General features: G+C 43.6%; 1 protein-coding gene across 2 annotated transcripts; it reads right to left on the bottom strand.

Annotated features, from left to right (window-relative positions):
- On the bottom strand, nt 35,591-68,027 carry LOC109709993 (peptidyl-prolyl cis-trans isomerase CYP71). Of its 2 annotated transcripts, none has more exons than XM_020232401.1 (15): nt 67,857-68,027; nt 67,225-67,310; nt 53,539-53,627; nt 47,458-47,697; nt 47,239-47,360; nt 46,709-46,784; nt 40,080-40,211; nt 39,814-39,990; nt 39,464-39,571; nt 39,082-39,191; nt 38,599-38,731; nt 38,232-38,455; nt 36,751-36,904; nt 36,521-36,620; nt 35,591-36,182 (listed from the first exon to the last, which is right to left on the bottom strand). In XM_020232401.1, exons 1-14 carry the CDS (start codon nt 67,991-67,993, stop codon nt 36,537-36,539), a joined length of 1,872 nt encoding a protein of 623 aa, XP_020087990.1. In that variant the 5' UTR covers nt 67,994-68,027; the 3' UTR covers nt 35,591-36,182; nt 36,521-36,536. The 2 variants fall into 2 exon arrangements, with proteins under 2 accessions (XP_020087990.1, XP_020087991.1); XM_020232402.1 differs by having other exon boundaries at nt 40,080-40,187.

Genomic DNA, 70,697 nt, shown 5'->3' with positions numbered 1-70,697 from the left:
TCGACTTCGCGGTGATCTCGACCCGCGCGAGGTAAAATAAAATATAGATCCTATTTGATTAGATCAATTAGATCTATTATTAATGATCTAAAACGTAACACAAGGTGATCTTTGGTTTTCAAGAAAATTTTTAATTGTGTTATTTTCTTCCGCTGCGTACACATGATTTTCTTACAGTCGGCTGGACCACAAGCGCCATCAACATCGACGGAACCTCAGGAGCTACAACCTCAAGATTCATCCTCCCCATTTGCAACCGTAGGGGCGTCTGATCGATAACCCATAAAGCTAGGTTTTCAACAGACTTCCGGCTAAGCGCATCGGCGACTACATTCGCCTTCCCGGGGTGGTAGAGAATATCAACATCGTAATCCTTAAGCAACTCCAACCACCGCCGCTGTCGCAGATTCAGCTCCTTCTGGGTGAACAAGTNGTATTTTAAGCTTTTGTGGTCGGTGTAGATCTCGCAATGAGCACCATATAGATAATGCCTCCAAAGCTTCAAGGCAAAGATCACCGCCGCCAACTCTAAATCATGAATGGGGTAATTCTTTTCATAGCTCTTTAGCTGACGGGATGCATAGGCAATAACCTTCCCGCCCTGCATCAGCACACACCCAAAGCCCAGATAAGAAGCATCACTATAGACGACGTAATCCTGCCCCTGCACTGGCAAGGCAAGCATCGGAGTCGAAGTTAACCTTTGCTTCAGTTCTTTAAAACTCCGGTCGCACTCGTCGCTCCAAACGAACTTCGTGCCCTTCTGCGTCAGACGGGTAAGTGGAGTCACAATCTTCGAGAACCCCTCCACAAACCGTCGATAATAACCTGCTAGGCCCACAAAGCTACGGACCTCAGTAACATTCGTCGGGCGCGGCCAATTCTCAATAGCCTCAACTTTCCTCGGGTCAACAGAAACACCACCCTCGGAAATAACATGCCCGAGAAATGCAACCTCCCTGAGCCAGAAGTCGCACTTCTTCAGCTTTGCGTACAACTTCTTCTCCCAAAGAATCTGAAGTACCGTGCGCAAATGCTCCGCGTGCTCCTCATCGCTACGCGAATATACCAAAATGTCGTCTATGAAGACTACGACAAATCGGATCAAGCACTCCTGGAACACTCGGTTCATCAAGCTCATGAATGCTGCCGGGGCATTTGTGAGCCCAAACGGCATCACCGTGAACTCGTAGTGTCCATAACGCGTGCGAAACGCCGCCTTCTGAACATCTTCCAGCTTAATCTTTAACTGATGGTAGCCGGACTGAAGATCAATCTTAGAATACACTCGCGACCCCTGCAGCTGATCAAACAAGTCGTCGATACGGGGTAGCGGGTACCTGTTCTTCACCGTGACCTTATTCAACTCGCGGTAATCCACGCAGAGTCGAAAGGATCCATCCTTCTTTCGCACGAATAATACCGGGGCACCCCACGGCGAAACGCTCGGCCTAATGAATTCCTTGTCGAGAAGGTCCTGCAATTGATCTCTCAACTCCCTCGGCTCGGCCGGCGCCATGCGATACGGGGCTTTAGAAATTGGTGCTGTCCCGGGAACCAAGTGAATCATGAACTCGATTTCCCGGTCCGGCGGCATACCCGGTAGCTCCGCGGGAAACACGTCGGGGAACTCCCGCACAACCGCCAACTCTTCGAGGGTCGGAACCACTCGATCAATCTCCACAACGGTCGCCAAAAAGGCTGCGCAACCGCTGTTCACCAACTTCCTCGCTCTAGTCGCCGATACCGTCACGGCGAAGCACGAGCTCTTGCAAGCTCGGTAGGTGAACTCAACCTGACCCGGCTCTCGAAATGTGATAACACGAGTCGGGCAATCAATCGATACATAGTACTTCTAGAGCCAATCCATGCCCAAAATTACGTCGAACTCCTTCAACCTTTCGAGCACCAACAAGTCGATCGGCATAATCCAGTCATTCACTTGCACTGGACATGCCAAACATCGCTTCCTAACCAAAAAGGATCGCCCGGGGCCCTCAACATGCCAAACGTGCTCCCCAAGACGATACTCAATATCATGCGCTCGTGCAAATGATCGACTAATGAAGGAATGTGAAGCGCCTGTATCAAATAAAGCTCTAGCTCGAACATCTTTAACCAAAATTATACCTGCCACAACATTGCGCTCCTCGGCCGCTGAAGGCTCCTCCATATGAACGGGTGCAGCATACATCCTCCCGCTCGGCGCTGATCGTGCAGGCTCCTGTTGGCGTGGCGCCGCTGCCCGCCCGGTAGATGCTGCAGGAGGGGGCAAAGCATAACGAGCTGGAACTGCCGGGGCCGATGCAGTCGACATAGCGGGCGAAGCTCCTCCCTGAGGACAGTCGCGAATCTGATGTCCCGCTTGCCCGCACTTGAAGCACCTCCCTCGGCGCTGCTCACAAACACCCGGCCGGTGGTCTCCACCGCAGAAGATACATCGCTCAGCACCACGACCCTTGGCCTGAGAGCGCGGATACTTCGGGGGCCTCCTGGAGCTAGACTGACCACCCGATCCACCGCCCTGCCTTTTCTTGCCTTTGTCCTTGTCGTACAACTCACGGTCCTCACGCTCGCAAGCGTTCCCGTGCTCGACCCATAGGGCGCGATCTAGTGCTGCCGCCAGTGTAGGGAACTTGAAGGCATGCACCAACTTGAACACTCCGGGCCGAAGCCCTCGAACAAAACAATCCGCCCGGTCCTGCTCGGTCGTCGCCACGTCCGGGACGCAGCTCAGGAGATGGGTGAACTCCCGCTCGTACTCCCGAACCGTGCGATTGCCTTGCTTGAGCTTGCGAAAGTCTTCCCGCATCCTTCTCTTGTCGCTGTCGGGGAAGTACTCGGCGAACATCAGCTTGCGGAACTCCGCCCAATCAATCGGGGGAAGCTCCGGGGATCGGTCCTGCTTGACTCTCCTCCACCAAGTCCTGGCCCGCTTCTCGAAGCAATGCGCGGCCAAGTTCACCTTGTCCCTCTCCAAGGTGAAAATGTCCTCAAAAAGAGTCTCCATAGCAGTCAGCCAAGACTCTACCGTCGCTGGATCCACCACCTCTCCGTCGAAAGTAGGCGGACGAAACTTCGTAAATCTCGTGAGCGCCACATAGCCACGCTCACGCTCCGCCTCCTCAGCCGCTGCCGCGGGGGTAGGAGAACTCGAACTAGCCGGAGGAATATCCACCGGTGGGGGTTGCGCCGCCACCGGAACCGAAACGCCACCCACACCCTCGGCCGCATCAGGGGCGCGTGCCGAAGGCGCAGGCGGACCGCGGCCTGGATCCGCTGCCGCAGCCGCCGCTACAGCCTGCTGCTCCAGCAGCTCCTGAATCCTATCGAACCGTCCTGTGAGCGTCGCGACCTGCGCTCGCAACTCCTGCACCTCAGTAGGCCCAGCTGGCACTGGCGCCACTGGAGGCACGGCTGGCCCGGGCACCTCTCGAGGTGGTGCCGGAGCGGTCCTACGCACATAGCGTCTCTTTGGTGCCATAGCTCCTGAAACACAAACAGTTGATTAATTACTTAACTCAACAACATCGTCGTAAACGCGAAACATAACGATTAAACAACATCAATCAGGCGGTAACTTGCAAGTGTCTTAATTCTCGACCTTCGGCATCGTGTTGTCGGCCGCCAACACAATCACCTCAAGCCAAAAATTAATACCACTTGGATCATCTCTAGTCATAACTAGAGTAACAACACCAACTCCAAACCCAATCAATTAGCTTCCGCCGCGTCATAGGTTCACGTCGCACTCACGAACCTATAACCTTAGGGTTAACCAACCTAGGGTCTCCTAGGTCATCCTAGACTCTCTCTTTTGCTTGCTCTTAACTCGCTCTGATACCACAACTGTCACGACCCGACCGCACGACCCGAAAACGATACCTATTTAGTCCGGTTCGAGGGCGGCGGCGTGAAGCCGAACGGACAGAGTCTCCCCTATTCGCCCAAGGCTAACCAACGAGATTGTGTACAACAAGTCCCCAGGAAAAACAACTTGATTTCATACACAATCAAACAACGATAACACAAAAACTGTTAAAACTATCGAGAGCAAGCGATACTAGTAAAAGCATACAAGTATACAAAAGAGAGAAACTTAACTATTTGAACCATGAAATTTAAAGCATTAAATACAACTTGCATTAAACTTCATACATCGTTCTCCAAAATGTAAATACATCAAGTACTCTCCAAAACCTCACCCTATACAACATCTACTCTCAAAATATAAACACACGTTGAACTAATGCAAGTAGGAAAGTAAACTACCAACTGGTACCGCTAGGGCGCCAAGCCCTTGCCGCGATCCTCCCGCTCGGTCGGGACACTCGAACTGGCGCCTGCAACAACGGGTGTGAGAACTACGAATAGTTCCCAGTGGGTTCGGCCGCCGACTCCACTGATCTACCCACTAGGTCGAAGCAGGCATAGAGAGATATATGCAATATATATGTAAAGCTAAACTGGCAAAAAGCGGGTATGATAACTGTGCAAGTAAGGAAACGTAAGCAAGTAGGTAGAATCATGAATATCTAGCTATGCCTCAATCTGATATCATGCATGCATGAACGATAATAAAGCTATGTGGTAAGCTGCTATGAACAACAACAACAAGTAAGCTAATATGAACAACCATAGGGAAGCTACTATAAACAACAAGTAATGAGTGTGACTCAATAAGTTTCCCAATCTCATGGTGAACTCGAAGTTCACAAGCATAACTCACGTGTAAGTCTCATAGGGAAAGTCTCACTGAACTACTCCCGAGACCGCCTGCGGACAGCACACAGACCGTCCAGACAGCACACTGACTGTCCCTCTAGTGACCAACCTCCGGAGTGCACAGCTTGCGGGGAGCGACCCCTCCAAGCGCAGATAGGCTATGTGAGCATGAACCATCTCACGAACAACAGCAACTTACTCTCTAAGGGTAATCTCATCATGGAATCAAGGTGTTCTTGTACCCAATCTCATAGTGTCTCAACTACACTAAGGTTCTCATATCAAAATTATCAATAACCATGTGTCCTTCATCATAGTTTTCTATAACTAGATGCCACTTGTCATAGTTTTCTAACTAGATGCCACTCGTCATTTAGACTCATTTTCAACACTAGTTACATCATACTAGTTCTTTAATCTCATAAACATTAACCATCACATATAGGGTCTAGGTTTTCATCATGTAGTTTTCATGCATACTAGATCATGAATCAATCAACAAGATATAAAGCAACTAGTATGCAAATTTAAGCAACAACAATCATTTTCTAACCCTATATGCAACATGAATAAGATGCAATTTGATCAACATTAAACTTGGACATAGAACGTAGCCCCGCGACTTCGGGAAGGTCACCACCCACCTTGTGGTAGTGCCGAAAAGCTAAGAAACTCGGCGTCAAAATCCACGTGCGCCGCTTCAACACCTCGGATCAAAACGAATCCTAGAGCAACCAAAATGGCAATATCTCCGCGCTCACTCAACGGATCGACGAACCGTCTTCGCCTACGCGTTTGGGAGCATAACAATTAGGTTTCCGACCCATCAAAATAGATCAAAACCCAATATTTCCAAAAGCCGCCAAAACCAACCCTAGGTTTAGCACCCATGGGAAACCTTGGTTTCTAGCTTCATTGTGAGCAAGATCCATGTCCTCTAAACTCATTAGGTTCCATTTGAACCATTAAAAGCAACAAAAACCTCCCAAACCCTAGAAATCACAAGTTAGGGTTGAGGCTTACCTCTAGGGTTTGCTCCAAAGCAAGCCCTAGCTTGAGGAAGAGGAGGGAGAGAAGCCTCTTCTTCTTCTCCTTGATCTTCTCCTTCCTTTCCTTCTTTTCTTCTTCTTCTTTCTCTCCTTCTTTTCTTCTTCTTCTTCCCTTTTCGGTTTAGAGAGAGAGAGAGCAATGTGAGAGGGAGAGAGAGAAGCTAAGAGTGAGAGGGAAGCTGAGAGAGAGAGGTATTATAACCCTCTAATGTAACAAAATCCCAAAAGCCCCCTCAAAAATCTAATTTTCCAACTTGACCTGCAGTTTCGGGTCCCTTGTACCGGTACACGGGTTCTTGTACCGGTACAAGGCCTGGCAGACAGCCCAACCCAAGGCTCGGTTTCTCGGTTGCGCAGGGCTTGTACCGGTACAAGACCCCCTTGTACCGATACAAGGTCTGGCAGCCTCCAACCCGAGAGCTCGGTTTCTCGGTTGCGCAGGGCTTGTACCGGTACAAGGCCCCCTTGTACCGGCACAAGGCCTGGCAGCCCCCCAATCCGAGAGCTGCGATGGTTGTATCGGTACAGCCATCACTCTTGTGCCGGTACAACAGCTCTAGAATGCTGATTTCACTTCTCTTCGGCTCTACTTCGCGCCGATCGATGTCAAAATTATTCCAACTCCTTTGGAACTCATTTTTGCTCTTCCAAACTTGTTGGAATACCGAATGGGACTTGTCCAAACCGTTCAATTGCCCACTTTGGTCCATTTGGCCAAAGTTAGCCACAAACCATCAAGTTCAATATCTCACACCTAGAGCTTGGAGAAGGTGGAGAAGAGCTTGGAGAAGTGGATTTTGGTGGCTTTGGTGGTCCTAGAAGCTCTCGAACAAGAAGGAGCTTGCTAGAACTTGGGCCAAGGTAAGTTTTTAGCATGTAGAGTTCTAAGGTTTGGAGATTAACCTTAGATTTTGGAGTTTTGGTCTCTTTAGAGGCTTTAGAAGAGTAGTAGAGCTTTGAATACTATGAAAACCCTAGTTTTCTTCATGGTGATCTAATGGGAGATTTCTAGGGTTTGCATTTTAAGCCCTAGAGATGCTTGGGTTGGTTCTAAATGAGCTTCTAGAGATTAGACAAGCTCTCTTTTACTTGTTTTAGAGATCAAAACCTAGGGTTTAGCAATGGGTTTGGTTAGGGTACCAAATTTGGAGCTTTTGCCTCCGAGTGTTTCTAAGGCGAATTGACCTTGTAGAAACCTAATTGGGGGTGTCCTCGACGCGTTGGACAACTTCGTTCGACGTTACAAAAATGTTTAACTATGGTTCATGCACAAAAGGCCTAATATGGCACTAATTGGTTATAGGACGCGGAAGCGGCTTTTGTAAAGTTCGGGAGTCGTTGTATTCTTCACTTACACGACCACTTGAGGTGGGTGGTGTATTCCAAGGACCTCGGAAATCTCTTTATGTCTAAAGTGTCATGTTTGAACATATATGTATATATTTAGCATATTGCATAGTAGGGTTAATTGTGAGTCTTATTGCATGATTGTGAAATTAATTTCGTATGAAATACTTGTAAAAATATGAGAATGATAATCCTATTTATGCATGACAAGTGACAAGAACCTAGAAGGGTTAGTGAACAAAAATGACACATGGACATAGATCTAGTGAGTGACATTAATGAGCCTAAAACACTTAGAAAATAAGTGTGGCATTTGGCATGAGAACAAGAACATAGCACTTAGAAAACAAGTGTGGCATGAGTACAAAACTTGGTAGTGTATATGACACTAGTGATAGTAAAGAATGCAAAGAAAAGAATGATTGGGACATTATGACATTTCAACCTTAGAGTTCGAAGTCATTTGAGCATGGTCTTCCTTAAAGTTAAGCAATGGATTGAACTTGGAATCCTCAATGTAGGATTGATCGTACTCACCTTTAGTCCTTGCTCGAGGGTGGTAGCTCCCCCTCGGGCGATGTGCTCCGGAGTCGACATCACTGGGTCGTAGCGGGTATCTCCCCAGAGGACGGTCCTATCGGGTCGTAGCGGGTATCTCCTCGGTTAAATAGGATTTTAGGTTGGTGAGTTTGTTGAGGGCGAAACCTATGGGTTAGCCAAGAGATTGGGTAAAGTAATGGTGATCTTGCATTCATCATGAGCATTATATTGAGCATCGCATTTTATAATGTTCAGGCATATTAGTTGCATTTGTTAGTTGGTTACTTTCCTTCCTTTATTCTATTATGCCTGATTAGACCTAGTGGGATAGTCGGCGTGGTTGGTTGCCGAACCCACTGAGAACTTTGTTGTAGTTCTCACACCCCTATTTCCACAGAGCCGGGACCGAGCGAGCCGGCAGACGACCGTGGTAAGGGCATCGCGCCCTAGGTAGAGACCGCCCGAGATGCTTCATTTCATAGTTGCATACCCCTTTTTATATATCATCTTTTGTACTTTGATGATTATAGTTGTTAAACGAAAGGACATGAATGATGTAAAAGAATTCATTTAATATCAATGTTATATTTTGAAAAATTGGGATGTAAAAAGAAATGATGCAAATTGTAATTAATTTTCTATGTGTAGTTATTTACTTTCACTATTGGGTATTGCTTGCCCTCGTGCAAGCCATTGTGTATACTTCCGCTTATACAAATTTATACTCTATTGATACTTGTTGTTGAGTCTTGGGCAGATAGGGGAGGCTCTGTCCGTTCGGCGTCTGTTGACGCTCTCGAACCGGCCAAAAGGATCGGGCTCGGGGTGTGACAGATAAGATAGTATCAGAGCGTAAAAGAGCCAAAAGTGAAAGCATAGGATGAACCTAGAGACCCTTAGGAATGGAAAACCTTAAGGATCTAGGAAACGTGAGCGGCGTTGAACAAGTTATAGCGAAGGCATGGATTGGGTCGGTGTAATTATGTCTCTAATGTGGTTAGGGACTAAACTTAAGTTGTTATTTGTTTTCTTTTCCTTGTGTTGTGATCGGCGGCCGACAACATGACGCTTTGGAATGAAAATGAATACACTTATATGCTTTCGCCGGATTGGGTATAATCGAGTATGTTGTCTAAGTAACTAACGTGAGTTGCTTCATTTCAGGAAGCAATGCCGCCTCGTGGACGACCTAAGTTGCCTCGTGGTCGACCGCGGACGAGGTCTATGGCCGAGGAGTCAAGTACGGCTCCCGTGCAACCCGGAGCAGGTGGCGACGGGGAGCTTCGGGAGCAGATGGCCGCGCTTATTGGCGTAGTGCGGCAGCAGGCGAAATCCGTTTAGCGCCAGGCAGAATCCGTTCAGCGCCAAGGGGAGCAAATCCAAAGGCTCCAGGAGGCCTTGGAACGATAGCAGGCGGCGGCAGCGGCGCCCGTGGAGGCCGTGCACCCTATGCCTCCTGCAGTGGTGCCGAGTGCGGCCGAGGGTGTGGCCGCGGCGACCGTGCTAGTCACGATAGTGCCGGCTGGATCAGGGACCTCAAACCCCGATAGTGCGGCAGAGGAGGCGGAGCGGGAGCGCGCGTTGGCGGCTCTCATTCAGTTTCAGAAGTTCAACCCACCTACCTTTGAAGGGGGAGTGCTGGAACCGGCGGTGGTGGAGTCATGGATCGAGTCCATGGAAACACTTTTCGAGGATCTTAACACCTTGGAGAAGGACAAGGTGTACCTCGCCACACATTGTCTCGAGAAGGCGGCGAAGGTGTTGTGGAAGCGGGTTAGGCGAGACCTTTCGATCATCCGATCTTCCGCCCATGTTGTGGGAGGAGTTTCGGAGGGCGGTGTTCGCCAACTACTTCCCCGATACGGTGAAGCGGAAGCTGCAAGAGAAATTCCGCAAGTTGAGGCAAGGGGATCGCTCGGTGGCAGACTACGAGCAGGAGTTCTCCCACCTCATTGACTGCGTCCCGGAGGTTGTTAGGGATGACCGGGACTGAGCAGACTGGTTCCTGCGAGGATTGCGGCCGGGGATTCATAGGGCCGTGCAGATCCTCAAGCTCACGACCTTTGCGGAGGTCTTTGATCGGGCTTTGTGGGCGGAGCATGGTTATGCCCACGAGCGCGAGGAGCGCGAGTCCGCAGCCGAGACCTAGGAGAAGAGCAAGAAGCGGACGGCGGATGGCACTGAGGGCCGGCCAAACGCTAAGAAACCCCCTCGGTATTCCTGACAGCAGTCGAGGGGTTGGAGGCCATCTCGTTGTGTTATTTACGGCGGCAACCATCAACCGCCGTCATCAGTCGAGTTCTAAGCGACCCCCGCGACCTCAGCGACCGCAGTGGCGGGGAGGCAGGAGCCAGATGACTTCCTTCCTGTGTGTTATTTGCGGCGGGAACCATAGGCCCAGGGACTGTTCCCAGCGCGACGGGAGATGTTATCGGTGTGGCTCTGTGGGACACATGAGTTGGGAGTGCCCGGGCGGCGCATCCCCAGCCCCGTCGTCAGCCTCGGTCCAGTACACTCAGCGACAGCTGGCGGGACTGCCACCCGCGACATCTACTGGACGATCGTCGACGCCTCGTCAGCAGGAGGCCTCTCGAGCACCTAGTGGGCGGGTATTTGCCACTCAGGTGGAGGAGCCACCAATCATTGTTCCCGACGACGTCGTGGCAGGTATTATTCTGATCAGAGGCACTAGGGCTAGAGCCATATTTGATACAGGTGCATCTCATTCATTCATATTAGCATCATTTGCACAAGCTCATAATATAGAGATCACTCATAATGAGGAGTATTGGTCGGTGAACACTCCCGAGCACTCGATCGACGTCTATGATGAGTGCTTGGACTGCCCAGTGCAAATAGGTGATTGGATTATGCCGATCGACCTCCTAGTGTTGAAAGAAATGTGGGGATTCGAGGTAATCTTGGAGATCAATTGGCTCTCCAAGTACTACGCGGTTATAGATTTCGAAAGAAGGGTGATCACGTTCCGTGAACCCAACCAAGAGGAGTTTGTCTATCAGGCGTGCAAGGGCAAACGCTTCGCAGCAACTATATCGACGGTGAGGGCAAAAAGGATGATTAAAGGTGGTTGTAAGGCTTATTTGGCGACCATCGTAGACCCTCGAAAGGAATACCCGGAACTGAAGAGTATTCGAGTTGTGCGGGAGTATCCGGATGTATTCCCAGCGGAGTTACCGGGACTACCCCCGGATCGGGAAGTCGAGTTTGTTATCGACTTGAATCCCGGGCCGGCGCCAATTTTGAAGGCTCCGTACAGAATGGCACCGATGGAGCTAAAAGAGTTGAAAGCTCAGTTACAAGATTTGCTCGATAAGGGCTTCGTGCAGCCGAGCGTGTCCCCGTGGGGAGCTCCCGTGCTATTTGTAAAGAAGAAAGACGGAACACTCCGGCTCTGCGTTGATTACCGCGAGCTGAATAGAGTGACGATCAAGAACAAATACCCGTTGCCAAGAATTCATGACCTGTTCGACCAGTTGCAAGGGTCAAGGGTATACACTAAGATCGATCTGCAGTCGGGGTATCATCAACTGAAGATACGACCCAAAGATGTGCACAAAACGGCGTACCGTACGCGGTATGGCCATTATGAGTTTACGGTCATGCCATTCGGGCTCACTAATGCACCGGCGGCATTTATGGACCTGATGAATCGGATTTTTCGTCCGCTATTGGACCGGTGCGTCGTGATTTTCATTGACGACGTATTGGTATATTCTCGGACCGAAGAAGAACACGAGGAGCATCTAAGACTCGTGTTGGGGATACTCCGGAAGAAAAAGCATTACGCAAAACTAAAGAAATGCGAGTTTTGGCTTTCGGAGGTCACCTTCTTGGGCCACGTTGTATCCTGAGATGGCATCTCGGTGGACTCAAAGAAAGTTGAGGCGATTAAAGATTGGCCTCGCCCGACAAGTGTAGCAGAAATTCGTAGCTTCCTTGGACTTGCGGGCTATTACCGGCGGTTCATTGAAGGGATTGCTAAGATAACAACTCCTCTAACGCGTCTTACGCACAAAGGGGTGAAGTTTGTGTGGAGCCCCGAGTATGAGCGGAGTTTTGAGGAGCTAAAGACTAGACTGACGTCTACTCCAGTGCTTGCTTTGCCTACGCCGGGAGAAAACTATGTCGTATACAGTGATGCCTCATACATCGGTCTCGGGTGTGTCTTAATGCAAAACGGCCGAGTCATAGCTTATGCTTCGCGCCAGTTGAAGAGTTATGAAAAGAACTACCCGACTCACGATCTTGAGCTAGCGGCGGTTGTTTTCGCGCTAAAACTGTGGAGGCATTACTTGTATGGGGAACATTGTGAGATCTACACTGATCATAAGAGTCTCAAATATTTGTTCACCCAAAAGGAGCTGAACTTGCGACAGCGGCGGTGGTTAGAGTTGCTTAAAGATTATGACGTCACGATTCTCTACCACCCCGGAAAAGCGAACGTCGTGGCCGATGCTCTAAGTAGAAAGTCGGCGGAAAATTTGGCGGCGGAGATTACGCCTCAACCGACATTGTAGAAGGAGATGCAACGGTTGGGACTAGAAGTTGTGGTGCCGGGAGTGCCGGCAACCCTTGCCACCCTAGTTGTGCAACCAACTCTGTTGGAGAAAATTAAAGAATTACAAGCATTGGATGAGTTTCTCCAAAAGGTGCGGGGCAAGGTTGAAAGCGGTAGTGCCGATGATTATGGCATTGGAACCGACGGCGCACTACGATATCGGGGTCGTTGGTGCGTGCCCAAGGACGACGATCTTCGGAGGGCGATTATGCAAGAAGCGCATCAATCTCCCTATAGCATCCACCCGGGCGGCACCAAAATGTATCAAGATTTGAAATTGCATTATTGGTGGCCGGGCATGAAGAGAGATATAGGGGAGTTCGTGGCGCAATATCTCACGTGCCAACAAGTGAAGGCGGAGCGTCGATTCCCAGCGGGCAAGTTGCAGAGTCTACCAATACCCGTGTGGAAATGGGAAAATATTGCAATGGACTTCGTAACAAGTCTGCCTAGGTCGCAAGGTGGACACGACGCGATATGGGTAGTTGTGGACCAGTTGACAAAATCGGCACACTTTTTGCCGATCCACACTACTTGGTCGGGAGACAAGTTAGCTCAAGCCTATATTGATGAGGTTGTGAGACTTCACGGGGTTCCGGTATCTATTGTATCGGATCGGGACCCTAAGTTCACATCGCATTTTTGGAAGAGCTTACAGGATGCATTAGGCACGCGGCTCGATTTTAGTACAGCATTCCATCCTCAAAGTGACGGTCAATCGGAAATGACGATTCAAATACTTGAGGATATGCTTCGAGCGTGTGTACTTGATTATAAGGACGGATGGCACGATCACTTACCGATGGCGGAATTCGCATACAACAATAGCTATCAAGAAAGCATTGCGATGGCGCCATTCGAGGCCCTGTATGGAAGGAAATGTCGCTCGCCAATACACTGGAGCGAGGTGGGCGAAAAGATGGTTCTTGGCCCGGATGTAGTGCGAGAGGCGGAAGAGAAGGTCCGCCTTGCTCGACAAAGATTGGTGACGGCGCAATCAAGGCACAAGAGTTATGCCGACAAGCGGCGAAAGGATATTGAGTTCGCGGTAGGAGACCGCGTATTTCTAAAGGTATCGCCGATGCGAGGAGTTAAGTGGTTTGGTGTTCGCGGGAAGCTAAGTCCCTGCTATATCGGACCCTTCGAGATTTTGGAACGAGTTGGCGTGGTAGCCTACAAGTTGGCATTACCACTGAGGCTTGCGGGAGTGCATGACGTATTCCATGTATCCCAACTCCGCAAGTATGTCTACGACCCGGATCATATTATCTCGTATATACCTATAGAGCTCCAAGAGGATATGACTTATGAGGGAACTTATATACCTATAGAGCTCCAAGAGGATATGACTTATGAGGAGTTCCCGGCTTACATCGTGGATCGGGAAGTGAGAAAGTTAAGGAACCGGGAGATTCCCTATGTTAAAATTCATTGGAGTGAGCACGGTGATCGGGAGGAGACTTGGGAACTCGAGAGCGAGATGCGGGAGCGCCACCCTCAACTCTTCGACGAGTCGAATTGAGGTATGGATTCCGAATACGTAGTTTCGCGGACGAAACTAAATTTTAGGGGTGGAGAATGTAACATACCACGTCCCTTGTAAGACGTGCCGAGTTTCGTCAAAACGAGCGAAACCTGGAGTGGAACAAGTTAAAGTGGACCCTAAGTGTATTAGAGTCCATAAATGAAGCTAAAGGGACCCGAAAGAGCAGATCCGAAAATCTGGCTAAGTCCCAGATTTTGAGCTCTCGGGGACTGGTCCCTGAAGAAGAGACCGGTCCTGAGAGATCGGTCCCCGTACGCATAGCCTGCCAGAAAGTCCTGAGGCAACCGGTCCCTGGTGGTGAGACCGGTCCTCGGGAGACCGGTCCTTGACGGGCAGACCGGTCCCTCGCTGCGCAACAGCTGAAAAACTCGAAAATTTGAAACCAACCCTAGGGCTTCTATGGCAAACCCTACCCAACCACCATGAGAGCACTTGAGATCTCATGGGTTCCATGGAGTTCAAGGCTTATAGAAGGCTCCCATGGCCAAAAACAACCCAAAGCTCCAAAACATAGGGATTAAAATCAAGCCCTAGACTCATTTCTACCAAAAACTCACCTTAGCCCAAGCCCCTCCAAGTCCTTCTTGTAGGAGAGCTTGTAGAACCCACCAAAGCACCAAATCCACCTTCTCCTCCAAGTTCTTCTTCTTCTTCTTCAAGCCCTAGAGGAGTTCTAGAGAGAGAAAGAGAGGAAATGGGTGAGAAGGGTGAAAATGGCTGTGGGAGAGAGAGGGGTGACCATATAAAGTGTTGTAATAATTGCACTTAAGCCCCTCCACTTGTTTCCCATTGATCTGCCCGGACTGGGCATTTTTCGCCTTCGGGGACCGGTCTCCCCGACCAGGGACCGGTTCTCGAACGTGGGTGTTCCAGGACTAAGGGTCTAGAAACCTTACTAGGATGCTTCTTAGTTGATCCTAAGCTATTGTTGCTTAAGGTTGGGATCGATTCATGGGAAAACCCTAAATGACAATATTGGCGCTTGAATTTGGGGCTTTTGCCTAAATTGTCGGGGACAAATTGACCCCGTAGAACAGCCTAATTGGGGGTACCTAACACTGTTCGGGCAAACTCCAGTTTAACATTACGTAAATGTTGAGTTAGTCTATACATTGAGGCCTAATATAGCACGTTTTGATTATAGGCGGAGGCGGCTTTCGTAAAATCCAGGGAAGACCTCAATATAATAACCACACGTAGTTCTTCAGATGGTTGGGGCGGTGCACGCCGGAAATCGTTTGGCATTCCCTTCTATATCTGTTTCACTTTCGTTGAGCATGTTATTATATAGCCATTCATGCATAGTAGGGTAATCTTACATGTGGCTAGAGGTTAGAATTACAATATTATGCTTCTAACGTAGACGAACATAGTGATTGAACAAGAACCGAAATGGACATGTATGATTGAACCCGAGAAATGTGTGAATGTGGGACTCGGACTTGACTATAGTAAACAAAGGTGACATTGACTATAGAGACAAGATTGGCATTGATAGAAATGACTAGAAGGTGGCATGAATAAATAGGTAGAAAACCCACCATGAGAGTGGCATCATGACTAGTGACTATGTATCCTCAGTTTGAGGATTGGATCGAGGCTCACATGAACTTGGGCTTGAGGGAGGTCGCTCCCCCTCAAGTGGTGTACTTCGAAGTGTAGACACCAACGGGAAGAATCCCATCGACGATCCCTCGGGTGGTTGTGCTTAAAGCCTCCCCCGGTAGACGGGAGATGGTATGGTGAGCTATTGGGGTTAACAAAGTTAACCGGTAAGATTGGGTAAGAAAGATAAAGTAATACAAAGGAACACGCATACATGCATTCCATATGTTGATGATTATCTGTATCCACTGACATTCCTTTGCAGGCATAGTATTAGATGCATTAGTATCGGTTACTTTTCTTTCCTTGAAATACTTAGACCTAGATAGATCTAGTAGGTAAGTCGGCGAGGTCGGATGCCGAGCCCACTGGGAACTTCGTTGTAGTTCTCACACCACTAACCCTACAGGACCTAGCACGAGCGGGGTGGCGGAGGACCGAGGCAAGGGTTTAGCGCCGTAGGTAGCGGCCACCGGAGTTGCATTACATTTTGTAGTCATTTCCCTTTTGGTGTACATGTATCAGCTTTATTTTGTTGAATTAAAGATGTAAAGTTGTAAACAATAATGTATTTGGTGGATGACTAAATGTAAAGAGATATGATGGTTGAATGGAATGTAATAGCTTTGTTTACTTAAATTTGGTTTAAATGAAATCAAATATCCTGTATGCTGTATATTTAGCTTAGAGCTTTCGCTTCCGTTGTGCTTGCCCTCGTGCAAGCCTTGTATTAAATATGCAAACCACTTGTTGATTGCCTATTTATACTTGTGGTTGGAGCCTTGGGTAGACAGGGGAGGCTCTGTCCGTTCGGCGTCTGTTGACGTGACCCGAACCCGACTAAATTGGCGGGGATTGGGGCGTGACAGTAGTATTCATTGACGACGTATTGGTATATTCTCGGACCGAAGAAGAACACGAAGAGCATTTATGTCACGCCCCGGGACCGCTACCAATTTGGTTCGGCCCGGGCGCGTCGAACAGACGCCGAACGGACAGGACCGCCCCTGTCCGTCCAAGGCTAACTAACGGACCATGTATAAGAATTTACCCAGGAATCAATTCATGAATACATGATCAAAAGCACCACCAGTGCAACAAGACGAGAGCAAGATACAAGTATAAAACATATACAAGTACATAAAGAGAGAAGAGATATCTATTACATTCATTCGACATAATATATACATGTAATTACATCTTTTACATTCTTCCAAAACATAAATACAAGCACTCGAACCTCACCCTATACAACATCTACTCTCAGATACAAAAAAAAGGTGACGGCTAATGCAAGAAAAGGAGGTAGCTAATGCGACTAGAGCGCCGGGCCCTTACCGCGATCCTCACGCTCACCGGGGACACCCGAACTGGAACCTGTGGTAAAATGGGGGTGAGAACTAACTTCCTTAGTTCCCAGTGGGTTCGGCCGCCGACTCCACCGATCTCCCCACTAGGTCCAAGCGGGCATGAGCAGATATACCAATAGATAGATAATAAGAAAAGCTGTAAATGGCGGAAATGAAGCTACGCTACTATGCCCAATCATAAATATATGAATGCATGTCCAATGAAATAGGTAAGCAACTAACCTGTTATCATGTCCAAGGGTGAAGTTATTCACTCGTTCATTAACCTCATATACTTGTTCATTAATCTCATGGCTTACCCGAAGGCTCGCCTACAGCTCACTAGCCATCTCGACACATAGGGAGAATTAACTCACACTACGGACCTGAGACCGTCTGGCGGGGCCAAATAGGCAATCCCTGGCGTGACCAACATCCAGAGCGCACTACTTGTGTGGGGCTTCCAACACAAGATTTAAACAGACCGTGAGCATGATCCAATCCTCTAAGCTCGAGGATACCCTGTCCTCTAGGGTCACAATCATCACATAGTCCATAGGTTTCATATACATTACGACTCACATATGTCACTCGTTCTTTTGTTTACTACCAACTAGATGCCACTCGTTCATAGTTTACTATTGACTAGATGTCACTCGTTCATAGTTCATCATTTTCTCTACATTATAGGATTCACAATCTCGACCCAATCCTTATCAATCCAATATATCAAATATCCAATGTACGCTACGATATCATCAAGGAAAAACATAAGGAAAGGCAATGCATACTTATCCTATAATGCAATAATACAAGATGCAAGAATCGACGTGTACTAAGACATAGAAGGGAGCCCGATTGCTTCGGGATGGACACCACCCACCTCTTGGCGATGCCGTGATGGTAGAAAACTTGACACTGCGGTCGTCGCACGCCGCTTCAACTCCTCGGGGCGAAGCGAGCCCTCAAGTACCCGATTCGGCGATATCTCCGCACCCGCTCGTCGGATCGAGAAACCGACTTCGCCGACGCGTTCCGGGACCTAGCAATTGGGTTTACGACCTATTAAAATAGATCAAAACCAAAGATTTCAAAAATCCCCATTTCTAAGCCCTAGGTCTCAACAACGGAGAAATCCGTGGTGCGAGCTTCGATTTCGAGCTCGGACCTTCTATTTATCCCTAATAGGTTCCATTTGAACCAATTCTAAGCAACAAAACCCAACCCTAAGAAATCTACCATGAGTGGGTTTGGAGCTTACCTCTAAGCCAAGCTCCAAGCTTGCCCTAGGTGGAAGGAGAGAGGGAAGAAGACCTTCTTCTTCTTCTTCTCTGACTTCTCCTTCTACTTCTTCTTCTTCTTCTTCTCTTTCTTTTCTTTTCCTTCTTCTTCTTCTTCTTCTTTCCTAGAGAGAGAGAGGGAAAGAGTGTGAAAGAGAGAGAGAGAGAGCAGCTGAGAGGGAGGGAGAGAGGTCCCCCACCTCTAATAAAGGCCATTTTGCAAATAGCCCCCTCAACTTTTCACCCTCTGAACTAGCCCTCTCTGGGCATTTTCGCAGTGAGGGACCGGTCCCAACTCGGGAAGACCGGTCCCCGAAGGCTGCCATATCGAGCAGAGGGATTTTCGCGTTCGGGAACCGGTTCTTGCTTGAGAGACCGGTCCCCGGGAGACCGGTCCTTGTCCGAGAGACCGGTTCCCGATAGCTGAGTTTTCGGGACTTAGCCAAATTTCAGCTATTTTCGCTGGGCCAACGTTCGTGAACCGGTCCCTGCCCATCAGGGACCGGTCTCATCAGAGACCTCCGCATCCCAGCCTGATGGAACCGGTCCCTCCCTGCCAGGGACCGGTCCCCGAGAGCATTTCTGCTCCAGTGCAGGTTTTGCACTGGTGCTCCCGCGGACCCTTCTTTAATGCACTTTATGCATTATAAACACCTTCGGACTTTCCGAAGCCTACGCACTCGACAACTAGTCGATTCTGGTCGAAGTCTAATCCTCGAGTTTCGAGAATTCACTTCCTTACATCCTTCCCACCTTAAAAGATTTTTGTCCTCGAAACGAATTCAATACTCCAAAACTTGATTAGAATTTCAAATTCTAAATTTATACCTCAATTTACCCTTCGAACAGGCGAGGATGATTCGCCTTCATCTCCTGCTCAAGCTCCCAGGTGGCTTCACGATCATCATGATTGCTCCACCGGACTCGGACATAAGGAATTTCCCGATTCCTTAACTGGCGCACTTCACGAGCGGTAATTGCCACCGGGAATTCCTCGTAGCTCAGGTCCTTCTGAAGTTCCGGCGGTTCATATAACATCGCATGCTCGGGATCAGGGATGTATTTGCGAAGATTGGAGACGTGGAATACGTTGTGCACGTCCGCAAGCTTCGGCGGCAACGCGAGCCGATATGCCACCGTCCCAATCCGCTCCAGGATTTCATAGGGGCCAATATATCGGGGACTCAACTTTCCCCGAACTCCAAACCGCCTTACACCCCTCATAGGCGAGACCTTCAAGAAGACACGGTCGCCCACCGTAAACTCTAGATCTCGTCGGCGCCTATCCGCATAGCTCTGTTGTCGAGACTGCGCCGTGAGTAATTGTTTGCGAGCAAAGCGGACCTTTTCTTCCGCCTCTCGCAGCACATCAGGGCCAAATTCAGTGCGCTCGCCCACGTCACTCCAATAAATGGGAGAGCGGCACTTCCGCCCATAAAGAGCTTCGAACGGTGCCATCTCCACACTAGCGTGATAACTATTGTTGTAGGCGAACTCGGCCATTGGCAAATACTTACACCAACCTCCTTTGTAGTCGATGGCACACGCTCGCAACATATCCTCCAGAGTCTGAATGGTTCTTTCAGTCTGTCCATCTGTCTGGGGATGAAATGCAGTGCTGAAATCGAGCCGCGTGCCAAGGGCCTCCTGCAGGCTTTTCCAAAAATGCGAAGTAAACTTGGGGTCTCTATCCGACACAATCGACTTCGGCACCCCATGCAACCTCACTACCTCGTCTAGATACACCTGCGCCAATTTATCTCCCGCCCAGGTGGTGTGGATCGGTAGAAAGTGTGCTGACTTGGTCAAGCGATCCACGATCACCCAGATTGCGTCGTGGCCCCCTGTCGAGCAAGGTAAGCCAACGAGGAAATCCATAGATATGTCCTCCCATTTCCAGACGGGAATAGGTAAACTTTGAAGCTTTCCCGCTGGAAACCGGCGCTCCGCCTTTACTTGCTGACAAGTCAAGCACTTTGCCACGAAGCGCCCAATATCAGCCTTCATCCCCGGCCACCAATAGAGTGCCCTCAACTCATGATACATTTTGGTGCCGCCCGGGTGATCCGCGTATGGAGATCGGTGTGCTTCTTGCAAAATCAACTCGCGAAGCCCTTCATCCTCGGGCACACACCACCGGTTTCGAAACCAAAGCGCGCCACCGGCGTCCACACTAAAATCGCCATCTCGTCCCTCCTCGATATTACGCCGCACCTTCTGGAGACTCGGATCTGCAGGTTGCAATTTCTTGATCCTCTCCAATAAGGTCGGTTGAATGACGAGTGCCATCAGCTGAGCCGGAACCTCGGGAGCGACCACTTCAAGGTCCAGCCGCTCCATTTCTAGCCCTAGGGGTGTTTGCCGGGTAACATCGAAAGCGAGGTTCTTCGCCGACTTCCTACTAAGTGCGTCCACGACCACATTTGCTTTGCCGGGGTGGTAGAGAATATCGACATCATAGTCCTTTAATAGTTCTAGCCACCGCCGCTGCCGCATGTTTAGCTCCTTCTGGGTAAACAGGTACTTAAGACTTTTGTGGTCGGTGTAGATCTCGCAATGTGCACCGTATAAGTAGTGCCTCCACAACTTCAGCGCGAAGATCACCGCGGCCAACTCCAAGTCATGAATGGGGTAATTCTTCTCGTGATCTTTCAGCTGACGGGATGCATAAGCTATCACCCTCCCGCCTTGCATCAGAACACACCCCAAGCCCAGATAGGATGCGTCGCTATAAACCACAAAGTCCTCGCCCTGCACCGGTAAGGCGAGTATTGGAGCCGACGTCAATCTTTTCTTCAACTCGTTGAAGCTTCGATCACACTCGTCGCTCCAAATGAACTTGACGCCCTTCTGTGTCAGACCGGTAAGTGGAGTTACAATCTTCGAAAAGCCCTCCACAAACCGTCGATAATAGCCCGCTAAGCCCACAAAGCTTCGGACCTCCGTGACGTTCGTCGGGCGTGGCCAATTCTCGACCGCTTCGACTTTCCTCGGGTCAACCGAAACACCGCCCTCGGAAATTACATGCCCCAAGAAGGCAACCTCTCGAAGCCAGAAATCACACTTCTTCAGCTTTGCGAATAGCTTCTCCTCCCGAAGGATTTGAAGCACCGTCCGCAAATGCTCCGCGTGCTCTTCGTCGTTCCGCGAATAGACCAGGATGTCGTCTATGAAAACCACGACGAATCGGTCCAAGCACGCCTTGAATACACGGTTCATCAGGTCCATGAATGCAGCCGGGGCATTAGTGAGCCCGAAAGGCATAACCGTGTACTCGTAGTGTCCATAACGCGTACGAAACGCGGTCTTCTGGATATCCTCCGGCTTGATCTTTAACTGATGGTAGCCGGATTGTAGGTCTATCTTCGAGTACACTCGTGACCCTTGTAATTGGTCGAACAAGTCATCAATTCGGGGTAACGGGTACCTATTCTTAATTGTGACCTTATTCAACTCTCGATAATCCACGCAGAGTCGAAACGAGCCATCCTTCTTGCGCACGAACAACACCGGCGCTCCCCACGGCGATACACTCGGCCGGATAAACCCTTTGTCGAGAAGATCTTGTAACTGATCCCTCAATTCCCTTAACTCTGCCGGTGCCATGCGGTATGGGGCCTTTGAGATTGGCGCTGTCCCGGGAATCAAGTCTATAACGAACTCGATCTCCCGATCCGGTGGCATCCCCGGTAACTCCGTGGGAAATACATCCGAAAATTCCCGCACCACCGACAAATCCTCTAACTTCGGCACCACTCGGTCCACCTCCACGACGGTCGCCAAAAATGCCGCGCAACCGCCGCTGACCAACTTCCTAGCTCTCGTCGCCGATACTGTCGCGACGAAGCAAGAACTCCGACAAGCTCGATAAACGAACTCCTTCTGTCCGGGCTCCCGAAAGGTGATCAATTTATTCTTACAATCGATCGTGGCATAATACTTCGAGAGCCAGTCCATGCCCAAAATAACGTCGTACGCCTCCAGTTTAGTGAGTTCCAACATCCGAATAGGCATTATCTAATCACCCACTTGCACCGGACCGATGAGCACTCCGTATAGGTGTTAAATGCTAACTCGGGACCCTCGACTCGCCACTTGCCACTTGCTTCTATGGGTATGTCATGCATGCGTGCAAATGCTCTACTAATAAATGAATGCGTGGCACCCGTATCGAACATAGCTCTGGAGCGAACTCCATTGATTAGAACCATACCTGCCACAACATCAGGCTCCTCGGCTTGGGCAGGCTCCTCGGCTTGGGCCTGAGCGGCGAATACCCGTCCGCTCGGCGCTGATCGGGTCACCTCCGGCTGGCGCGGCGCCAATGCGCGTCCTGCTGACACGGGGACATAGGGGGCCCCTCCCTAATAAGGCGAGGACGCTAGAGCCGATGCGACCGACGGGGTAGACGAGGCCCTTGCCGGACAATAGCGGCTGATATGTCCCTCTTGTCCACAATTAAAGCACCGTCCTTGTCGTTGTCTACACTGCGGTGCCCGATGGCCTCGATCTCCACAGATAGGGCAACGCTGCGGCCCACGGCCCCACGACTGCGACCGCGAATGCTTCGGGGGCCTCCTCGAACTAGATTGTCCCCCCGAACCGCCGCCCGATCGCTTCTTCCCCTTGTCTTGGGATCCGGCCAACAACTCACGCTCCTCCCACACATGGGCATCTCCATGCTCCGCCCACAGCGCCTTGTTGAAAACTTCGACGAAAGTTGTGAGCTGAAATAGTTGCACCACCCTATAAATCCACGGCCGAAGTCCTCGCAAGAACCACTCGGCTCGATCCGCGTCGTCCTTGACCACGTCCGAGACGCAGTCTATGATGTGGGAGAACTCCTGCTCGTAGTCAGCCACAGAACGGTCTCCCTGTCTCAGTTTGCGAAACCTCTCCTTCAATTTTCGCTTCTCGGTGTCGGGGAAGTAGTTTCCGAATATCTCTTTCTTGAACTCCTCCCAAAGCATTGGTGGAAGATCAGAGGGTCGATCTCGCTTCAACCGCTTCCACCACACCTTCGCCGCCTTGTCGAGGCAATGGGTGGCGANCGAGTGTGAGCGGAGCTTTGAAGAGCTAAAGACTAGATTAACATCTACTCCCGTGCTTGCCTTGCCGACACCGGGAGAGAGCTATGTCGTGTACAATGATGCCTTGTACATGGGACTCGGGTGTGTCTTAATGCAAAACGGCCCAGTCATAGCTTATGCTTCGCGCCAACTGAAGAATTATGAAAAGAACTACCCGACTCACGACCTTGAGCTAGCGGCGGTTATATTCACGCTAAAATTGTGGAGGCATTACTTATATGGGGAACATTGTGAGATTTACACTGATCATAAGAGTCTCAAATACTTGTTCACCCAAAAGGAGTTAAACTTGCGACAGCGGCGGTGGTTAGAGTTGCTCAAGGATTATGATGTCACGATCCTCTACCACCCCGTGAAAGCAAACGTCGTGGCCGATGCTCTAAGTAGAAAGTCGGCGGAAAATTTGGCGACGCAAGTTACGCCCCAACCGGCGTTGCAAAGGGAGATGCAACGGTTTGGTCTGGAGGTTGTGGCGCCGGGGGTGCCGGCAACACTTGCCACCCTGGTTGTGCAGCCAACCTTGTTGGAGAAGATTAAAGGACTACAAGCGTCGGATGAATTTCTCCAAAAGGTGCGGAGTAAAGTTGAGAGCGGTAATGCCGATGATTTCGTCATTGGAACCGACAGCACACTACGATATCGAGATCGTTGGTGCGTATCCAAGGACGACGACCTTCGGAAGGCGATTATGCAAGAAGCGCATCAATCTCCCTACAGTATACACCCGGGCGGCACCAAAATATATCGAGACTTGAAGTTACATTATTGGTGGCCGGGCATGAAGAAAGACATAGGGAAGTTCGTGGCGCAGTGCCTCACGTGCCAACAAGTTAAGGCGGAACGTCGATTTCCAGTGGGAAAGTTACAAAATCTACCAATACCCGTGTGGAAATGAAAAAATATCGCAATGGATTTTGTGACAGGCTTGCCTAGATCACAAGGTGGACACGACGCGATTTGGGTAGTTGTGGACCGGTTGACCAAATCGGCACACTTTTTGCCGATCCACACTACTTGGTCGGGAGACAAGTTGGCTCAAGTCTATGTTGACGAGGTGGTGAGGCTTCACAGGGTTCCGGTATCTATTGTATCGGATCGAGACCCTAGGTTCACATCTCATTTTTGGAAGAGCTTGCAAGATGCATTGGGCACACGGCTCGATTTTAGCACGACATTCCATCCTCAAAGTGACGGTCAATCGGAGAGGACTATTCAAATACTTGAGGAGATGCTTCGAGCGTGTGTACTTGACTATAAGGGCGGATGGCACGATCATTTACCGATGGCGGAATTCGCATATAACAATAGCTATCAAGAAAGTATTGCGATGGCGCCATTCGAGGCCCTTTACGGAAGGAAGTGTCGCTCGCCAATACATTGGAGCGACGTGGGCGAGAAAATGGTTCTTGGCCCCGACGTGGTGCCAGAGGCGGAGGAGAAAGTCCGCCTTGCCGGACAAAGGTTGGTGACGGCGCAGTCCCGGCACAAGAGTTATGCCGACAAGCGGCGAAAGGACATTGAGTTCGCGGTAGGAGACCGCGTATTTCTAAAGGTATCGCCGATGCGAGGAGTTAAGCGGTTCGGTGTTCGCGGAAAATTAAGTCCCCACTATATCTGTCACGCCCCGAGCCCCGCCTATTTCGTCAGATTCGGCACACCGACAGACCGCCGAACGGACAGAGTTTCCCCTGTACGTCCAAGGCGTCGCAATCAATACAATTACAACAGGTTCCAACCAGGAACAGTATTCAGACAACGATTGCATAAGGAAGGTATCAAACAACATAAATCCTATGCTATTATAAGCATTCACATTTATATTACATTATTTGCAATACATCCTCAACTTCCAAATACAATCCTAATTATTACAAGTTTATTTCTTACATCTCTAACCCCTAAGCTAGGCCACTTTGGGGTACCGCTATCTCTGGTCTCGGTGGCAAGGCGCTATCTACGGAGCTACGCCCTCTCCTTGCGCCGCCGCACCGCTCACGTGCGAACCTGTAACACCCCAAAACAACGTGGGGTGAGAACCAACTCCATGGTTCCCAGTGGGTACGGCCACCCAAGGGAAGAGCTCGACCGATAGGTCCAAGGGAGGCAACAACACGTTAGTTCAATAGATAGATATGAAATCATAATTTAAATGCAACTAACATATATCATGCTTTGCCTCACAATATGCAACAGGAATATTATGCAACTATGCAACTGTATAAACAACTAGTAGATATGTTAATTCTACATTTACTTTGCTAACTTTAGCTCTTACCTTTATCACTAGCTTATAAGGTTTCCATTAACCTAATCAAGCTAACCACCCGACTCGGCCTTGAGTCAATCATCCGCGGATAGTCCGCGCACTGGCTGCACATCAGCCTGGCTGCCGTCACAGCCTACCGCAAATCTGACTTAACCATCTGGTGGCGAACTCATCGCATCGAACCCAACAACAACTCAAGTCATGATTTAGCCATCTGGCGGCGAACTAATCGCACCTCACCCAACAATGGCTCAAGACGTGACTTAGTCATCTGGCATCGACCACATCGCTCTTACCCAGCAAGGTTCAAGTCAATCTAGGCGGCATCATCTGATAAGCTAATGGGCGAGGAGAGCCACACATACCCAATTCCAGCTTATTCTCAAGGCATCCCGGGCGAGGAGAGCCATACATACCCATTGAATTACTGCCAGGTGAGGAGAACCACACATACCTGCAGTTAGGATCCGCTTGCCATCTCTTTTACCACAATTTCCACCGCTCCATGTGCGGCCACATCACTAAGGATTCCGGAATCCACTTCATATAGCTTAAGGGTTGGTTTCAAACCCTATAGTATTGACCTATCTAGGTCCAATGTCCTTTTCACCCTAGGTCGAATTGACTCTAGGTTCATCGTCTTTATCACATAACCTAGGTTTACTTAACTCTAGGTTCAATCCATAACCTATGTCCTTTAACACTAGGTTAGATGCCACTCATGATTCATCCTAGGTTCAACAACACTAGGTTCATTGTCATTCATGTCCAACCTATGTTTTATACACTAGGTTAGATGCCACTCGATCTAGTTCGACATCCTAGTTGTCTAATCGAGCATTCTCTAGTTCACATGCATAGATAATCTCACGATGCTAATCATGTATTCTACGATCTCTATATCATTTTACATGCACCTACTTAGCATTTTACATTATATTATCCACATGCATTATTTACATTTACATGCATCACCTACATGTCTCGTTTAGCCTTTATATGCATCAATATGGATTCTTAATTTTCTTAGACATAAGGGCGACCTAGTCGCTTCGGTAAGCACAACCCACCTTAACTTACTCTCCAATTGCTTGTAGTCACTTGCAATCGGCCGCCCGCGACACCCGCGACCCGGTTTGGCTCGAACTCTCGCGCGACCACCCAAACGATCTCCGATTTGCGATCCGGAAATTAAAGGTCTTCGGTTATGTGCCACGGTGCTTCAAATCCGTTTTTATGATTTTACGACGTCGCCTCGGCTCTCCAGGCGGAAACGAGCCTAAACATCCGTTTCTTTAATAATTTCGCGTAGGCTCGACGAATCGCCGAACCGACTTCTCCAACGCGTTCGTTTACCTAGCAATTAGGTTTACGGAGGGTCAAATTAGATCAAACCCTTATATTTTACAAAACCCCATTCGGAGCCCTAACGTACAATTAACCTCCAAATAATCCAAATTAAATGGATCAACATGCCAACAAAGCTCATTAGAGGCTAATAGAACACTTAAAACTAAGGATTAAGCCAAATTTCAAAAGCTTACCCCAATGTGAACGCCGCAACGAAAACACGCCGCTCCAACGGGCGTACGAAAGCTCAATTCGTCGCCTCCAACGCGTTCGCAAGCTCGATCTCCACCAACCCTCCAATTTTTAAAGAGAGATATAGAGAGATGAGAGAGATATTTAGAGAGAGAAAGGAGGGTTTCTCTCCCCCTTTCATGCGTGCGTGTGTGTGGCCATGGAGGCGGTGGTCGGTTGAAGGAGAAGAAGCTGATGCTTCTAATTAAAGTCAACACCAACACTATTCACTCCAGGCAACTTAAAATCTGATATCTTTCGCCGGAGCTCCCAGAGTATCCGTTTGAGTTCAAATTTGACAGTCATGTTCGGTTTAACGTACTGAACAAGAATATATCTTAAGTTTTCAGTTTCGACCCCATTTGGTCACCGAAAACTGTACCGAATTGTAATCTTTATCAGATAGCTGTCGGATTTTATTTCTCAATCTACGGGTGTCAGAAAAATACGAAACTTTATATCTAGCCTCATTAAAATATTTCTGACATCCCCGCCAATTCTCATAATTTTCTGAGACTGTGCATTTTCTGCTAATTTATCTGCCTCGTCTCTCACAGAAAATTCTAAATCTTCTATTTTCGCTCCGATTTCAGTACAGGTCATTCCCAACCTATATTTCACCTCTCTAAATTTCATAAAATAGTATCTCATACTATTTTATTTATTTTCACTTTTATATTTAAAATCCGGTATGTTACATTCCACCGTAACCTCACCAGAACCATTTAAATATACACCGTAACTTCATAGTTTTAGAAGTCTGGTACCTTACAATATCGGACCCTTTGAGATTTTGAAACGAGTTGGTACGGTGGCCTACAAGTTGGCATTACCACCGAGACTCGCGGGAGTACATGATGTATTCCATGTATCCCAACTCCTCAAGTATGTGTACGATCCAGATCATATTCTCTCGTATATACCGATGGAGCTTCAAGAGGATATGACATATCAAGAATTCCCGGCGCATGTTACCGATCGGGAGGTGCGAAAGCTTCGGAACCGCGAAATCCCGTATGTTAAAGTTCATTGGTGCGAACACGATGACCGGGAAGAAACGTGGGAGCTCGAAAGCGAAATGAGGGAGCGTTATCCTCACCTCTTCGAGGATCCGAAGTGAGGTAAGAAATTTAAATTCCAATCTTAGTAGTTTCGCGGACGAAACTAAATTTTAGGGGTGGATAATGTAACATACCACATCCCTCGTAAATCGTACCGAGTTCCGTCAAAACGAGCGGAACGCGGAATTGAACGAGTTAGAATGGACCCTAAGTGCATTAGAGTTCATAAACAGAGCAAAAAGGGACCCGGAGAGCAAATCTGAAAATCTGGCTAAGTCCCAGATTTTGATCTCTCGGGGACTGGTCCCTGAAGGAGAGACCGGTCCCCGTGCGCGTAGCCTGCCAAGAAATCCTGAGGCATCCGGTCCCTGGTGGTGAGACCGGTCCTCGGGAGACCGGTCCCTCGCTGCGCAACAGCTGAAAAACTCAAAAATTTGGTTAAGTCCTGGAAAACCCCCGTTCGGGAACCGGTCCCTGGTCGGGGAGACCGATCCCCGAAGGCGAAAAATGCCCAGTCTAGGCAGATCAGGGGAAACAAATGGAGGGGCTTAAGTGCAATTATTACAACACCTTATATGGTCACCCCTCTCTCTCCCACAGCCATTTTCACCCTCCCCTCTCATTTCCACTCTTTCTCTCTCTAGAATCCTAGCTCTAAAGCTTGGAGAAGAAGAAGAAAAAGTGAAGGGAAGGAGGATTTGGAGGCTTTGGTAGGTTCTACAAGCTCTCCTACAAGAAGGACTTGGAGGAGCTAGGGCTAAGGTGAGTTTTTGGTAGAAATGAGTCTAGGGCTTGGTTTTGATCCCTAAGTTTTGGAGCTTTGAGTTGTTCTTGGCCTTGGGTGCCTTCTATAGGCCTTAAACTCCATGGAATCAATGAGAGCTCAAGTGCTCTCATGGTGGATGGTTAGGGTTCACCATAGAAGCTCTAGGGTTGGTTCCAAAGGTCTAGAAACCTTACTAGAGTGCTTCTTAGATGATCATAAGCTATTGTTTACTTAGGGTTGGGATCGATTCATGGGAAAACCCTAAATGACAATATTAAGGCTTGAAAATTAGGGCTTTTGCCCTAGGATTTTTCGGGGACAAATTGACCTCATAGAAACCTAATTGGGGGTGCCCTAAACACGTTGGACAACTCCGTTTAATGTTGCGAAAATGTTAGAGTATAGTTCGTGTACAAAGGGGCCTAATATGGCACTATTTTGATTATAGGGCGCGGAATCGGCTTTCGTAAAGTGCGGGAGCCTTCATATTCTACACCCACACGACCAATAGAGGTGGAGGGTGCACGCCGGAATCGTTGGATTCCCTTCTATGTCTATTTTCTCTATTCTTGAGCATATACATATATACCTATTCATGCATAGTAGGGTAGATACATATGGAACTTGGTTTGACTTCATTTATATGTTTCTAACGTAGTTGAACATAGAGGATGATAGAACCAAAATGGACATGTGTGATTGGACCCTCAAGTTGTGTGAATGTGAGATTGGACTTGGACAATAGAAAACAAGGGTGACATTGACATAGAAACAAGATTGGCATTGAGTGATGAACCGTTAAACATAGTTTAACCAATTATGGCATCATTATAGGTATAGCCTTGAAAGTGGCAAGAATGAATAGGTAGAGAGACCTATCATGACATTGGCATTGTTACTAGTGGCTATGAATCCTCAAGTTGAGGATTGGATCGATACTCACATTTCGTCTTGGCTTGAGGGAGGTCGCTCCCCCCCTTGAGCGGTGCGCTCCGGAGTTGGTCACCACTGGGCGTGGTAAAGTCCCCCCAGATGACGGTCCCTAGGGAGGTTCGAGTCCCCCGCTATTAAGGGATTTTGGGTGGTGAGTTATTGGGGTTAACAAGGTTAACCGGTAAAATTGGGTAAGAGCCAAAGCTTCTTTGTGATTTGAGCATGCATGCATTTCTATTATTGCATCGAGTATATGTATCCACTGACATTCTTCTGCAGGCAGGGTATTAGATGCATTAGTATTGGTTACTTCTCTTTCCTTTGTAATACTTATGCCTGGATAGACCTAGTGGGTAAGTAGCGAGGTCGGATGCCGAGCCCATTGGGAACTTTGTTTAGTTATCACACCACTAACCCTACAGGTCCTAGCACGAGCGGGGCGACGGAAGACCAAGGCAAGGGTTTGACGCCGTAGGTAGCGGCCACCGGGACTTTACATTTTGTAGTCATTCCTTTTTGATATACATGTATCAACTTTATTTTGTTGATTTAGAGATGCAAAGTGTAAACAATCATGTATTTGGTGGATGACTAAATGTAAAAAGATATGATGGAAAAATGTAATAGCTTTACTTGAATTTGGTTTAAATGTAATCAAATATCATGTATGTTGCTTAATTAGTTTAGAGCTTTCGCTTTCGTTGTTGCTTGCCCTCGTGCAAGCCTTGTATTATATATGCAAATCTCTTGTTGATTGCCTATTTATACATGTCGTTAGAGCCTTGGGCGGGCAGGGGAGGCTCTGTCCGTTCGGCATCTGTTGACGTGACCCGAACCAGACCAAATTGGCGGGGATTGGGGTGTGACGGCGAGAGAATTCCCTTTCATATTCCCTTACCGGACAATTACCTTATCTCAATTTTCGAAACCTCTCTTAGAGCTTTCTCTTCTCATTGTCGAGGAAATAGGCTGAAAACACTAATCCCCGAAACTCTTCCCAAGTCACAGGAGGGAGACTGGGTGATCGATTTCATTTGACACCTTTCCACCATACCTTTGTTGACTTTTCCAAACAATGTGCAGCTAGGTGTACTTTGTCTCGGTCCAAGGTGTACAAGTCCTCAAACAGGGTTTCCATGGAGTCGATCCACATCTCCACAACCCACAGATCCATGGTCTCTCCGTCGAAGGTAGGCGGATTGAAACTCTTGAAGGTCATGAGGGCTATCAAAGCTCGCTCGCTCTCCGCTTGCATTTTCGCATAGCCACGGGCCGGATTGCTCGACCCAGACAGAATGGTCTCCGCCGCAACTCCCAGTTGCACATGATGGGCCGCAACTGGTGCAGTTACCAATTGCTTCACAGTCTCTTGGAGTCTCTTAATCTACTCCCGGCGTAGCGCAGCCTCCTGCTGTCGCTACACCACATCAGCTTGTTGCCTCATCACCCCAACAAGTGAGGCCAACTGTTCATGGAGCTTCGAGTCTCCACTCGCTCCAGATTACTCAAGGACTCCACTTGGCCCATCTCGCACCGATCTTAATAAAGATCGCCTACGCGGTGCCATTATTCCCTGAAACATGACAACTCGGTCAATCCTCAACCTTCTAGGTCCAGTACAAGACTAATTCAGACACAGACTCAAATCAGGCGAAAGTCACGCAAGGGAGCCTATTCTCATAACTAGGTTTCATGTTGTGCGCGCCCAATATGAACACACTCGGTTGAGAATAAACTATACCTTGAATCTATCTCTAACATCCTTTTTAGAGGCATGTACACACGACCCAATCAATTCACCTTTCGCCGCAAGTCACAAGTTCTCGTCTCTCACAAGCCTAAGTCCTTATGGTAAACTATTTTAGGGTCTCCTAGGTCCATCTAAACTATTTCTATGCTCTGATATCACCCTATCTGTCATGCCCCAAGAACCGCCACTTTGGTCGGATTTGGCGCGCTGACAGACCGCCGAACGGACAGAGTTTTTCCTGTCCGCCCTAGGCATCACAATCGGTACAATTCAAGTAGTTTCAAACAGGAACAGAATTCATACACATATTGCATAAGAAAGGCATCATAAATATAAATACTAAGCTATTACAAGCATTCATCACATTACATTGGCATTCTTTTCTTCCAAATACAATCAACTTTATTATACTTTGTTTCTTTCTTTCTTTCTTTCTATACCCTAAGCTATCTTGACTCAGGGTAAATCTATCTCTGGTCTCAAGTGATAGGGCGTCATCTATTGAGCTATGCCCTTTCCACGCGCCGCCGCGCCGCTCACGTGTGGACCTGAAAAATATGGGGGTGAGAACTATAAACATAGTTCCCAGTAGATACGACCACCCAGGGAAAGAGCTCGACCCATCAAGTCCAAAGGAGGCAACATAAGCAAGTTAGTCCAATATATACAACATATAACTGTAAACAACTAACAAACATCATGCTTATGCCTCAACTAAATGCAATATGAAATCCATACAAGTAGATCTATCATTTCTACTTTCTATTTCACTATCATTGCATAATCCAATCCACTCCTAAGGTTTTTTTACCTTAGCCAAGCTATGCCATTCGACTCGGTCTTGAGTCAATCATCAGCGGACTACCGCTCACATCCAAGCCTCCTGAGGAGAGGGACATGCCATGAACCTCAGCCTTCAATCAACACACCAAGGCGCCCGACGGGCGGCAAAAAAGCTGCGTATACCCGCGGTCAGGGATCCCCTAGTGGAAGAGGAACATGCCACATACACCCCAGCGCACGAAGATTCTTCCGGTGGGAAAGGAATATGCCACATGCACCCGTGGCCAAGAATCTTCCACAGTCACAACCCTCGAGGTTCTTGCGGTGGGAGAGAGGAACATGCCGCCGCATGCACCCACGACCAAGAACTTCGACGGTCACAAGTCCTGGGATTTCTGGAATCCACTTTCCAAGTCTCAAGGGTTCAACATTTACCCTAAATTGTCAACCTCTCTAGGTTTATGTTCATATGTCTAACCTACGTTCAATGACACTAGGTTCATTGACATTCCAATCCAAGTAGTCTTCCTACCACTATATTTTTCCAACCTAAGTTCAATGAAACTGGATTCAATACCCAATCATGTTCTTTCTTTATCCTAGTTGTCCACACCTAGGATTCATAATTCCATGACATTTAAGTCCTTGATTTCACACTTGTCGAGTTCTCTAATCTCTCCTAGAGTTAATCGACCTATATTATTATCCACACTAGGCATATATATATATATATAATATATATAGAGAGAGAGAGAGAGAGAGAAGAGAGAGAGAGAGAGAGAGAGAGAGTCGCGACTGCTATACTATCGATAGCACGCAAGCACTTGGTGCTATCAAGTTTTCTGCCGTTAGATTAACCCTTTTGATTATTTTTACCTCGTTAGATTATACTATTCAACCAACACCCCACTCAGCCTAGGGCGGCCACATCATCCTAACCGAACATCTTTTAATCCAAGGGCGGAAGACTTAATAGCACAAGTCATTGTGCTATTAATAGTATTCCCAGCCTATTCTATATATATATATATATATATATATATATGAACCTCATATGCCTATATCATCATCCAATGGTAGGTAACATCATCTAACAACATATGATTTAAGCATTCATATTTACAGCATATAACCTACCATTATGTACATGCATCAACAATAATACCATATTTTACTCTTTTGATATGGAAGCTATCTAGTCACTTCGGTGAAGCACAAGCCATCTCACAAAGCTTCCTAATTGCTTGTAGACACTTAGGCCAACCTCTTGAATCTCCAAGCTTGCTCCCAAGCTTTCCTTGCCCTATACAGGAGACCCATTCGTTACCATTTTCGACCTGCTAAATGATTTTTTCTTTTGAAATCAAGTTGCCCCACATGATTTTCTAACCCTCAATTAGGGTTTTAAAGGGTTAAAACATTTTTAGAACCCTCCACAAGCAAATCCCTCTTTCAACCTAGGGTTTACCAAACTTCATGGTAAAACCCAATTTCATTTGCTAATCTCTACAATTTGTAGCCTAAATTAGCATAGGGTTTGATAGAAATTTATTTAGAAGGTTTAAACCCAAAACCCTAGCTTAAAACCCCAAAACTCACCTCGAGTCGAAAGCACTCCGAGCCACCAAGCGCCCGAGAGCTCGATTCACCGCTTCTCCGAGCTTCCCGAGTTCGATCTCCACCAAGATCTCTAAATTGGAGAAGGAGAAGAAGAGAGTGAGAGAGATGAGCTCCTCTCTCCCTCTCACTGTGCGTGTGTATGTGTTTTGCAAAGAAAAGGGGAAGGGCACCCTTTTATATAAGCCCCCACATGAAATTACGAAAACACTCCTCAAAATCAGCATTCTGCAGAGCTGAGGACCGGTACTCGGGTTCGCATACCGGTGCTCGGGCATCCAGTTCCGGTACCCAATTTCCAGTACCTCAAAACCCAAACGTTGGATTCTCAATTTTCTACTGCGTACCGGTACTCAGTTTTCAGTACCAGTACCCAATAAAAACTCAGTACCGATACTCAGATTTGATTCCTCAAAACCCAAGAGCTCATTTTTCTCATTTTGTATTGCGTACCGGTACACAGATTCAAGTACCGGTACTGAATAGAAAATTTGCCACTTTGACAGATTTCAGCCTTTGGAGCCCATTTTCACACCCGATTTGCGCCGAAAACACTCGAATACTCTCCAAACTTCGCCGGAACTATTTTACTAGCTTTTTAAGCTAATTCCCACCAAAACTTCATGATTGTAGAAGTTTGGAATATTACAATGTGTTTCATGTTTCAATGCTCCCGAAGTATGTTTTTGACTCAACTCAAGTAGTGGACTTCATACCATTGGAGCTACAAAAAGATCTGAGTTTTGAGGAGCACCCCGATCTTAGCTAGCGAGGTGAATAAACTTCAGAATTGTGATATCCCTTACATGAAAGTGCTTTCCAATAACCACAAGGAGCGCGAAGCCACTTGGAAGCTGGAAAGTACGTCGTGGGAACATTATACCCATCTTTTTCAAATCGATGTTTGAGGTGCTTGACTTCTAATTTTTTGACTAAACAACTCCTTTTAGGAGGGGAGGATGTAGCACACTGAACTTCAGTAAATTGCGAAATTCTAGTGAAAGGAATAGCATTCTATACTATTCTGAGAGTTTGGTCTGAGTTTAGCAAGATTGAGAGCATTTTCAAAGCTTAAGTAGTGTGAAAACAGACTCCGGAAGTCAAAATCTACAAAAGTTGCAATTTTGACAATTACGTACCAATACCGAGCTTGGGTACTGAAACTCTGTTGCGTATTTGTTTGGACAACTTTTGGATTTTGCGAAACTCGACCGGTACCGATACTAATACGACTTGTACCGATACAGATACACGTGGTATCGGAACTCAATAGAAGTCTGAACAATCCAGCGTTCGGATTTTGTGGGACTGAATTTGGGTACCGGAACACTTGAGTTGTGTACACTCTAGTTCGCGTCCTGTACTCAATGACACAGAACTATTTCGCACGAATTATAATTTCTAAGGTTTCGGAACCTTTGGGGATATTGTTACCATAAGTAAAATACCACTTCACCTCTCTTTTGGCCCATTATGGCTGTAGTAAGAGAGAGAGAGGTGAGCTCCCTCCTCTTTCGTTGGGTTTTCTCCTCCAACTTCATCTAATCCTTGAATTTTCTTACTCTTCATCCGGTCAATTTTCTGCAGCCTGTAGCAAGAGAATTCCGAGAGCAGAAAGATCTAGAACTACCGCAACCCCACCGCAGTCCAGAGCGAAAACTGATCAACATCACCAAAACCAAATAACAAAGTAATATAAATCAACTGTAATTGCTAATTCTAATTAGTGTACAATCATATAACAGTTATTATTAATTGTTAGCAGATTACAACGGCAAAACAAAGAGAAGAAAACAATCCGCCTTTTGAAAAAAAAAAAAAAAACACTGATGACGGTCCAACGTGTAGTGGTACTACGAAGGAAATAAAGCTGCAATGATCCAGCATCTTCATTGCAATATTGATGCAGATCATATTAGCTTAAGCATTTTGCTCTATTATAAGCACAATAACCTTTCTCGTCCATCAACAAAGTGCCCAGATTTTCCATGCACAAGTTAACATCAGCGATCCCCATCTCCATTCCATCAATCGAGTTGTTACAGATGCAGTGAACTGCAACTTTACCCCTACAACAGAAGTTGTCATTTGGCCCACTGCATGCTACAGAAAGTGTCCATGCTAAAGAAATGCCCTAAATTGCCAAAAGACTACTCAGCCATTGATACAGGGAATAGAGTTCCATAATCATACGTGTATGCATTTACAAGACAAAGCGCTACAGAGAAACTATATAGAGGGTCAACTGATAAAACGTCAGCCTAGTATTAACACCTCGGAGACATGGTAAAGCAAAGTACTGGAATAAGTAGCCCCTGCACCCAAAAACACAAAAAATAAGAAATAAGAAAATAGCACCTCGGCATGCCTAAACAGCTCAGCAAGTCAAATTTGCTCCTGAGAGAATAAAATTAAGAGATCCAAAAAATGAGGCAGCTTTGATGTTTAATTCTCATTTTCGTAGCTTGCATAATGCCATTCTGAGTTCCAGGTCATCATTATAACACAACTAACTAAAATATCAAACACTTGTAATAGCTCATCATATAACATAGGTAAAATTTAAGCTAAACAATTTACATTCTGACATTTAAATGTACCTGAGTATTCTTAGAAAGAAAAAAAGAAAAAAGAAATGCAAGTGAAGCAGCACCTTCCGTGAAAAGGCTTCAGGACTTGGGAACTGTAACATTCAGGATCTTTACATCCTGATAGGGTTTATCATTCCTGTCCGTCTTTACCTTCTCTATTGCCTATAGTGCACAAATAATGTCAGAATTAAAAATTCAGAAAATTCCATCAAACAGAAAGAGAAATAAGAAAATAAAATGTTCATTTTAGTGAAAAAAAATCAGAAAATAAAACAAAAGTTCTCAAAATCACCTGAACAACATCCATTCCTTTCACAACTCTACCAAAAACAGTGTGTTTATTATCCAGCCAAGGAGTCGCCACAGTGGTGATAAAGAATTGAGAACCATTTGTATTAGGTCCAGCATTTGCCATTGACAATGTAAATGGTCTGTCATGCCTTAAGCTGCAGGTTTTAGTAAGTTTTCTGTGAGCAGAGTTGCACAATACTAGTCGAGCATAGCTACAGGTCATCACTCTCAACAAAATGCTATTGCTATGAACACATAAAGGTAGTATAGAAACCACATGCAGCCAAAAACCATATAAAGCACATGGACAAATGTGATTCCATGTGAATCCTAACTTTGTTTATGCATCTTCTTTTTAATTCTTTGACAAAGAAACCTTTCACAGAAAGGTCATTTAATGTCAGATAAAACACATTATCCAAAGCAATTTGAACAAGAGAACTTATCAAAAGCTAGTATAAACATTGCACATTAATAAGATAGTGCTTTTTTTTGTGGATAGTTTTATAGTTATTAAAAACTGAAAAATTATGGAGCCAACTCAGTTAATAACATTAGTGAGAAGACAAATTAATTGGATTACTGATTAATTATTTGCAAATACACCTTCAATGACTGGAGAAAACTACCTGGAAGAGCATCTACCAGAGTCAAGAATTACCAAGCCATTAGAAAATATGCAACCATTCTAGATTCTCCCATTCAACACAGTGATTCATTTGTAGAAAAGATAAAGGTACTGATTTCTCTAAAATATGTAATGATTTCTTTTCTATAAGTTTGCTCTTCTGCCTGCAGTTTTGTTTATAGAGAAATCCCTAATCTCCTTATTAAGAATAACCATCTATTTGCCTTTTAAACACTAAACATGGCATATCCTATTTGTCGAAATATGATTAAAAAAAGAAAATCTAGTCATAAACTGATTTGGCATTGGGCATCTAATGATTGTTTGTTATGATAAAATATATGTTATTATATTGACCGAGATTCTACCTGTGGTACATATAAACTAAATTAATTACTATAGTTTAATTTACATACAATTTTACTTTGCATAAAAATAAATGCATGTCCGTACACAACGCATTCATGTGGTGCTAGGGATGTAAACAGTACGGATCCGGAGGCAGGAGGGACCCCCCACCTCCCGTCCCGTTTTCTTGGTGGGTTGGAAGAGATCCGGGATGGGTTGGGTCTGATCCTATTTTTTGCCCCTACTTGCCGTTCCATTTGAAGCGGGGAGGGGCGGGGCGGGGCGGAAGAGAATTTTTGGCAGATCGGGGAGGGTCGAAGGAAAGAAGGGATCTCCTGTCTTCCGCTCCATTTCTTAGCAGATCAGGGCATGTATTTTTTTTTTCCCTTTTTTCTTGTTTTTGGCTCCCTCTTACTGCCCCATTCGGAGATTGAGGTGGGATCTCCAGCAACCCGGATCCATTTGCATCCCTATGTGGTGCATACAAACAAGATCTAGGATTTTACCTTTTATGGAACTCATCTTCAAATTCCCTTCCCCATATAGACTGTCCACCAGTACCATCTCCCAAAGGATCCCCTGTCTGAATCATGAACCCTTTGATGACTCGGTGAAAGATTAGATTATCATAATAACCATTCCTACAATGAGTTGTGAAGTTCTCCACAGTTTTTGGGCACTCTTCTGGGTATAGTCTCAGGTGAATATCACCCAGAGATGTGTGCAGCACCTGATAAATTCAAAATAATAAGTTATCAAAGACATCGAAAATGACAAGCTGTTTCCATATTTCAAATGTTTCATGTCCCCAAAACTAGGTGTAAGCACAGATGACAGATTGGCACAAATGTTACCAAAAGGCATTTAAGTTACCACACTATCAGGAAGTGATGTCGTGATTGCTTTCCCTAATTCAGATACTGCCAAAAGCTCCTCAGGAGGTGGCTTTTCATTGAAGACATCTCTACCCTTGGTTGCATCTTCAGGCTCCTCGGGCTCTCTCCGGCTGTTTTGCAAAAAGCCAGAATAGTAAGAACTAATACCATAATTATAAAAGTGTGTCACAATAATCTTCACATATATCCCGGACAATTGAGTGCAGTGTCACCTTTCTTGAAATTAATAAACACTTCATGCATTGAAGGACCACACTCATTTCTTATTCAGCAAAAACTTCCAAATACCAGTGTACTGAATTTGATATATCAAGGAACTGAAAGTAGATACTACTCATGATGAATTGTTATGTGGTAGCATCAGATAAACAATTAAACATATCATTAGAGATGTTGAAGTTATAACAATGGAAGCATCAATAGACTTATTACATATCATTACAGATGTTTAAGTTCATACCTGAATAAATAGATCCGATGTTTCTTAAAAGCACAACATAGAAGCGTAGGATCCGTTAAAGGCTCTTTGCTCTCATTGACATTGGCAGCTGCTGTGGGGATCTTTCTGACCTTCTTATTACTTTTATCACCTTGGGACAAGGCAATTCTTAAAAACCTATCATTGTTTTCCACTTTCCCTAGAATTCGAGCAACCTTATTTGTATGCAAATTCACAATCTGCAGAAATAAAACAGAGAGTTAACAAAAAAAATATTATGAATTAATAGATAATGCAACCTACACAGGTAAAATAAAAAAATAAAATAAATAAAAAAATAGAAAATAAACAAAAAAAGGGGAAAAAAAGAGTGGAAAGTTATCATTAGGAAACTGTNTCTGACCTTCTTATTACTTTTATCACCTTGGGACAAGGCAATTCTTAAAAACCTATCATTGTTTTCCACTTTCCCTAGAATTCGAGCAACCTTATTTGTATGCAAATTCACAATCTGCAGAAATAAAACAGAGAGTTAACAAAAAAATTATTATGAATTAATAGATAATGCAACCTACACGGGTAAAATAAAAAAATAGAAAATAAACAAAAAAAGGGGAAAAAAAGAGTGGAAAGTTATCATTAGGAAACTGTCCATCGCATAGATATCTACTCTTGTACCAAGAAAGCAGCACCAAGTTTGCAGGAAGTATGGTAATACAATATAGCTGTTGATTAATAGCAGATTCTGCTTACTTTAATGCCCAAAAGGGTAGCATAAATAAGAAAGTTGCAACTCTCATCGAAAACAGCATTTGGTTGTGGAGCATGTTCTGTTTTTTCTATTTCCTTCTCAACAGCCATCCTTCGTCCAAAATCAATTGCTTCAAGACGGTATAAAGGAACATCACTTCTTTGTAGATCTTGGGCCACCTATCGGCAATAAAGTCAAGTTACAAATATCTGAATTTCAATTATTATAGAAAAGAGAGCTTTCTCTCAGATTTTCTTTTCTAATTTACCTCAAGAGACTCGTCGTATACACGCCTTAGTTTACCAGTTTTAAACCAAAATACGCGAATCCGGCGATCGGGAGAAGTTACAGCAAATTGACGGCCGTCGTTACTCACCTGAACAACAAAGAGTCCATCACACTCCATCACACCATGTATGTATACAATGGAAAAATACGCACAAGATGTTAGGTAATGTGGGTAAACAAAACGAAAGATAAAATTAAAGGCCATAGGTAGATAGATATATAGTATATAGGTAGAGCGCACACGTGCACGAGAGAGAGAGAGAGAGAGAGAGAGAGAGAGGAGGGCAAATAATAAAGGGGAAGGTAGCAAGACAACTAAATTTATTATTCCAACAGTCATATAATCTTACAAAATCTACTTACTAACAAAATGCACCAAATTTGAGGGGGGGGGGGTGGAACTTTCATGAGTGGCCAAGAAAATGATAACAAAATAACTTGCACGATAGTGCGCATATCAAGTATTTGTTGGTACCAAGAACTGCGTGCCAGTGGCACAAGAAATGCCATTGGCACGACAAGGCACAACAGCACTATTTGTGCCAATGTTGGCACAGAGCTATGTGCCAGAGGCAAGCAACTTACACAATTGCACAGGCTTTTTTTATCAGTATTACATGGAAAAAATAGTATCTTAGAGTGCTATAATGCCTCTGATACCTTTAGGATTAGTTCAAGTATTAATATTTTACAAAGTTTAGTACACCGAGAATCAAGGATTTAAGTGCCGTGGCACGTGGTCGTGCTGGAAACTTGCCGGCACGGTACGGCACGGTGCGTGCCGAGCCGTGCCATGCCGATGCGTGCCGGTCAAAAAAATTCTTATATGCCGACACATAATAGCATGAAATATTTATTTTCTTTAGCAACAAAATATTCTAACTATTTATTATATCTTTTTCTCACATCTTTTGAACTTTATTGAGGAAATTACTTACTAATTTAAAGAATAGAGGGTTTTGAGTTGTGCCATCGGTACGGAGTCTGTATCGTGCCGGTATCTTGTTGGCACGGTACGGCACGACACGGGCACTTAAAACCTTGCCGAGAATAGTCCAAGTGTTAATATTTTATAAAGTTCAGTATACTAAGAATAGAATCATAGATATCTTAATAACTCGAGAATGTCAATTTACCGTCTTAAAGTACATTCATGACAATGAAATTAAAGTCGCACTTGGATAAAAATTTACAGGAAGCTAAGTGTCACGGATGCGGGGGACACCCCCCGTGTCCGCATCGGGCACAACACATGTCTATGGCGTGTTCCTTTAAAAACAAATGAAAGGATCCATTAAAGAAAAAGAGTAAAAACAAATAACGGAAAAAATTTAAAAATAATCACCTACCCAACTACCCTCCTCTCATCTATCTCTGATTCTCCATTCTCCATGCTCCAAGAGATCNTGTCTATGGCGTGTTCCTTTAAAAACAAATGAAAGGATCCATTAAAGAAAAAGAGTAAAAACAAATAACGGAAAAAATTTAAAAATAATCACCTACCCAACTACCCTCCTCTCATCTATCTCTGATTCTCCATTCTCCATGCTCCAAGAGATCCTCTCTCTATCTCTCTCTCTCTCTTGCTCGTTAGCTCACTGTCTGAGTCTGTAGATACTTCGCGATTTATCTTCTAAATGGACCCCTCGCCGCACTCTCTATTCGTCTTTAGAAAGTTTGGTTTTCACCTTAACAATAGGATTTTGAAATTTATAAATTTTTTTTACTCTCTCTCTCTTGCACACACCCGCTAGCTCACTGAGTCTTTAGATAGTTTAGGGTTTATATCTTCTAAAGGTCCTCCCCCCTCCCTCTCTCTTCTCACAATTTCAAATAGAATTTTGAAATTTTTAATTTTTCATTTAGGATATTTACTTTCCAAGAGGTACTAACCCCCTCTCTCTTAGACCGTCTTTAGATAGCTTGGAGTTTATCTTCTAAAGGTAAACCCCACTCCTCTCACAATTTAGATAGGATTTTGAAATTTTTTATTTTTTATTTAGAATTTTTACAGTCCAACTAATTATTTTTTTTACTTGCTTTCTTAAAAATAATTTTATCTAATATCTTACAATTTGTCATTAACTATTGTTTTAAATTAGATTTGCATTCTTTTAGTCTCATAAAAGCACAATTAGTTTAAATTAGGGTTATATTATTTGTGGGTCGATAGATATTTTGTCATTGATTGTTATTGTTATTGTATGGTGGAGAGCTTTCCTTAATTACATGAACTATCAACAAGAATCGTATTAACTTTCATTCGTATGAGAAATTGTTACGACATATTTAGTATCTTATGCTATATTAGGATACTGTATATATAGTAGGATTATATGGTATAGTATATAGAATAGGTTTATATGGTATGTAATCCTAGTTATATCATTATTATAGTAGACATTGTAACTATAGTAGACTTATCTCGTGTACTATATATTTTCCTCAATAGAACCCATGAGGATGTGCTCTTTTGCCCTTCTATCAGAAATATAGCCATATTTTCACAAAATATATATTTCAACATGAACTCAGCTAGAGTACTATCAACAGTATGTGAATAGTGCATACCATAGACTTTTTAGCCCTTGGATGCCTCGAAATTACCCCTGGTACTATTACAAGAATGGATCCAAGGTTAAAAGTCTATTTATATAATAGGCACTATTCACCTACTATTAATTATATATCCCAACTAGATTCTTTTATACATAATAACTATATATTGTTATACTAAAAATATAATATTCACTGCTAGTACGTCCGCGCGCACTGTAGGCCTTATAAGTGCGCCCCACTCTCCTAGGGCCGTGCTCTCTGCCCAGCGGCGGTGCTCTCCTTGCCTAAGTCCCAAACTTCCCTTCTAACGTTTCGTGCTCTGCCAGACCTCCATAATCACCGTCCCACATCGACCCTCCGAAAGCCTCGTCGTGTCTCGGCCTCCCAATCTAGCATGGCACAGGTGGACGTGTCGACGGCGACACGGACAAGACCATGTCCACACATGAGCAATCACGGATTGGTGTGTCCCGCGGGCTCCTTGCCTCTCGCAATCAACCACTAAAGAGGCCATCCTTCTTAGTCCTGTGCTCATTCGTATCTTTAGGCCATCCTTTTTAGTCCAGTGCGTTGCGTGTGCCATCTACCCGGCTCTGCAGGAAGTCAACGTACCCTATGTGCTAGTTCACCTCCCCACCTCGAGCGGGAGGCACAACCACAATGTGGTCGTTGCGCACACCTTAACGACACAACCCTTGGGCCCCGTGCTAGCTGAGCTCCTAAAGTATCGCAAGCTCTCGCAAATGCGACAGGCTTCGGGGACTTCGGCCCTCGGCCCGAACCTTGGTCGGTCATTAAGCCACCCTCGTCGAGACAACGATCGATCCACCGATGGGCCCCCTTCGCTCCCTGCAGGCGGTCGGGCGCCTTGACAGCACCCGCATCGCAAAGGACGTGCTACCCGGTTAATCCTCACAGCAGTCATATGCTTGTCTCAAAGTTTATGCCATAATGTGTAATATGAATTAATTTAGACTATGAAACTGCAAATGGCTCATTAAATTAGTTATAGTTTGTTTAATAGTACCTGCTACTCGGATAAGCGTAGTAATTCTAGAGTTAATACATGCAACAAACCACGACTTCCAGTAGGGATGCATTTATTAGATAAAGGGTGGGCTTTGCCCACGAACCGATGATTCATGATAACTTGATAAATCGCATGGCGTTCGTGCTGATGACGCATTAAAATTTATGCCCTATCATCTTTTAATGGTAGGATAGGGGCCGACCATGGTGGTGACGGGTGATGAAGAATAAAGATTCAATTCTAGAGGGGGAGCCTAAGAACGGTTACCATATTCAAGGAAAGCAGAAAGTGTGCAAATTACCCAATCTAGACACGGGGAGGTAGCGACAATAAATACCAATACTTGGCCCTTCGGGTTAAGTAATTGGAATGAATACAATATAGGATCCATTATAGGTCAAGTCTAGTGCCAACAACCACGATTATTCCAACTCCAGTAGCATTTATTTTAGTTTCTGCAGTTAAAAGTTTGTAGTTAAACCTCGGGATGAGTCCGCCGGTCTACCCTCAAGTGTGCACCAACAGCCTTGCCCCTTCTGCCGGCAATGCGCTCCCGACTTAACTGATCGGATCGTGCATCCAGCACTATTACTTGAAGAAATTAGAGTACTCAAAGCCAAGGATTTAAGTGCCACGGCACGGGGTCGTGCCGGAAACTTGCCGGCACGGTACGGCACGGTGCGTGCCGAGCCGTACCGATGCGTGCCAGTCAAAAAAATTCTTGTGTGCCGACACAAAATAGCATGAAATATTTATTTTCTTTAGCAACAAAATATTCTAACTATTTATTATGTCTTTTTATCACATCTTTTGAACTTTATTGAGAAAATTACTTACTAATTTAAAGAATAGAGGGTTTTGAGCTGTGCCATCAGTACGGGGTCTATATTATGCCGGTATCTTGTTGGCACGGTACGGCACGGTGGATACGAGTACGACCCTAATTCTTTTGCTTTATTATTGCTTCGAAGATGATGTATTCGATCTAAATCTGGCTAGAACATATCACAAGCGAATCAATAATAGCTAGTAGTACATAGACGTCTAAACCACCCACGCAATCAATTACATAGAACTTGTTTTCAAATTAAACAAAAAAGAAAAAAATTTATGGTTCCCAACAAGATCTTAATAAATGCAATTAGTTGCCTAATTAAGTGAGATATCAACACATATGGTTATATATTATCTTGAGACAGTCAATATTGGGGGGGAGAGAGAGAGAGAGATTTATATGATAAGTATAACTCATCTTATGCAAATCTACATGGGAGTTGTTTTCAATAATGCATAAAAAAGAAAATGATAGAAATTTCATGCCATTTTTTATGGTTCCCAACAAGATCTTAATAAATGCAATTAGTTGCCTAATTAAGTGAGAAATCAACACATATGGTTATAAGATTATCTTAAGACAGTCAATATTAGGGGGCGAGAAAGAGAGAGAGAGCGCTTTATATGAAAAGTTAAATTACAACAAAAGCGGTGTATAGCGACACCTTTAAATTTCGGTACAGGTAAAAAAAGTGCTGCTAGTTAAATTACCGACACTTTTAAAAAGTATTGCTATATGTCAAGTCGCTAGGTATATAGTGACATTTAAAGAGTGTCGGTATAAGCTAAAAGAGTGTTGCTAATTTACCAACACTTATTTAAGTATTTAGCAACCGCCGGAACTCTACCTCGTTGACTGCAGTAACGGAGGAGGAGGAAAGGGAAGGGCTTTTCGTCTAGGATTTAAGTGGATTGAGTGAGAAAAGAATGGGAGATGGTAATCGATTTTTTTTTTTTCTTTTCTGTTTGTAATTGGGCCGAATGGGCTGGGTGGGATGGGTTGAGTAGTACTACCTTTTATTTTTGTTGGATTGGGCTTTATATTTAGGCATTAGAAGGTTTTTTTTTAAGTTTTGGTATAAATGGGACATTTACATAAAAATGTCCCAAACATGTGTCCCTATAACCTAATTTTGTTGTAGTGGCCTCACCTTATGCAATTCTAAATGTGAGTTGCTTTCAATAATGCATAAAAAAATGATAGAAATTTCATGCCATTTTTTAGGTGTTCTTTTTTATTCCTGAGTTTTTGCTCAAAGCAAGCCCACACTCTATATACATTAGCATAGAATAACATCATAAGATTCTAGTCCTATTGTGTTGGCCTTCGGGATGGGAATAATGATTTACAGGGAGAATCGGGGGCATTTGTATTTTATAGTCATAGGTGAAGTATTTGGATTTATGAAAGACGAACCGATGCGAAAAGCATCTGCCAAGAATATTTTTCTTTAATCGAGAATGAAAGTTGAGGGCTCGAAGACAAGCAAATACCGTCCAGTCTCAACCAAAAACGATGCCCAATAGGGATCGACAGATGCTGCTTTTAGGACTCTGCCTCTTTATGAAAAATTAAATTCTTTGGATTCCCAAGGGAGTATGGTCGCAAGGTTGAACTTAAAAAAACTAACGAAAGGGCACTAAGCGTGGAGCCTACATCTTACTTTGACTCAACACGACAAACTAACCTGGTCCGAGCATAAAAAGGGTTGACAGATTTACCAGGTCCAAACATAATAAGGATTGACAGACTGAGAACTCTTTCTTAATTCTATAGGTGTTGGTGCATTGTCATTCTAATTATGCAATGGAAACCACTAATTGCTCCAGAAGTCAATAAAGCTACAAGATCTACATGTTTTAAGTTAAAAAAAAAAAAATCCATTTTAAAACCTTTTCACGCAAAAAAAAAACTCAAAAATAGCCCAAAAAGTTACTAAAAAGGACATGTTTTGGATACCGTTCGGCATAACCCTATGCCGCGTGCCAACATGGCCTCAACATAATGCAACACAGGCGGCACAAGCAATCCTTGGTTGGCACAAATAAGGAAATGACAATGCATCACGGCAATAAACTAACAACAAAACTAGACATCGATAGAGGAACTTCTTTGTGTGCAGCAGATAAAAAAAACCAGGAAGATGTTGACAAAGGCAAGAAACAAGAGAAGTCAAGCATATTACCTCAATTGAAGAGACAGTGGTCTTGCACTTCACAAGTTCAAAGAGATTTGTATCTGTTTTAAACTTGAAATTCACACTGCATGAAGTTCACAATGACAAATATCAGACAGCAGTAAAGAACCCAATATCTACTCAAAAAGAAGAAGATTATTACCCTATACTGAAAAGGAACTGCATCATTTCGACTACATGCAGATAAAATAACCATTAAAACTTTATATTCTAACAACAAGATATTCCAACAAAATGTAATCCATCCATCTTTGCCGGCTAATAAGCATAAAAAAAAAAAGTTTTAAAACAGAAATATTTAATCTGAAGTTCTGAACAATTTTTGTAGTTAATTTTCAAATGTCATATATAATTTGTTTGTTGATGCGGATCTTTATAAATTAGTCCCTCCTTGCATATCTAACCTCCTCATATAGAAACATGAAAACATCTAAGAACACCACTTCGATACAAGAATATATGTATAACTCGAATTAGGCAAGGAAAAACAATGCATAATGATGGTAAGAGATCAGTACCTATTTTCTGGAAAATTCAGTGTCAAGGGAGACCAGTATTCTAGGATCCCCTTCGCATCAGCTGATATTACAACATCATACACTGGATTGTACTTCATAACTTTTACTGGACCCATGTGAATCTGCAGGCATAAAAGAAAACACGAAGCATAAGATCATAAGCTTGGGAGAACACCATGTTTTCTCAAGAATACAGAAACGAAGATAAGGACAAGAAACCTCTCTTGAAGTAATTGGCTCGTTTGAACCAGAATGTGCATCATATATGTGAACAAAACAGGAATTGCGGTCACTAATCGCAAGCTTGGCTTTGACATCCCCTTGTCTATAAACCCATTCAACCGCCCCAGCAACAAACGGAAGGCGCATCATGACCATCATGTCATAGTTGACAACATCATATATCTTCACAGCTCGATCATTAGAGACTGTACAACAAAGTAAGCCATCTGCACTGACCTGCATAGCAAAACTACACGATAATTTGGAACTGCTTATGCCATCCCCATATAGAGCGTTTTACATCAAAGAAAATCAACCAAAAAAATGGCACATAGATGAGACGAGACTCATAATATTTTACAATGTGCTAAAATCCTTTTCCTCACATTGTACAGCCCCTTAAAGCATAGCAATTCTACGTTCCATTACATTTGAAAATGAAGTGATACTTACAGTGAGCAGCCTAACGTAAATGTTCACAAACAAAGTTGTGAGAGTACAAAGTGCAGCTTTAAGGAAGACAACAGCCATTTTGTAGTCAAGGAACCAATACTTCGCCTTAACAATGATCAGGTTACAATTGTTTCATAGAAAGGTCAAAAGCACCATGTTGCTTAAAGACTATATATACTCTTCAAATGTAAGAATATTTTGAAAAACAAATGCTTAATCTTACACACCATGTTGCTTATGAAATAGTTGATGTCAATTTAAAATATAATAAATAAAACACATATTCCTTCTCAACATCACTTCGAAAGCACAAAACCAAATTGATAGGCAAATGCTCTTATAGACAATTCCCATATTCAGTTTCTGATTCTCACATGTAATATAATGTTAATGTCCATATCGAAGTTAGAAATACAAAAATTTTAGGGTCAATGAGTTAGTTGAATCTTCAAGGCTCTGTTTGGGCCGAAGTGTGATAGGAAAATATTTCATCTGCTTATTTATATGAAAAAAAGTCGCCCAAATGGCACTAGCTTGTTTAATATATATGATTTTCGCAGTCCCACTGGAAAATGGAGAAGCATATAGAGATATGCTTTTTCCCTAACTCCTTTTGGCCCAATAGCATTAGGCGGCCCTCAGTACCAAGTGGGGCCTAAATCTGTTTAAGAAATGTGAAAGCCGAAACCTATACAAGTTTAACAGTTTTAGACATCAATAGATCTAATATTTTTAAGAGGCCAATTTGTTGTTCATGGTACCTAACGAGCAACCATGGATATGGGTGTTGGTTTTATTGCACTAAGTTTTTGGCCAATTATAGTTAACAAAAATGCATTTTCTTATTAAGATTTAATATTTAATGTTGATTATTTTCCAAAATACAGGTTTGGTTTTCAATAGAAATAGATGAATATACATAGCTTCCAAACTCAAGCAGTTTCATAAGCCATAAAGACGTTGAAAAACGGTTGAGCTTCTTAGTACTAGCAAATAAATCTAGCTATAACTTCAGTTACTTAAGATGAATAGATGATATTATGATTATAATGTGTTGCCAACTCATAGTCCTAAAAAACCAGAGAAGCTCTTCGAAAGTAAGATAGAATATTTACAATATGACATAGGTTCGTAAGAGTCTGTGATCCTTAGGGCCTGTTTGTTACACCAAAAGTGAAGTTTGGGTTGAAATAAAGTTCAGATAAAAATTACTTCTCCCCCGCCATTTGTTTCCATAGCTATGAAAGTGAAGTTTCTTCAGTTCTGTTATTTGTTTAACAAGAATCAATGCAATGGCGTAAAACTTTAATTTTACTCATAATAATAAATAACTATGATATATAATTTATGCAGGATAAAATTAGGTATTCATAAAATAATAAATAACTTGATATATAATTATGCAGGATTTCTAATCAAACACTTTCTAAAATGTCTCTAACCATATACTAATTTTTAGGGATTATTTACATATAATTCCTAAAATCTATTTAAAATAAAACTAAACAATTAATCAAAAATTATGAAAATTAGAAAAAAAAATAATATTTAAATTCTAATAGATTTTGTTACTGCATATTTTGTTCCGCTGTGTGTATCTGTCGTTCCCTAAGATATGGCTTGCAGCTCGTATGATTAGCGTAGTTATGGAACTCCACCACTGGTAAAAGCAGCACGTTGAGATAGTAGGCCTGGCACATTTTCTTTAGTTTTACTGTATTAGTAGATTTGGGTCGCAAGTATGTCATCTTAAATACCTTTATCTATATGTTATTTATAAACCATCTAGCTTGCCACTTCTACGAAAAATAGAGCCGGGACATTCCCAACAAATACGAGCTTTTCATGAAAGAACATTCCAATTGACCTCTCGTGTTAAACCTCCATTGAATGTAACCAAAATACCTTTCTCCGTTCAAAGTGGTTTTGACCCATGCAAGCTTATATGGCTCCGAATGCAGATAAGTCTCCAATTTTAGCTTTTGACCGGCTTTGTTGACTGCCACATTTGTACAGTTTTCGGGATCAATAATCATGGAACCTACTTGGTTGTTGCATCTGACCCGTGTAAGGAAAATTGTATTGCACCTCCAATCTTTATCTTCTTTTTGAGTTGGATCGTAAGCATAGGTCAAATAAGGCAGCATGTTCAACTTCCTCATCGTACTCATCATTTGTTGTTTCTTTTTCATCTTCACCTGATATCAGTTCGGCGCGTAGTCCTTTTTCTGGAGCGTAGGTCACGGACAAATTACATCGCAGGCAATATGAATAATGGCTTGGTTTGTTACATCGAAAGCATTGGCCTTCTGAGCTTTCCTTTGTTGGCTTACTAAATAGATGGTTTAAAAGAGGTCAATATGTTCGATACTGTAGGCTTCAGGTTTTCAGGAGCTACTTCGGGTTTTCAGGAGCTACGAAACGATGCTCTGTTCAGAAGTCGAAGCAGCGTGACAATGTTAATAGTGGTGGTTGGCGACACTGTTGCTACTCTTCAATTTGATAGGCCACTTGAATCACATCAGCCTAGGAAAACAATCAACTAGTAGCCAAAGTACCCCATAGTTTGGAACCTTGGGTGGGTAAGCTGTTACTGAACTCATTGTTGGTAGTCCGAGGGAATGAAGCGTCGAGCATTGTTCACTTCATATCTTCCCATGTTCGGATCGTCATGTAATGATGTTGCTGCTCTCTGGTCCAACTTATTGTAGTCCCTCTTAATTTAGATTCTATGATAAAGTTCTTCGAAAGGCTAGTGCCACCGAAAATATGCTTTGATACTATAAACCCAGTCTAGGAAAAGTTCCGAATTCATATCTCCATGAAACTCTAGGATTTCATATTTGATTTCACGAGGGGCATTTGAAGGTTTGACAGTAAATAAAACCCAGTCTAGGGAAAGTTTCGAATTCATATCTCCATGAAATTCTAGGATTTCATATTTGATTTCCACAAGGGGCATTTGAAGGTTTGATGGTAACTATGGTGGATTGGACATGTTGAGGGACGCTTTGAATTAGCGGTGGTACGGCTGGAGGTAAAGGTGGAATAGGAATTGAAGATTCTTCAAAAAATTGGGCAAAAATTGATGGTTTATTGGTGGTAAGATTTTAAAGAAGGGTTCTAAGTTCATCTATTTGTCTAACAAGATTGGTATTAGAAGTTTGCATGTTGTTTATGGCGGACTCTAGATTGTCTAGATAAGTATTAGTAGAGATTTGATAGACTCTAAATTCAGCTTGAAGTTCATTGTTAGAAACCATGATATAAGCTAACAAAAAACTAATGACCGGATTCCTAGTATCTGATACCAAAACCGATGCAAGACGAAATTAATGTTTGCCCAATCTCGTCGAGCACAAGTAAATTTAGGTGGTCTTAGGATGTTATAATTGGAAAACAAGAAATTAAGATTGGAGATGATAAATTACCTTAGGATGTGTAGTAAAGCAGGAGAGAAAAAGAGGATGAGATAGATCAGAGGGATAGAGAGATCAAAAACATAGGAACTTCTCTTAAACCAAATTTCTTATTTCCATCAAATTCTCCTATGATTACAAAAGTAGGCTATATTTATAGCCATAAAAATATAACCTAGTCAAAACAAATCCCAAGATTTTAGGGATTTTCTAACAAACATATCCAAAAAAGCCCTAGACCTAGACCATATTCCCAATTTCTAGGGATTTATTCGACATGGTAAAATTCTAAAAAATCTACAAATTAACCAAAAAATAATTTCAAAAATTAGAAAAAAAAAATTTAAATTCTAAACGATTTTCTCGCTGCATTATATACTAAATTATAATGGAAAAATAAAAAACAAATTATATAATTGTATTATTCTATAATTAAAAATTTTAATATAAAACAACTAAATTAATTTTTTATACATAAACTATATAATACAATAATAAAAATTTTATATAGTAAAAAAAAATTAATAATTAACTAATCAATTTTCATTATTTTAAATGTACAAAAATGAAAGAGATACTAAAACTTAACTAATCAATTTCCATCACATTTTAAACATGTAAACTAAATAACAGAGAAATTAGTGCCAAAATCAAATATATTTAAACATAGCTAGCATTATCCATTGTATCATTTTATTATTTTTTTTTTTCTTCACCTCTCTTAACCGTAATTGACTTTGGCCTAGCATGGGCCAAAGTCAATTATGATGTTTTGGGTAACTCGAGTTTCGACTATATCTTTATTCTGACACCAAAAAAAAAGTGGCCATTTACGGCCGAAAATAACTTCACCCTCTCCATTCCATCTAAAGAAACAGCCATAGCCTACCATGCTCCATTAAAGCCAGATGTTTATGCTAGCAAAACTTATATTTCTTCATAAATTTCCCCCCAGATTGGCAAGTGCAAGCATATAGTAATATATCAACAGAAACCAAAACTACAAAAGTTATACTTATGGAATAGATATTCACGACAAAAAAGCCAACAATATGAAAAAGTGTAGTAGATTTGTTAAAAACTTCAATTGTACGAAACATCCAATAACAAAAAGAATTAGGACTAAACAGAACTCAAATGACAAAAAATATCTGATAAATTCAACTAAGGGCCTGTTTGGCCTAGCTTTTGAAAACATAATTTCTGAAAAAGTGATTTTGGTTTGGAGAAGTGATTTTGCTTAAAAGCTATAGAGCATTTTGGCGGAGTTTAGATAAAAGTGATTTTTCTAAAGTGATTTTAAAAAGTTGTTTGGCAAATTAAAATTTGAAAAGCTGTTTGAAAAGCTATTTAATTTTAAAAATATATTAAATTTTAACTTTAAAATTAAATTAAAATTTAAAATTTAAAATAATTATGAAATTTAAATTTAAATTAAAATTTGAATATTTAAAATATAAAATTTAAAATTGAATATTTAAAATATAAAATTAAAATTTGAATATTAAAATTTAAAATTAAATTTGAATATTTAAAATTAAAATTAAAATTTAAATTTAAATTTATAATTGAAGATTAAAATTTATAAATTTTTAATTTTAAAAATTTGAAATTTATAATTGAAATTGAAATTTATAATTTAAAATTTTAAAATTTTAATTTTACCCTAAACCTAAAATTTGAAATTTGAAATTTAAAATTTGAAATTTAAAATTTGAAATTTGAAATTTGAAATTTTAAAATCTGAAATTTGAAATTTGAAATTTGAAATTTGAAATAAAATTGAAATTTTAAAATCTAAAATTTGAGATTTGAAATTTAAAATTAAAATTTAAAATTTAAAATCTATATTTCAAATTTTAAAATTTAAAAGTTAAAATTTAAAAATTTTAAAATGAATCTGAAAATTAAAATTTAAAATTTAAAATTAAAATTAAATTTAAATATTAAAACTAAAATAAAAATAAAATTTTGAAGTTTAAATCCAAAATCAGAATCAGTTTTCAAGAAGCAGCTTTTTTCTGCTTCTGATTCTGAGGCCTTCAAAATCAGTTTTCTGATTCTAAAAAGCAGAATCAGATTTTAAAAGTGCGTTGCCAAACGCTCTATTGAGCCGAAAATTACTTTTCAGCCCAAAAGCGCTTTTTAAAAGCTAGGCCAAACACCCCCTAAATCATGTGAGAATAAATGACATGATAGTACTCACAGCTAGTCCTTCAATAGGACCAAGATGAGATTTGAAATGCTTCGCAAATTCAATTCCAACAGCTTTCTTCTTCCAAAACTTTATGTGTCCTATAAAAGAAATATATTGCAAAAGATCAACATATTGATGAATTAGACTACAGCAGTACAACTTGGGAGTAACAACAAATCCAGTTCACGATGTCAATTCTTATTCTGAAAACTTTCATAGCTGGAAAGGAACAAAATAAAGTAGTTGCCCATCAGAAATGGCATAAAAACCTATTCAGCAAGATGCTAAAATACAAACCAAAAAAAAAAACCAGAAAGAAACAGCCGAAATAACTCAATAGTTTTCTTTCAGACAGTAAGTGTAATATCCTTCAGTTGTTTTGCAAGATTGAGATATATGCATAGTAGAAAACAAGGATCTCTATATGAGAAGTGTTGAACAAACTAACTTTCATAAAATTAGTACCGCAGACAAGTGCATACATGCACAAAGTTAGTTAAGGATAATATAGTAATATAATTAATACAGAACATAACAGTTTGCATACATGCACTGTACACCCAAGAATTTTTACGATAATTTTTCTAAAAAAGGAGGATTATCTCATCATAATCGGACTGTTTTTCAACGAAACTTTCTAAGTCTATCAGTATCGTAAGTACTGAGAGTGACCTTGGTGCAGCTTCGCATGATAAGGTAATGTTTCAAAGATAAAATCAGGCTAGTGCAAAACCGGTTAAATGGAGTATTAATTCAAAAAATGCGAGATTTCATGTGTCAAATTGTGTGATTTCATATGTGGTGGAACTTACGAGCAAAACACACGGGTGGGTGAGTTTTGAGTTAGAAATTGTGAACCAAAGGGGCTGAAATGCAATTTTTACAAAATGAGAAAAAGGAGCAATATGCGAAAAGGTTAACACTTCATGCGAGAAATTTTGGAGTTTTGGCAAGCAAAAGGACTCATATGAAAGTAGACTCAGAGAGGAATGCGTGAGTTCAAGTTTCATGAAACTCAAAGATTTTTATGCAAAATGGCACAAATATGAAGACTAAGAGCCAAAATTGATCTAGAGATATTCTTGCAAAAAGTACAACATTGTATGTATAAAATTGCAAAATTGTACTACAAGAAGGGCTCCTACGCAAAATGCACAGTGTTATGAAGCTATGGGTAAGAAAGTAACAGTCGAGAGACTAAGTTGTAATTGTTACAAAGAAAAACAAAATATGTATAAAATCCTAAACAAACCCTAACCCCTCTCTCCTTCTCCCCTCTCACAGCCGCCAAGCCCCCATACCCCAACTCTCGTGGCATCGCCGTGGTCCAACCAGCCATCCTCGGCCAGCCAAGTGTCCTCTATGAGCTTTTTCCATCTCCCCCTCTCCCTCGTGTTGGTGCTGCAGCTGCCACTGCTACTGTTAGGAAATGAATCCTCAATACGTGAAATCCGAACTTCGATCGAAATTGATCGAAGGCGAGTTCGGGACGCTTCGAAAAGGCCAAAGGCGTCGAAAACGGCTTTAGTGCATTGTAGAGGGCCTTGGAGAGCAAGCTAGTGCAAATCTGCACATTTGCAGATTTTTCGTGCTCTCGGGGACCGGACCTCAGCTGGAGGGACCGGACCCCTTACGCGCAGAAGGTGGCAGAAATAATTCTGCGCGCAATTTTTGTCCTCGGGGACCGGACCCTCTAGAGTGACAGGACCCCGTACCCGAAAATTGCCCAGCTGGGGCTGTGCACTATTTGCAAAGGTGAGGGGGTTTTTGGCTATTTTGCCACAAGTGGAGTGTATATGAGAGGGAAGAAGAGCTTGTTCCCTCTCATCTTTCTCACTTGCAACCCTAAAATATACTCCCTCTCTCTCTCTAAACTATCTTTTTCTCTCTCTTCAAAGTGGGAAGTAGAAGGAGAGATTGGTGGAGAAGGAATCAAGAAGGTGGATCATCATCTTCTCCATCTTCTTCCTTGGGTTTGGAGCAAGCTTTTAGAGGTAAGCTTGATGCTCTTTAATGGTAGATCTCTAGGGTATGGATTTTGATCTCTAAAAATGGTTTTGATGGAACCCTAGCATGCTAATAGATGATTAATACTTGAATCATGAAGCTAAATGGGGTATTTTGCATTAATTGCAAACTAGGGCTCCAAAATAGGGTTTTGTCATATGGTTGGGTTTGATCTAAATTGATCTCCTATAAACCTAATTGCTAGGTATTCTGACGCGCTGGTGAAGTCGGTTCGGCGATCCGTCGAGCCTACGCGAAGATATTGCCGAAAAGGACGTTTTCGGCTTCGTTTCCGCCTGGAGGGCCGAGGCGGCATCCTAAAATCGTGGAATTAAGATCCTAGCATCGCAACATCACCTAAAGGTGGGGGGTGTCATCCTGAAGCAGCTGGGCTGCCTTCTATGTCTTAGTGCATTATTGATCTTGCATCTCTTGTATAGCATGCATTGTAGGATTGTCATTGTGCATTTCCATTCCTTATGCTTTCCTAGTTGATATCATAGTGTGAGGTGAATACTTGATATAGTGGATAGGTAAGGAATTGGGTCTTGACAAGTTGGAAATCCTATGGTGCCGGAATAAGAGATGAACTTGATAGTTATGTAGCGACATAACGAGTGGCATGTGTATAATGAATGATAACATGACAAGTGGCATAAAACTTAGCGTAAAGAAAACACTTATGACATAGTGAACTTAGGGAATAAGTGGATTTCCCTAGTTATGACATGTTGCATGAAACCATAGTGTAGTTGAAACACTTAAATATAAACATTGGGATAGGTGGATTCCCGAGTGATTGTTAGCTCTAGTTGGTAGGGTATCCTCGAGTTGAGAGGATTGGATCATACTCACAGTCTGTTTTGAGCTTGGAGTGGTCGCTCTACACAAGCCGCGCACTCCGGAGTTTGTCACACGAGGGGCAGAGTTAATGTCCCGCAGACGGTCTCGGGTTTGCGAGCGAGGTGCGTCTCCTTACCTTACGAGATGGCATAGTGAGTCGAGGGCAAACCTTCGGGTCAGCCAAGTGATTGGGTAAACAATGAATGGCATTATTTCTTGAACATAGTATCATCATGATAGCGGACTTCATTACTATATTGTTCATGCATTCATTTCAGTTGATTGAGGCATAGTAGTATATATTGTAGAATTCATTATTATGCTAGCAGTTATTTCATATCTATCTATCTATCTATCTATCTGCTTATACCTGCTTAGACCTAGTGCGAAGATCGGCGGAGTTGGCGGCCGAACCCACTGGAAACTATATTTATATAATTCTCACCCCAGTTTGTTGCAGAGCCGAGTACGAGCATGCCGGGCGAGGACCGCGGCAAAGGCATAGCGCCCTAGTAGTTAGTAGCTTTCCTACTTGCATTAGAGTACCCTCGCGTACATGAGTGATGTTTATGTAGGTGAGGATTTTGGAGAGCTACCTATGATGAGATGAACTTGTATACGTTTTGGGCGATGTAGAAGTAATCAAGTTATGTAATTGTTGAATGGAAAGATGTAATAGCTAGAACTATCTCTCTCTTTAGCTCCGTGTATGCATGTATAGTCGCTTGTGTGTTATACTTGCATTGATCATGTAAGTGTTTTTCCTGGGCAAATTCTTGTACATAATCTTGTTGTTTAGCCATGGACGGACAGGGCAGGAGGTGCTGTCCGTTCGGCGTCTGTTTGACATGCCCGAACCGACCAAATTGGCGGTCTCGGGGCGTGACAGCTACTAACTCCGCCGCTAGCTGGGCACCTCCCGCGACCCCTCTCGGGCCGGTTGAACCCTCCTCCACTTCTTTAGGCCATGCTGCATCGGTCTGCAACCCTCCCAAGCAAGGATTAAAGTGCCCATCGGCACAGGCCGTATCTACCGTGCTGTATCGTGCCAGCAAGATATCGGCACGATATGACACCCGTGCTGATGGCACAACTCAAAACCCTTTATTCTTGAAATTAGTAAGTAATTTTCTTAATAAAGTTCAAAAGATTTGATAAAAATACATAATAAATAATAAGCATATTTTGTTGCTAAAGAAATAGATATTTCATGCCATTACGTGCCGGCACACATACATTGTTTGCGACCGACATGCATTGGCACGGTCCGGCACGCATCGTGCCAACAAGTTTCCGGTACGACCCCGTGCCACGGCACTTAAGTCGTTGCTTTCAAGACATGGTTGCTCCTACTGCTACCATTGTTGGCCTCTCGAGCCGAGTTGGCTTCTCCAGCCACCGCAGCCTACGTCGCCGCCGACCTCTACACTCTCCGGCACCACCTTGCTCTATCGAACCTTCCCCTGCCCTCTCGAACCAGCCAGCAACTCTCCAATGTTGTCAGTGTTGCTGCTGCTCCCCTGAACCTTCCTTGTGGCAGAGTTTGCTCCGTCGGTCCGTCGGCCAATCACAACTACCGGTGACCCTCCTTCAGGAGCACAGCACTCCTCTACACCTATATATGCTCTTGCTCCCCAAGCTACGGCCGATCCTGCTATCTACGTGACCAAATTTTCCTGCTCAAAAGACTTGTCTGGCAAAATGCTTGGCCTTCTGCGCCAAAAGCGACACCCTTCAAGTAAGCTTCTGGCGTCAGTAGGCATTCTAGGTTGGAAGTTGGCAAGCAAATAAAGGGAAGCATAGAGGGCCGACTACTAAAAGCAAAGTTTTGTAAACTCAACAATTTGCTTATGCAATGCCAACTACTTTTTTTCATAAGGGGGTTCGGATTGTTACAACCTCTAGTAGATGGTTTGAAATTGATTCTAAAAGAACCTATTTCCCCACGTAGTGCTAATATCTCCCTTTTTAGAATGGCTCCAGTGGCTACATTTATGTTGAGCCTGATCTCGCTTGGGCCCTGATATCCAATCACCGCTCGTTGGTCAAAGAAATAGGTTGTTTTTGTGGTAGACTTTTTCGGTCAACCTGATTGTCGGCGATTCTCTAGCGTTCCCCTATGTCGTGCTCACCTTGCTAGTTCAATCCAGGTGACCCGCAGCGATATGCACCAGTTGTGTACCCAGAACCACTCCGTGCAACCTATCCTCGCTCTTCGATCGTCTTTGATCATCGAGGTGGCTCTGATGCTGGTCCATTACAGCCAACAGCACGTCATCGATCCCCTGCACCATTGGTTGACTTTCGGTGTCACGCCCCGCCCCAAATCCACTACCAATTTGGCACGGTTCGGGCGCGCCGGACGGACCGCCGAACGGACAGCACCTCTCCTGTCCGCCTAAGGCCAAGCAACCAGATCATGTACAATCAAGCGCCCAGGGAATGCTTAAATAACATACATGATCGACACGATGCACACAAGTGCACTATAACTAAGAGCAAGAACCACAAGTAATATACAAAGTATATAAAGAGAGATAGTCTAACTATTACAACCATTCAATAGTTACATCATTTGATATATTACATTTTCATCTTCCGAAATTTAAATACATGTTTTCCTCAAAATACAAGTAGCTCTCCAATAACTATCCAAAACATCATCTAGTACACGAGGGTACTCTAATGCATAAAGGAAAAGCTACTAACTACGCTCACTTAGGGCGCTATGCCCTTGACGCGGTCCTCACTCGGCTCGCCTCTGTATGTACCTGTACCCCAAAACCACACGGGGTGAGAACTATATAAATATAGTTCCCAGTGGGTTCGGCCGCCGACGCCGCCGATTTTCCCACTAGGTCTAAGCTGGTACAGATAGAGAGATAGATAGATATATAGGAATGAACTGCAACTACTCTATCGTGCCATCAATGATAATAATGCATGCAACAACTATTATCATGCTAGAATCATGTCATGAGTATAAAAAAGGTGCATAGTAATGTAAACTACAATATACACTATGTCTACTCAAGGTAATAATGCAAGTCTACTATGCATCCCATGTTTATTACCCAATCTACTTGGTTAACCCGTAGGTTAAACCCTCGACTCACTCTCAATCTCATAGGTGAGGAGAAGCTGCACTCGCACACCGAGACCGTCTGCGGGACAACCCTGTGAGATACTCCGGAGACTCGTGCTTTGGTGGAGCACCACCGACAAGCGAAACAGACTAGTGAGTATGATCCAATCCTCTCAAGAGGATACCCTGTGTAAGGAAGTGAATTCTCGAAACTCGAGGATTAGACTTCGATTAGAATCGACTAGTTGTCGAGTGCGTAAGCTTCGGTAAGTCCGAAGGTGAGTATAATGCATAAAGTGCATTAAGGAAAGGTCCGCGAGAGCACCAGTGCAAAACTTGCACTGGAGCAGAAATGCTCTCGGGGACCGGTCCCTGGCAGGGAGGGACCGGTCCCATCAGGCTGGGTTATGGGGATCTCTGATGAGACCGGTCCCTGGCAGGCAGGGACCGGTTCCCGAACGTCAGCCCAGCGAGAACAGCCGAAATTTGGCTAAGTCCCGAGAATCCAACCTTCGGGAACCGGTCTCTCGGACGAGGACCGGTCTCCCGGGGACCGGTCTCTCAGGCAAGGACCGGTTCCCGAACGCGAAAACCCCTCTGCTCGAAATGGCAGCCTTCGGGGACCGGTCTCCCCGAGCTGGGACCGGTCCCTCACCGCGAAAATGCCCAGAGAGGGTTGATTCTAAAGATGAAAAGCTGAGGGGGCTAGCTGCAAAATGGCCTTTAATAGAGGTGGGGGACCCCTCTCTCTCCCTCTCAGTTGCTCTCTCTATCTCATTCACACTCTTTCCCTCTCTCTCTCTCTAGAAAGAAAAGAAGGAGAAGAAGAAGAAGAAGAAAGAAAAGAAGGAAAAGAGGAGGAAGTAGAAGGAGAAGTCCAAGAAGAAGAAGAAGAAGGTCTTCTTCCCTCTCTCCTTCAAACTAGAGCGAGCTTGGAGCTTGGCTTAGAGGTAAGCTCCAAACCCATCCATGGTAGATTTCTTGGGTTAGGGTTTTGGGGCTTAGAATTGGTTCCAATGGAACCTAGAGGAGATAAGTAGATGGTTCGGGCTCGCAATCGAAGCTCGCACCATGGATTTCCCTCTCGTCGCCATTCTAGGGCACGAATTTGGGATTCTTGGAAATCGAGGGTCTTGATCTATTTTAATGGGTCGTAAACCAAATTGCTAGGTCTCGGAACGCGTCGGGGAAGACGGTTTGCCGATCCGACGAGCGAGTGCGGAGTTATCGCCGAATCGGGTACTCGAGGGCTCGCTTCGCCCCGAGGAGTTGAAGCAGCGTGCAAAGACCGCAACGTCGAGCTTTCTATTATCGCGGCATCGCCAAGAGGTGGGTGGTGTCCATCCCGAAGCAATCGGGCTCCCTTCTATGTCTTAGTACATGTCGATTCTTGCATCTTGTGTTATTGCATTATAGGATGATTGTGTATTGCCTTTCCTTATGCTTTCCTTGATGATATCGTAGCATGTATTGGATACTCGACATAGTGGATTGATAAGGATTGGGTTGAGACTTGTGAATCCTATAGTGCAGAAAAAAAGAGATGAGCTCAATGGTTGGTCTAATGTTAAACAAAGAACGAGTGGCATCTAGTCGATAGTAAACAATGCGGAGGTGGGCCAATTTAGTTGATAGTAAGCAAAAGAACAACACATATGAGTCGTAGGCATGTGAAACCTAATGGACTATATGATGATTTGAACCCTAGAGGATAGGGTATTCTCGAGACGAGGATTGGATCATGCTCACGGTCTGTTTTTAAATCTTGTGTGAAGCCCCACACAAGTAGTGCGCTCCGGAGTTGGTCACGTGGGATTGGCCTTTTTTGGGTCCCAAGGATTGCCTACTTTAGGCCCCGGTAGACGGTCTCGGTTCGTAGTGCGAGTTGACCCTCCCTTACCTTCGAGATGGCTAGTGAGCAGTAGGCTCCTCCAGGAAGCCACGAGATTAAGAAACAGTAAATGAGATTGATGAACGAGTAAATAGCTTTACCTTTTGGACATGATATGGGTTAGTTGTTTATCTATTTCATTGTACATGCATTCATAATTCATGATTGGGCATAAGTAGCGGTAGCTTTACTTCTGTCATTTACCTCTTTCCTTATCTATCTATCGATTATAACTTTTGCGCCGCTTGGACTAGTGGGGAGATCGGCGGAGTCGGCGGCCGAACCCACTGGGAACTAAGGAAGTTAGTTCTCACCCCCACTCTTTACAGGTTCTAGTTCGGTGCGCCCCCGGTGAGCGGGAGGATCGTGGTAAGGGCCCCGGCGCTTCTAGTCCATTAGCTACCTCCCTTTTGCATTAGCTGTCACCTTTTTGTATTTGAGAGTAGATGTTGTATAGGGTGAGGTTCGAGTGATTGTATTTATATTTTGGGAGAAAGTAAAAGATGTAATTAAACATATATATTATGTCAACTGAATGTAATAGATTATATCTTCTCTCTTATGTACTTGTATATGTTTCTATACTTGTATCTTGCACTCGTCTTGTTGCACTAGTGGTGCTTCTTGATCGTGTATTTATGAATTGATTCCTGGGTAAATTCTTATACATGATCTGTTGGTTAGCCTTGGGCGGATAGGGGAGGTCATGTCCGTTCGGCGTCTGTTCGACGCGCTCGGGCCGGACCAAATTGATAGCGGTCTCGGGGCGTGACACCCTGTCTACTAGGGTCAATGTGCCTCTGCTACACAATCATGATATATAATCAATGTTGGGACTTCTACTATCCCTAGGTTCATATCAAGTTTACTACACTAAACTCGATGCCACTGGTTCAGTCACTGTAGTAAATGTCTCAATTATTCTACATGCCACTCGTTCATGTCATAGTGCTTCTACCACACTAGTTCAATGCCACTCTACTAGGCTATATCCAAGTTCGGCTCTTTATGCCGCTATAGGATTCTATGTCACAAGACCCAATCCTCATGCTATCCTAGTCCACGTGTCAAGCTCACCCAGCTACACTACCAAGAAAGCATGCAAGGAAATGAAAATGTACAACTACTATTCCTATAGCGCAATATGATCAACATAATTATTAACTTAGACATAAAAAGAAACCCGGATTCTTCGAGATGACACCCCCCACCTTTTCTTGATGTAGAGGTTCTAGAAACGCTCTTCGGCGAACTTTACGACGAAGTCTTGACCTCCTTGGTCCAAAACAATGCTCAATCTGCCCTATTTTGCCGATAGCTCTTGACCCACTCGACGAATGCCAAATCCGACTTCGCCCCCGCGTTTAGGCACCTACCAATTAGGTTAGAGGAGGGTCAAATGAGATCAATCCTCTACTTTTCCAAAAACCCAATTTTGGTGCCCTAGGGTTAGCATCAAGCTAAACCCATCTCAAAACCCTAAATTCTAACTCCAATCTCACCATTCATGGTGCTAGGGATCCATTTGATCCCATCCAAAGAGCTAAAACCCAAAAACCCTAAATTCCACAACTAGGGTTAGAAGCCTACCTCTTGTTGTAGCTTCAAAGAAAAAAGAGAGGAAGAGGGAGAGGTCCAAAAGCTTCCCAAGCTTGATCTCCTTCTTCTTCTCCCTCCTTTTCTTTCTTTTCTTCCTTCTCTTTTTTCTTCTTCTTTCTTCTCTTTTCTTTCTAAAGAGAAAGAGCAAGAGAGTGTAAGAAAGAGAGAGAGTGGAATGAGAGAGGGAGAGAGTAATCCCCCATGTAGGGATGGTATGTGGGCCGTGCTGGGCCGACACGGCCCACATTTTTCGGGCCGAAACGGGGTGCGGGCCAGCCCGGCACGGCCCGGCCCCAAAATCGGGCCCTGCCGTGCCGGGCCAAAGTTCTTGGAACCCGGCCCAACACGGCCCCCCGGCCCAGACTGCACGGGCCGTGCCGGGCTTTGGGCCTGTTCTTTTTTATTTTATTTATTTTATTTAAAAATATTTAAATTTTTTTAAAAATAAAAATATTAATATTANCTCCATGGCTAACCGGTTTTGTTTCAAAGGCTCCACAAGGAAAAGCTAAGCTCTCTCATTACTCCATCTCTCTTTTATTAATTCTCTAAACCTTTGCTGCTACTTCTATCCCTAATTCCCTTCTCTTATTTGGCAGATGTAACATTCCCCCTCCCATAACCTGATCCTTGTCCTCAAGGATCAAAAGAAGGAAACTGACCAGTAAGAACCTCGTAATCTTCCCAGGTAGCGTGCTCCTCAGGAAGATTCACCCACTTCACCAACACTTCAGTCGCGGCCCTGTTACCCCGTTTCCCCATCCTCCTATCCAGGATTCTCTCAGGTTCTGTCAGCAACTCATCATCCTCACCTATAGCCGGTGCGGTGTTGGGCTATAACGGAATTTTATGATCCTGAATTCGGGGTGGAGGTAACTCTTTGGGCTTTTCGAACATATCCTGAAATTTATCCAGCACCTTTTGAATCTCTGGGTGTATCTCTACTTCGTGTTTATCTTCTTCTGGCAAGGGTTGATGTCTGAGGAGATAGCATTCACCCTTCTCTATTTCCTGCCTCCATTGGGCTGCAGATATCAACCTTAATCTAGCTCCTTCCTCGATCCCTTTCAGTTCTAAACTCCGGACTTCTTTGGTGATAGCAACTGAATTCTTTAGGAAATATGTTACTGGTCCATAAGATTTTAACCAATCAATTCGTAATATAATACTTGAGCCCTCCAATCTGATCACCTTCAAATCCGCTCGGAATGTATGTCCTTGCATGATCCAAGTGAAACCAGGGCATTTTAGTTTACTCAAAACCTTATGGCCGTTCGCTACCGTCACTACCCAGGGTGAAGCGACTTATGTTCGTGCGCCAATCTCTTTGGCTACTTGCAGGTCGATGAAACTGTGCATGCTTCCTGTATCTATCAAAATGGTGAGAATTCAATTGTTTGTTTCACTTCGTATTTTGATGATGTCCTAGGGTTTCTCTCCACATAATGCATGAACAGATACTCTTATCTCTTGCGGCTCCCTTTCCTTGGGTACAACTTCTGACTCCTCCCCTTCCTTTCCCGTGACTGTCACGTCGTTTGATCCTGATTGTAAACAACCTTCATCATAAATTTCCATAATATCCTCAGTAGCTTGTAATGTATTCAATAACTTGTTTGCACATACATGCCCAAGATGATATTTTTCTCCGCATCGAAAGCATAATCCAGCAGCTCGACGTTGTTCTATTAACTGTTTGTTAGCAGCATATTGACCTGTTGTAGTTCTGTTCTGGTTCTGGTACTGTTGCCCAGTTCCTTCGGTGCTCTTATATGATGCGTTTGGTTGATAGGTCTCCACTGGTGTCTTAGAAATAAACCGATTCTTTCTGTTAATCACTGCTAGAGCCTTTTCGTGTAACTGTGCTTGTTCATATGTCTCCTCCAATGTGTTTGGATGAGCGATGTCAAGAAATAGGACTAATTCCTCTTTGAGTCCATTAATGTAACTCGCAATAAAGTACTCTTCCGATAAATAGGGATTGTAGTAGAGTAATTGGATCTTAACTCTTCGAATTTCTCTTGATACTTCTCGCATGTTCTAGTGTGTTTCAAATTGCTAAACTCTCTAATCAAATACCGCTCCCCTATATGGGCGAACCTCTTGCACACAACCTCCGTAAACTCATCCCAAGAAACTACTTGTTTGCTGATGAAGTATCCTTGTTTCCACGTTTTCGCCTTGCCGAATAAATGCATAGTTGCTATGCTTAGCCACTGCTGCTGTGGTATTTGATACAACTCAAAGAACTGCTCACAATTCTCGATCCAATTTCTAGGATCATCGCCATCAAATGAAGGAAAATCTAGTCGTGGGTATGGAAACTGTTGGTGATTATTAAAATGCCTATTAGTCCACGGTGAAATCTGATCGTCCTCTACTTCAGTTTGCCTTCTAGGAGTGGGTAATATCCTTTTCCCTCTATTTTCTCTGTTAACAAAAGGGGTGTTACTACTTCCAGGTTTGTCGCCTTGAGGAGCCTTGTTCTCGAGGGTTGTCACCCTGCTGTGCGCCTGAGTGGTAGGTGGCTAAGCCGTTAAAAGCTTCAGCAGCTCCTCATGTCGCTTGGTAGCTTCAACCTGCAGCGCTTCGTATTGCCGCTGTCCAGTCTCCTTCACTTCTGCGATCTGGTTGGTAAGGACTTCTATCTCAGTGTGGTGCTCAGCCCCTAGCTTCTGAAACCTCTCTTCTAAGGAGCGAACATGATCACTAATATCTCTCAATCTGGTTCCTTCAGCCATTTCTATCTCTTCCAGATACTCCTTCGGATTAAATTTAAACTTGTTGCCTCGTTTGCCCCCAATTTGACGCCCGATAGGCTCTCTGTTACAGCGATCCTTTGATGGAATGAATGGTCTCGTGTTGCTTACCTTATATGATTTATTGCACTTGTGGGATATTACTAATCTGAGGATTGAGGGGTGTCCCCAGATCAATTGGTCTTCATCAAAGGTATTCTTGTGGTGATTTCTTTTGTCCCAATCTGATCCCAAATCAGATTCGGCAGCGCAGAAATCTTACTCGCGATTAAACTCAACAATGCCGAGATTGGAGTTAGGAAGCGATTCCACCACACAATGCCCTGGGATTGGACCGCTCTGATACCAATTGTTACGTACCTGACTCTCCGCAACCCGTCTATGATGATAATTCGCTGAGACGAGGACGGCGTGGAGGGTGATGGTATAATCAATCAGTATCTCAGCGATTGCCTGCCCCCAAACGCTCGTAGCGAGATCAAGTATAAGAGTGAGAAGATGGGATTGAGCAAGAGAAGAGAGAGATAAAGAGAGAGAGATAGATAGATGGAGATGTTGAGACGAGAAGAGATGAGAGAGATGGAGGAAGAAGATGAGGATAACAGAGACTTAACAATTTACCATAATCCCCGGTTCTGTTACAATCTGCCTATATATTCACCTATACAATGGACTAAAATGCAATTTAGTAAACTAAATAATGCTAAACTGAGAATTGAAATAAAAGAAGGCTTTCTGCTTCCTCGTAGGCCTATTTGAATGGGAATATGGGCCTAAATGAACTCATCTGGTCCAAGAGCACCTGATAGCCGGGTAAGTGGCCACCGGGTCTCCTTTATCCGCACTATCCAGAGTCCAACGGGTATTGGGTTCGTCTTTTCTCCACTCCGCAACCCTCAAATTCCGCCCCCAAAAGCTTCACCCTGCTTCGAGCGTCTTCCTCATCTAGCCTTGCTGGTTCTGCCCCAACGAAGCTGCTTGCCCCCTCCCGATCTCCATGGCTAACCGGTTCTGTTTCAAAGGCTCCACAAGGAAAAGCTAAGCTCTCTCATTACTCCATCTCTCTTTTATTAATTCTCTAAACCTTTGCTGCTACTTCTATCCCTAATTCCCTTCTCTTATTTGGCAGATGTAACACTTTCAACCCTCTGAAATCTAATTCGTGCATAATTATTTACAGAAGTAAGTTTTTAAGTAACTACGAATGACCGAATAGAATAATAAATGCAAAATAGAATATTATTTGAGAATATAGGATCTTAACTGAGAGACAACTTGTTAATGGCCAAACAATATATAAATATATACATATATATTTATATGGCATGGAAGTTGCTTAAATAGAATTTTACAACGAAATAGCCTTTTCTAACCCACAACATTCCTTCAGATATGAGAACGGCAAACTAGGAAATATATTGAGCAATTTTGAGAAGAGAAACTTAAGACGACCAGCTAGAATATCAATTCAAGATATCACTTAAATAAACAGTAAAAGATAGGGAAAGCACCATCAATACTTCCGGTGATGAAGAAATCCGTTGCTGATACAGCGACGTGAGTGACCACATCCCGATGCATGTAACTCTTCTCATACCTGCATTGCACATAATTCTGATTCAGCATGCAGCAGCCAATTGGCTTCAAATCTTAAAGAAGAACACAACAAATGCTCTTTACACATCAAACGATCCAAAGACGGGTAATATCAAAATGTTACTACTGTTCCTAGCTCATCAGTTGGCAGAAATGCATGGACACTCCCTCAACTGTAGGTCATTTTGAAATGGCCCTCCTCTTAACTTGTGACATTTTGGAATTGAGTGATTTTAGTCATATAAATTGGAGATTTATCAAATTCATCGATGATTCCATCAAAATCTAAACCTCAAACAATAAACACACAAGTAGCTGATAGAGACAAATAAATTTACCAAAATTTTCAAGTAAACCAACTAGAATAACTCGAACAAAACTTAAGGGGCTATGATCAGATAAATAAAGAAAGCCGAGAAGAGTGGGTGGGTCTCATTTTAGCTAAAAGCGAGTTCTTAATTGATGGCAGCATCCAAATTATAATTATTATAAAAAAGAAGAAGAAAAAGAAAAAGAAAAAAGTGGGGTTGTTGTTGTAAGTAGGTACATGTGGGCGCAGGGGAGGGCGTCGAGGAAAGCGTGCTCGAACTGGAGGGGTCGCTTCGGGCGCGAGCGAGGAGCGGCGGGGCCTGGCCCTATCATCGCCTCCGCCTCCTCTTTCTCTGTAACGTCGGGGGCAACCATGGAGGTAGGAGGCTTCGGGAGAGCGGAGAAAGGAGAGGGGGCCCGAAGAGGCGATTAGGTACGCGACGGATAGAATCCGGAACCCATATCCAGAACCAGCTTTTTAATAAGAAGGGTTTAGAAGTATGATACCAACAAACTTATTGGAGAAGGGGGCTGGGTGCCGTTTCGCTTGCGTAAAATTATAAAAAATACAATTTTTGATAAAAATAAATTTTTACGGCCATTCCCCCTAACTTTTGATTATAAGAAAAAAATAATTTTCCCCTTACACCTTTTTGGTTGAAGGAAAAATATAATAACAAGTAAAAAATAATAACCAATAAAAAATTATTATGATAATCTTGTTAATTTTAATATAGCTGTTCATATTATTAATAATATAGATTAACGTTATTATACTCACATATATTCAGTATTATATTTAAATATTCTATAAATACAAAATATTTTAAAATATAATTGATGCATAAATTAAATAATGTACATATAATTATAACTAGTATAAGTCATATACTTTAAAACTATAAATAATACTAGATATTAATAAAAATATTTAAAATAAAATATATATAATAAATATATTTATATTAAAAATAAAATACTCTTTTAAAATACAAATAACTACGTACTCCTATACTATAATACTTAGTATATATATACTACCATATAATTATAAAAGAAAAGAGGGCCGGGTGAGAGGTCCACCGTGGACCCCTCTCCGTCCGCGGTCCACCCGAGATGGGAATGTGCCTCGTGGACGCAACGCGCCTGCGCCCCCTCCCCTCCTCCAACCGCGCGATTTTTCAGCGCTCATTTTCATTTCCTGCTCATTTCGAGCAAAATAAAAACACCGTTTTCTTCCAAAAGCTTTGGTAAAAACCCAATTTTCTGCGCAAAAAAATTTTTTTACGAGCAACAAACATTCGGACCATCCGTACTTTTCCACAAAATTTTTTTCCCCAAGGTGGTTTTACAAGCAACCCAAAACATAGCTCTTTACAGTAACGGAGGCGGGGCGCCTAAAGGAGAGATCCACCCGCTAGGTGGCAGCCCTGGAAGGGAAGTGAAGAGGAATCTGACCACAAGGCCCAACTAGTGCGACGAATTTAGACCAATCAACCCAACTACTATTTAGCTTAAGTAGATTACTTTTTGGCATGTAATCCCTTTTACTTTTTGCTTTATTCATCTTCAGTAACGAGAATCCGGAGATCAGTATAATAGGGTAATTGTAACATGAAAGAATTAGGGCAATGAAATACGTTATTTCTCCCCCAAAAAAAATTGTCCCCTCCTTCCAATTTTTTCTTCTTCGTCTTTGTCACGCCCCCCGGGACCGGCATAGGCCCCACCCGGGTGCGTGCCCAGCACCCGCCATATGCCTTGTACATATAACGCGTTTACAATGAAAAGTAATGAAAGATAAGAGGTAAACAGTAACTGAGATATCAGAGCGAGGTATGACAACTACATTCTATCAACAGAAATGGAAAGAAAGAAACTACTCACTAAAGTAAAACATAATATGTAATGCAACAACCGTCCTCAAAATAGCATACAAAAAAAGGTGGTCTCTAATACCCAGGTCACAACTCTCAACCTCTCCGCAAAATAAAAACTATGGAGATATGACCACCCCTTATCGATAAGTCCCTCCGCCAGTAGCCTAACGAGGCAATACCCTTTCCAGCGGCCCGTGGCTTCACCCGGCGTGGAAGGCTCGAAAGGAAATATGAAATAGAGGCGTAGAACATAATTTATAGTTCCCAGTGTGGGCCAATTCTTCGACCTCTAGCACAATGCACCACTAGGCCGCAAAAGAGTAGGTAGATATGAAAGCAACAATAATAACTGGCTAGGTATGAAAGCATGTATCGAATGCTAAACTACTAAGCCATAAGTAATATGATCGACAATATGGAGTACATTCTTCTAACATGAATCAACGTATGTCCCAAGTACCATAGACTAGCATGTTTTCCAACATCGGGCAAACAAGGTATACTATAATATTGCACAGCGAGCGATACTATCAAGTATACGGTCACATGTCCCAAATGTCTAAGGCTATGCGATGAGCATGTCAAGGTAATCCATACTATACTTATCTAGTAGTGATTATCATCTTATCAGATTAGTTATTGTTCAGTCTTGTTATAGGACCTACACAGGTGTGGTCCACGCTTGTGGGCCGGGCCTAAAGTGTCGGTGGTAGCCCCAACCATTCCCACTCTAGGAAAATGAGTCTATCCCCTTCCCGACCCCCGTAGCTTTCTTCACCATACCAGCACCAAGCGAGCATAAGTCCGTAGGCTAACCCCGGAGTGCCGGCTGGAGGGAGTGACCGCCTCACAACATGGTGCGTATGAGCACAAATAGCAAGAAGCGTAGTCATCATCTCAAAAACTCGATCGTCATGTCTCTAAGCAATGGTAATACGCCACTAGAAACCAACGTCTAGTGCTAATACACCAAGGTGAAGTTCCAACATTCACTAAGTCCAGTGCCTCCTTTATGACACCTAGAACATTCAGTATAGCCTCCAAGCATGTTCCAATTTCCAATGCCCTCTATTTATGGTATTATTCACTAGGTCGCATATATAACTCCAAGCCTCAATGTCGCTTCATGACATTAGCTCTCTAATTCAACGAAGTTATTCGAGTCCAAAGGTCACTTTATACGCCTAAATGTATTCTCC

Source organism: Ananas comosus, linkage group 5 (genome assembly GCF_001540865.1).
Source record: "Ananas comosus cultivar F153 linkage group 5, ASM154086v1, whole genome shotgun sequence".
NCBI lineage: Eukaryota > Viridiplantae > Streptophyta > Magnoliopsida > Poales > Bromeliaceae > Ananas > Ananas comosus.
Note: the sequence above shows the minus strand (reverse complement) of the source record. Positions and strands in the feature narration are given on the sequence as shown.

Bases quoted from the DNA above. Each gene is read 5' to 3' on its own strand.
- LOC109709993 (XM_020232401.1), bottom strand. From the start codon at position 67,993: ATGGTTGCCCCCGACGTTACAGAGAAAGAGGAGGCGGAGGCGATGATA. The intron at 40,212-46,708 runs GTAATATGCTTG...GGTGTGATGGAG, and splicing joins CCACTGTCTCTTCAATTGAG to TGTGATGGACTCTTTGTTGT. The intron at 39,572-39,813 runs GTAAGCAGAATC...TTATTTCTGCAG, and splicing joins CTACCCTTTTGGGCATTAAA to ATTGTGAATTTGCATACAAA.